The following is a 71725-nucleotide window of genomic DNA, read 5'->3' as shown; positions in this document are numbered from 1 at the left end:
GATTTCTCGGCTGCAGTAATCAATAATCTTCGCCCATATGTTAGTTTTGCACGCATCCCAGGTTACGCTCTGTACAATTTATCGAATCTAAAATATCTTCAGGATTTCAGGTCTCGCCAATACTTGCAAGCTGTTGCAATGTTCGTTTTCCATAACCATGCCGTGCCAAGCAGCCGTTAGTCTATGTGGCAGTATCTAAATCTAAAAAAACATACAAGACACATCGAACACGAGTGGAAAAACAGACAAAATCATAATGGATCAAGCATTGAACAGCACCTTAAAACTAAGTACCTAGACAATATTACATGACACGTAAACATTAACTGGTTTAGGAGTAAAAATATTTAAAGTACCAATACCTATTAAGCACATGTCACCTGCGAACACACAAAGTTTTTCCACACTTCTACCCGTCTAATAAAGATCAAGAAACAGGTTTATACTACATTAACATTTGTTATGGTTAAAAAATCTGATATGAGTACCTTCTAAATAGGGTCTTGCAATATGAAGGTGCAACTTCATGCCGACATTCGAGTAGTACCTACATTTCTAATTTTGGGTGAAGAGCCAAAAACAAGGTTCGTAATAAAAGCGTCCCATGCGGCCATAGTCCAGTCTTTGCTCGTGCAAGCTTCTTACGTTAGTAGGTAGTCCAATATCTAAAAGAAACTAACAATTCCAGACAACTAGTCCTAAACAAAGCAAAGCAAGACGTTCGCTCTTGAGTACCCCAATCTGTGCAAATCATTAGGTTTGTGGATTTAGTGCTATTGAGATGGCTCGGCTAAAACAGATTTAAACACACATTTCGAACACGTCAAAACACATAAAATACAAACGCACAGTTAAGTATACAAATATCAAAATTACATTATATTAGTAACATATATAAAATAATATTCTTTAAATTACTATGGAAAAAAACATTAAGCATAATAAAAAGTCCAGGTAAAGCGTTGAAAAGTGATATAAAAAATGCTCACGTGATATTATTGTCTGCAACAAAATCATTAGACAAGAGTGCATAGGTATTTATAGACATTTAGATCTATTATAATTAAGAAATATAAGTAAGTTGCCTGGATGGGTTGTTGGATGTAGGAGAAATGCTGTCCGGTCATACATTTCTAATTGTTGTATCTCTTGTATTTGATTCAGTTGTTGTGCAGTAACTGTTGAAGACACCATCTGCGGAGCAAAAAGGCTTACGCTTTGACGCTCTCGCAGTATATCTGAAGCCAAAGTTATCTGTCTTCTCAAAGGTCCGTTGCGTTCTTGTACCTAAGGGCTTCTATGGGTTCCAAGTTCCAATGCCTTTCTGCTTGGTCCTTGGTTGAATATTTCATGATCTGTGAAATAAAGAAGGCTTACGTGTGGGCGCTGTGTGTCGAGTCTCGTATTAGAAGCACAGAGGTACAATAGGCTTGAAGGGCGGGTAGTCAGTAGCCAGTGTCGTGGTGAATGAAACATGAAGACAAGTGATTGCGAAGCACGAAGAAATGGCGACCGCAAGGCGCGAAGTCTGACGGGCTGGGCACGAAGAGGTGCGGACGATTATCTAAAATAGGTATGGTAGGTGTGGAGCTGAATATTGCTCGAAGGACGAAAACAGAGCACGTAGCCGTGGGGGTGCTTGCGATCGACGGCAGATGACATCGCTAAATGATATTTTAAAAAGGTATACACTCACAAGTGCTTGAAGGTTGTCGAGCCCACATTTCGAAGTATGTCGAACCCGAAGTTAGATGACCGACGAAAGTCGTGGTAGACGCAAACGCAGACCAACATACTATACATGCAGTTCGAAGACAGACGAACCCGCAGCTCGAAGACCGAAGAAAAGTTTACACGCACGACGAACAGTCTAGAACACGTTGAACTAGTAGACCGACGACAACCTGACGAACTTGCTGTTTGAAGACGCACAAACACGTAGACAAAAGCACGTTGAACTCGCAGTTCGCAACCCGACGAACTTACTGTTCGAAGACCGACGACAACCTGACGATCTTGATGTTCGGAGACCGACGAACACGAAGTTCAAAAACCGACGAGCACGGCGCAGTCTAAAACATGTTGAACTCGCAGTTTGCAACCCGACGAACTTACTGTTCGAAGACCGACGAACACGCAGTTCGAAGACCGACGAACACGCAGTTCGCAGACCGACGAACACGCAGTTCGCAGACCGACGAACACGCAGTTCGCAGACCGACGAACACGCAGTTCGCAGACCGACGAACACGCAGTTCGCAGACCGACGAACACGCAGTTCGCAGACCGACGAACACGCAGTTCGCAGACCGACGAACACGCAGTTCGAAGACCGACGAACACGCAGTTCGAAGACCGACGAACACGCAGTTCGCAGACCGACGAACACGCAGTTCGCAGACCGACGAACACGCAGTTCGCAGACCGACGAACACGCAGTTCGCAGACCGACGAACACGCAGTTCGCAGACCGACGAACACGCAGTTCGAAGACCGACGAACACGCAGTTCGAAGACCGACGAACACGCAGTTCGCAGACCGACGAACACGCAGTTCGCAGACCGACGAACACGCAGTTCGCAGACCGACGAACACGCAGTTCGAAGACCGACGAACACGCAGTTCGCAGACCGACGAACACGCAGTTCGAAGACTGACGAACACGCAGTTCGCAGACCGACGAACACGCAGTTCGCAGACCGACGAACACGCAGTTCGCAGACCGACGAACACGCAGTTCGCAGACCGACGAACACGCAGTTCGCAGACCGACGAACACGCAGTTCGCAGACCGACGAACACGCAGTTCGCAGACCGACGAACACGCAGTTCGCAGACTGACGAACACGAAGATCTAAGAAACGAAAAACCCGAAGATCTGAAGAGTGATGACTCCGCAACGCAACCCGCAGATCGATGAACTTATAAGTACTAAGAAAAATTGACAAAAGAGACTCACAATCCAATGTAAAAGACGACTTAGCTCAGCGATTAGTAGACTTCGCAGTGTTAGGATTGGAGTTTTTAGTCGAATATACTTGAAGGAATACAACCCTGGGCAAGGCTTGAACGAAGACTGATGGAGATAACAGGAAACTGTCATATGGGCTCAGATTTTGCAGGTGGCTTGGCGTGAAAATCGTACCTCAAAGAAAATTATAATCGTGAATAAATAATATATCGAACCTTTGGATGATGAAGCAGGAGAGCACCACTCTGGCAGTGACGACGGGCTTTGGTGGCTGACCGGGCTCTGGCACTAATATTGGGCTTTTCTGCTCACGCCGCTTTGGATGGTCTGCTTTCGACAATAATGGGCAAAACTTGCAACTTCATTCATCACTTCAAACGTTCCATGCAACGCGCAGGCTCTGTTATGGCTGACGCACCCGTTCGTATATACTTGGCAGGCTCTACAAAGTTGACTCCTCTTTGGTGTATCTATCTATGTTGACTCGCATTCCTCTGGCATGCAGAACCGGCAGACCTGATCAACTTTTTAGGTACCTATTCACGACTGGTATTAGCATCACCCGGTGTCAGGTTCAGGTTAAAGGTGGTAGGTTCCAAACTCATACGTGTGGCTACTCTGTAAACAATAGCTTATGATTAGCACCCACCACTCCGATGGGTTCTAGACGGGGACGGGCAGGATATCTGAAGACCGTCGGTCTGGTGTCAGGTTCTATCTATAATGGCTGGTTTCACGCAGCGCTGAGATGCGAAGACACATACCTGGTTCTGTTAACAATATGTGGATTATGGTTGCACGCACCATGACTTGTGAAAGTTTGTGACCACCGAAGATATCCGCAGCCAAAGGTTATTTACGCCGAAGGTTGTCATTACATCTGGTTCACAATAATTACCTACGACTGGACCTTTCTTGCGCGCTGTCTTAATTTTTTTGGATATGACGGTAGGATTTGGTTAGGCAGACGTCGGATCATTCAGAGCAATCAGAGCTCAGAGGACGGCAGGACTCGCGCTTAATTGCAGATACGAGCAAGTCTGGTTCTGTCAACAATAACTGGATTGGATGGATACCGCTTTTTACTCCGTGACTAGAAAAGGAATCCACAGCTGAAGAGAGGCTCACTTCTGGGCGACTAGTTTGCATCTTTCTGGCGTAATATCAGGTGTAGTTGACTGGATTCACTCACCGCGCAGGCTCATCTCATTCTGTTAACAATAAGTGGATTACGGATTCAGGCACCGCAATAGCGGGCGGACTAGTCAAGTTCTGTTATCAAGGTGGCTGGGGGTCAAAGTCATGCTTACTTCTGGTAGCTTACATGCTTACACATACATGGATGATTCCAACTGAACCCCAAACGCATTCTTCTAGACTGGTGAAGACTGATGTTCACAGACTGACATCAGGTCAGGCAGACTCGGTGGGTGGCTGGGTTCAAGCTCAATCGCGGACACACGCCTAGCTCTGTTGACAATAGTGAGATTATGGTCTCGCGGTCATACCTAGCCTCGACGAGCCCAATGCTGAATCCGGCGCCGGTCGTGGGTTGTATGTATTACACCTAGATGTCTACGACTGGACTTTCCTCCTGGCGGACAACAGCTTGCACTTCTTGGCTGGCTATGTCAGACACTGTTGACAAAGAGTGGATTACAGATGCACAGGCGGGGAAACTTGTCAAGTTCGGCGGCCCCTGAAGGTGTGACATTAGAGGTTTCTGGCTAACTGGTACAGGTACACGTCTGTCTTCGATGACAACCGGAACCCCCAAGCTTGGATAGCGCTGCCTGGCTCTGTTGACAAGTTCAATGAAACATATACCGCTATGGCGGTAGACATTATGCCTTATTGACGAGGGCAAAATCAAGCAATCAGACACGCACCCTTTAGGCAGGATTTCCAGACTCACTGATCTCACTGGCTGCAGTGGTAGCTTCATGGTGGTGGACTCTTCGTAGGGGCACGAGATGTTTGGTTCTGTTGACAATGTCTGGATTAGGCACGCCCGCGTTGGTGGGTTCCGTCAGTCAGTAGCACTAGACGGCGGAAAGCGGTTATTAACGTAACGTATCCGTGGCTTCGCTATACCGTGCAAAAATTTGACCAACAGGAAACAGTTGTCTCGTTGAGTAATTATGGCTGCATTGCATCTGGTAGCGTTCAAACCCTCTTCAGCAGTAAGACCGGATCGCGTTCGCACCGTTCAGACAGGCAAAAAGTTGGTGTTTTACTCTGCAAAGATAGAAAAATATTTTCGGACTTCGCAATATGTTTTACCCTTTTTGATGTGTACAGTTGCATTTTAAAGGAAAACTGCGTGGGTAATAATTCTTACCAAGTCTATTAGGCACCATAGGCGGACCGGCGGGCAGACTGGACCGGGTAGACCGCGCAGAACAGACTGGACTGGGCAGCTACGCAATGGCGGGCAGTCTGGACTAAGCCGCTCCGCGCAGGCAGACTAGACGGCCGCTCCGCGAAGGCGGACAGACTGGATCAGGCTGGCACCTCTGGCGCGCAGACTGGACCAGGCTGGCACCGCTGGAGCGCAGACTGGACCGGGCTGACCCCACTGGACCTTGCTCGTACAACTTCGACTGGTGTCTGACAGCAAGGACTTCACGCCGTCCTTGTAGGCTGCAAAGTTATTAAGATTTCTGCACGTTTCAAAATAATTTACCCGTGCAAAAGTCTGCTCAGATAGTTTCAGCGCGGTGTTCTGTAGACATTTAGTAAACGTCGAACCAATACAAAAGTTATGCGTACCCATTTACGGTTAAGGATGATACACTCCGCAGTCAACTTAATGAGCTGGCGCGCAGACTGGACCCCTGGAGCACAGACTGGACCGAGCTTGCACCACTGGCGCGCAGAATGGTCCGGGCTGACACCACAGGCACGCAGACTGGACCCCTGGAGCGCAGACTAGACCGGGCCGGCACCAATAGCGCGCAGACTGGACCAGGCTGACACCACAGGCGCGCAGACTGGACCGGGCTGGACCCCTGGAGCGCAGATTGGACCGGGCTGGCACCTCTGGCGCGCAGACTGGACCAGGCTGGCACCGCTGGAGCGCAGACTGGACCGGGCTGACCCCACTGGACCTTGCTCGTACAACTTCGACTGGTGTCTGACAGCAAGGACTTCACGCCGTCCTTGTAGGCTGCAAAGTTATTAAGATTTCTGCACGTTTCAAAATAATTTACCCGTGCAAAAGTCTGCTCAGATAGTTTCAGCGCGGTGTTCTGTAGACATTTAGTAAACGTCGAACCAATACAAAAGTTATGCGTACCCATTTACGGTTAAGGATGATACACTCCGCAGTCAACTTAATGAGCTGGCGCGCAGACTGGACCCCTGGAGCACAGACTGGACCGAGCTTGCACCACTGGCGCGCAGAATGGTCCGGGCTGACACCACAGGCACGCAGACTGGACCCCTGGAGCGCAGACTAGACCGGGCCGGCACCAATAGCGCGCAGACTGGACCAGGCTGACACCACAGGCGCGCAGACTGGACCGGGCTGGACCCCTGGAGCGCAGATTGGACCGGGCTGGCACCAATAGCGCGCAGACTGGACCAGGCTGGCGTCACTATCGCGCAAACTGGACCGGGCTGGGCCAATGGCGCGCAGACTGGACCGGGCTGGCGCTACTGGCGCGCAGACTGGACCAGGCTGACACCACAGGCGCGCAGACTGGACCGGACTGGACCCCTGGAGCGTAGACTGGACCGGGCTGGCACCACTAGCGCGCAGACTGGACCCCTGGAGCGCAGACTGGACAGGCCGGCACCAATAGCGCGCAGACTGGTACGGGTTGGAGCGCAGCCTGGACCAGGCTGACACCACAGGCGCGCAGACTGGACCGGGCCGACACCACAGGCGCGCAGTCCAGTAACGGGCAGACTAGACCAGGCTGGCGCCACTGGCGCGCAGACTGGACACCTGGAGCGCAGACTGGACCGGGCTGGCACCACTAGCGCGCAGACTGGACCGGGCTGGCACCAATAGCGCGCAGACTGGACCAGGCTGGCGCCACTGACGCGCATACTGGTCCGGGCTGGAGTGCAGACTGGACCAGGCTGACACCACAGGCGCGCAGACTGGACCGGGCTGGACCCCTGGAGCGTAGACTGGACCGGGCTGGACCCCTGGAGCGTAGACTGGACCGGGCTGGACCCCTGGAGCGCAGACTGGACCGGGCTGGCACCACTATCACGCAGACTGGACCGGGCTGGCACCAATAGCGCGCAGACTGGACCAGGCTGGCGCCACTGGCGCGCAGACTGGTCCGGGCTGGAGCGCAGACTGGACCAGGCTGACACCACAGGCGCGCAGACTGGACCGGGCTTTACCCCTGGAGCGTAGACTGGAACGGGCTGGCACCACTAGCGCGCAGACTGGACCAGGCCGACACCACAGGCGCGCAGTCCAGTAACGCGCAGACTAGACCAGGCTGGCGCCACTGGCGCACAGACTGGACACCTGGAGCGAAGACTGGACCGGGCTGGCGCCACTGGCGCGCTGACTGGACCGGGCTGGACCACTGGAGCGCAGACTGGACCGGGCTGGCACCACTAGCGCGCAGACTGGACCGGGCTGGCACCAATAGCGCGCAGACTGGACCAGGCTGGCGCCACTGGCGCGCAGACTGGTCCGGGCTGGAGCGCAGACTGGACCAGGCTGACACCACAGGCGCGCAGACTGGACCGGGCTGGACCCCTGGAGCGTAGACTGGACCGGGCTGGCACCACTAGCGCGCAGACTGGACCGGGCTGGCACCAATAGCGCGCAGACTGGACCAGGCTGGCGCCACTGGAGCGCAGACTGGTCCGGGCTGGAGCGCAGACTGGACCAGGCTGACACCACAGGCGCGCAGACTGGACCGGGCTTTACCCCTGGAGCGTAGACTGGACCGGGCTGGACCCCTGGAGCGTAGACTGGACCGGGCTGGACCCCTGGAGCGCAGACTGGACCGGGCTGGCACCACTAGCGCGCAGCCTGGACCGGGCTGGCACCAATAGCGCGCAGACTGGACCGGGCTGGCACCACTAGCGCGCAGACTGGACCGGGCTGGCACCACTGGCGCGCAGACTGGACCGGGCTGGGCCAATGGCGCGCAGACTGGACCGGGCTGGCACCACTGGCGCGCAGACTGGACCGGGCTGGCACCACTGGCGCGCAGCTTGGACCGGGCTGGCGTTACTGGCGCGCAGACTGGACCGGGCTGGACCACTGGCGCGTAGACTGGACCGGGCTGGCGCCACTGGCGCGCAGACTGGACCGGGCTGGCGCTACTGGCGCGCAGACTGGACCGGGCTGGCGCCACTGGCGCGCAGACTGGTCCGGGCTGGAGCGCAGACTGGACCAGGCTGACACCACAGGCGCGCAGACTGGACCGGGCTGGACCCCTGGAGCGTAGACTGGACCGGGCTGGCACCACTAGCGCGCAGACTGGACCGGGCTGGCACCAATAGCGCGCAGACTGGACCAGGCTGGCGCCACTGGAGCGCAGACTGGTCCGGGCTGGAGCGCAGACTGGACCAGGCTGACACCACAGGCGCGCAGACTGGACCGGGCTTTACCCCTGGAGCGTAGACTGGACCGGGCTGGACCCCTGGAGCGTAGACTGGACCGGGCTGGACCCCTGGAGCGCAGACTGGACCGGGCTGGCACCATTAGCGCGCAGCCTGGACCGGGCTGGCACCAATAGCGCGCAGACTGGACCGGGCTGGCACCACTAGCGCGCAGACTGGACCGGGCTGGCACCAATGGCGCGCAGACTGGACCGGGCTGGGCCAATGGCGCGCAGACTGGACCGGGCTGGCACCACTGGCGCGCAGACTGGACCGGGCTGGCACCACTGGCGCGCAGCTTGGACCGGGCTGGCGTTACTGGCGCGCAGACTGGACCGGGCTGGACCACTGGCGCGTAGACTGGACCGGGCTGGCGCCACTGGCGTGCAGACTGGACCGGGCTGGCGCTACTGGCGCGCAGACTGGACCGGGCTGGCGCCACTGGCGCGCAGACTGGTCCGGGCTGGCGCGCAGACTGAACCAGGCCCCCACCACAGGCGCGCAGACTGGACCGGGCTGGACCCCTGGAGCGCAGACTGGAACGGGCTGGCACCACTAGCGCGCAGGCTGGACCCCTGGAGCGCAGACTGGACCAGACTGGCACCATTGGCACGCAGACTGTACCGGGCTGGCACCATTGGCCCGCAGACTGGACCGGGCTGGCACCACTGGCACGCAGCCTGGACCGGGCTTGCATCACTGGCGCGCAGACTGGACCAGGCTGGTGCCATTGGTGCGCACACTGGACCCATAGAGCGAAGACTGGACCGAGCTTGTACCACTGGCGCGCAGACTGGACCGGGCTGGCGCTACTAGCGCGCAGCCTGGACCGGGCTGGACCCCTAGAGCGCAGACTGGACCGGGCTGGCACCACTAGCGCGCAGACTGGACCGGGCTGGCACCACTGGCGCCCAGACTGGACCAGTCTCGCGCCATTGGTACGCAGACTGGACCCCTCGTACCGACTGGTATCTTCGGCTAATTCAGGCTCGATCCTCTTCGGTAGTTGCGCAGGTTGGACCAATCTCGTACCACTTCAGAAGGGAAGACAGGATCGTGTTCACTCCGTTGAAGCAAGCTTCACGTCGTTCTTGTAGGCTGCAAAGTAGATTTTTACAAATTTCAAAATTGTTTACCCGTGTCTGCACGGTCTGTGCTCTGATGGGGATGGTCTCAGCTCAGTGTTCTAGATAGGCATTTAATGTCGAAGTAATAAAAAGTAATTTGTACCTATTAAGCTTGAGGTCAAGACCCTCTGCAGATATGGCAAGATGAGAAGCGCGCAGACTGGACCGGGCTTGCACCACTGGCACGCAGACTGGACCGGGCTGGCACCACTGGCGCGCAGACTGGACCGGGCTGGCACCACTGGCGCGCATACTGGAACTGGCTGGCACCACTGGCATGCAGACTGGACCGGGCTGGCACCACTGGCACGCAGACTGGACCGGGCTGGCACCACTGGCGCGCAGACTGGACCGGGCTGGCACCACTGGCGCGCATACTGGAACTGGCTGGCACCACTGGCATGCAGACTGGACCGGGCTGGCACCACTGGCACGCAGATTGGAGCGGGTTGGCACCACTGGCACGCAGACTGGACCGGGCTGGCACCACTGGCGCGGGCTGGCACCACTGGCGCGCATACTGGAACTGGCTGGCACCACTGGCATGCAGACTGGACCGGGCTGGCACCACTGGCACGCAGATTGGAGCGGGCTGGCACCACTGGCACGCAGACTGGACCGGGCTGGCACCACTGGCGCGCTTACTGGAACTGGCTGGCACCACTGGCATGCAGACTGGACCGGGCTGGCACCACTGGCACGCAGATTGGACCGGGCTGCACCACTGGCACGCAGTATGGAGCGGGCTGCACCACTGGCACGCAGATTGGAGCGGACTGGACCAGGACCGGGCTTGCACCATTGGCGCGCAGACTGGACCGGGCTGGCACCACTGGCACGCACACTGGACCGGGATGGCACCACTGGCGCGCACACTGGACCGGGATGGCACCATAGGAGAGCAGGCTGGACCAAGCTGGCACCGCTGGCGCGCAGACTGGACAGGACTGGCATCAGGCTGTCGGGCAGACCGGGCAGTCTGGTGTCTTCGGCTGATTCAGACTTGAACCTCTTCGGCAAACGTAGGCGTGTCCTTAATTTCCACCGTTGAGACAGGCAGACTTTGCAAGGTTGTTGTAGACTGCAAAGTAATTAAAACATTTTGGCTAATTTCAAAATAATTACCATTTCTTTGATGCATGCTCTCAGTGCGTCTCGTAGGCATTGATTCTAGAGATGCAACGGATAGTTGTTTGGCCGGATACCGGATATCCGGCCTGGACACTGGCCGATTATCCGGTATCCGGCCTACGGATATTCGGCCGGCGGAACTATACCTATATTTTAAGTTTTGCAGGTGCGCGTCGTGCAGGTTTCGACCTGTTTCATAGTGAACGTTCGCGCGACAACATTTCTAGGATCGTAACGAGTTTTATCATGTCATTACGTAGTAAGTTCGTTTATAGTTACAAGTGCGCGCGCGTATTTTTGTGTAAACAAATAAGTGTATTGTGTGACATTGGTTACGTATTCATTTCTATCTACTGTGTCGTTAGCATTATGACCGTGACTGTTTTTAGATTCCATTTTTTACCCCAAAATGTGTTAGTTACTATCCGGTATCCGGCCGGATACTAAAATAACGGCCGGGTACCGGATAGTAACCGATATCCGGTGCATCTCTAATTGATACCAATAGATGAAAATAAATGTAAGATTATTCGTACCGTTTAGGCTTGAAATCGTGTCATTCCTTTGATGCATGCTCTCAGTGCGTCTCGTAGGCATTGATACCAACAAATGAAAATAAATGTAAGATTATTCGTACCGTTTAGGCTTGAAATCGTGTCATTCCGCTGTCGGCTGGATGAGCTGGCACAGGCGCGCAGACTGGACCGGGCTGGCACCACTGGCGCGCAGACTGGACCGGGCTGGCACCACTGGCGCGCAGGCTGGACCGGGCTGGCACCACTGGCGCGCAGACTGGACCGGGCTGACACCACAGGCGCGCAGCTTGGACCGGGCTGGACCACTGGAGCGCAGACTGGCCAGGCTGGCATCACTGGCGCGCAGACTGGACCGGGCTGGCATCACTGGCGCGCAGAGTGGACCGGGCTGGCACCACTAGTGCACAAACTGGCCCGGGCTGGCATCACAGGCGCGCAGACTGGACCGGGCTGGCATCACTGGCGCGCAGAGTGGACCGGGCTGGCACCACTGGCGCGCAGAGTGGACCGGGCTGGCACCACTGGTGCACAGACTGGACCGGGCTGGCACCACTGGCGCGCAGACTGGACCGAGCTGGCATCACTGGCGCGCAGACTGGACCGGCCTGGCATCACTGGCGCGCAGACTGGATCGGGCTGGCATCACTGGCGCGCAGACCGCACACCCACCAGACCACAGGGCCGGGCTGGCGCCATAGGAGCGCAATCTGGACCGGGCTGGCACCGCGCTGCGGGCAGACTGGACCGGGTAACACTGGCGGACAGATGGGACCGGCCTGGCACCATGTAGGCACAGAAGCAGGTCGGCGCCCCCAAGTAGTCCAGCGATATTGGCTCGAATTTGGCTGGGAAAATACAATAACTTTGCGCCCGTCTGCTTGCAGAACGAGAACCCTACCGTGATTGATCGTTCGCTACGTGTAGACAAATATTTCCATTTCTTTCTTGGCATTCGACTTGCATATTTAAAGTAAATCAAAAACTCTAGTTAATTTACCTTTCGCAACGCTTTTTGTTTCGGATGTTTTACTTATTCAGTGTATTTCTTCTGTTTATCAGTATCTGGATTCTTACCATCATTCTAATACAGGAAAGGTGTAGCCCGATGCACGGATGCTGGCCTGATGACTTCTGCGAAGCGTTGTCTATTGAGATCCATTTCATTGTTGAGGAAAATTTGCACGGGTGGCTCGAGGATTCGACCAGGACTTCAGGGTCTGAGTCCAGGGTCGAGTTGGTGATAAGAGGAACAGTATCTATGGACAATGCTGCACGGAGCAGCGTTAAGACCTAGACGTGCTGTGGTTTATCCGTAACAATCAAATTAGTTTAAACTCTATTGTTGTTATCATATAAGCTCTGGCATGGTACTATTTGTTTCCAGTATCTAAATAAGACTTCATACGTCTCACCGGGACATAGTAACAGCGGTCACGTCAGTGGACGGTGGACACTCAGCAATCAGTATAAACGTAGACAGAGCAGCAGCAGCAATCGTCGGTTCTGTGACAAAGCAGCAGTAGTAAAAAAACAAACCGGCTGTGCCGTGGCAGCAGCGGTAAAAGACTATCTGGTAGACAGCAGTAGTTAGACGCTGTGCAAGGCAGCAGCGATCTTGAAAGCCGACTCTGTGACAAGGCAGCAGTAATCATTTAGAGTTTTTAGACCCTGTGCAGGGCAGCAGCGGTCTTGAAGGGCGACTCTGTGACAAGGCAGCAGTAATCTTTTAGACCCTGTGCAGGGCAGCAGCGGTCTTGAAGGGCGACTCTGTGACAAGGCAGCAGTAATCTTTTAGACCCTGTGCAGGGCAGCAGCGGTCTTGATGGGCGACTCTGTGACAAGGCAGCAGTAATCTTTTAGACCCTGTGCAGGGCAGCAGCGGTCTTGATGGGCGACTCTGTGACAAGGCAGCAGTAGTCATTTAGACCCAGTGCAGGACAGCAGCGGTCTTGAAAGGACTGGCAAGGCAAAAGATTTGGCCACAATAGTTAATTGAAGAAGCTGTGCGGGGCAGCAGCGATCTTGGTAGGCGACTCTGTGACAAGGCAGCAGTAGTCTGTTAGACCCTGTGCAAGGCAGCAGCGGTCTTGAAAGGCGACTCTGTGACAAGGCAGCAGTAGTCTATAGATCCTGTGCAGGGCAGCAGCGATCATGATGTTGGACTCTGTGACATGGCAGCAGTAGTCAAATGTAGAAACTGGCAGCAGCAGTAATTTTAGGCATTCTGTGACAAGGCAGTGGTTAATAATAAAACGCTGTCGCATGACAGCAGCGCTCATGTTTAGGCATCATAGGGTTACAAGAAAAGGAAGGGAAAAGGAACCTGGATAGACAACTCTAGTGAACACTTCAATATACCTAGGTTTGACAGCGCCACGTATAGTGGCTTGATTCGAAACCAGTGGCTAGGAATGGGAGCGTCGCAGATGTAGCAGCAGTCAGCAGCGGAGCATCATTGCAGCACTCGTACACGCAGCGCAGTCTTATTGCAGCAATCTCTCGTACAAGTATCGGATAATTGTAGCAGTAGCTAGGCATACCCGTCGAGCTCTAAAAAGTAAATTCCTAACGGTCTGGCTACGCGCCAGGGTTACATTCCTACCTACTTAATCTAAATAGATACATATTGTATTTTTATTGAAATTTTATAGCATGACAGATATAAAACTTTTATAGTTAGGTATACTGTTATGTTACTGCAGGCTTAGAGGCTTTTCAGAATTTCAGTTATATTTTAAATATACCTAATTAACTACAACTACAACAAAGCTAAGTTGATGCTAGTTTTATGAGTAACGGTCAATAAAATTATTTTACCTGAATGGTTCAGTATAGGCTGACGACCACCCGTAGATTGAAAGTGCGTCGTGCGGTTAAAATATTTGTAACCTTCATTCATACAGTCCGCATTTTTGCAGTGGTGCGAGTGATAGATGATCATAGTGAACAGGGGGATGAGTGAAGAAAGCCGCTAGGCAGAGTATTTTTTCCGGCTTGGAATGAGGAATTATATTCGTCATCTTCGGTGTAAATATACTGCCACTCTCGTGGCAGCGTGGTGGCGTGGATGCTTCCGCATCTAAGCTAAACAAACTCGGGGAAAGGACATAGCAAAATATTATCTTGCACATACATACATACTATTGCAGCCCTCAGGTGCTCGCAGCTCTTATTAGCGTTACAAATAATTGATACATACATACATACTATTGCAGCTCTCAGGTGCTCGCAGCTCTTATTAGCGTTACAAATAATTGATAGGTAAGTATAGTAAAATAGAGGTCATACCGTTCGTCCATGTTACTTTCTCGGCACATTCAGAGGTGGGGCGAAACCTCAACTAACATTCTTATTCTTTAGACATTCCTCAGTTTACTCTCCAGTCGAACACTAAATATAATTAAGGCTGGATATAATAATTAAATCCATTAACACCTGCTCTTCCAAATAATTATTCATTTGTCGAACAGCCTCAGCAAAAACACTTCTTTGCGAATTGGGACATAGCCCTTATTTATCAAGTGGCATAAAATGCACTTTCTCATATAAGTAGACATCTGAAAGTGAAAATGTGAAAGCAAATGTGCTGGCAATGTGAAAGATTTTTCAGCTCGACTTATTTATTCGGCACACAGGAAGGCTCAACGGTTGTCAACTTGTCAGTTTACTACGTGGCTGTTGGATCTCATCCATTACAAGCTCGTAGCTGCCATTAGATACCTTTCAACAGAATAAAAACAAAACAGATATTCAATTTCACGACGATTGAAATCAAACGAAACTATTTCGTTAAAAAATAAAACTGGCTTGCAAGATTTGGCTGCTTTGGTAGTTTCCTCTTAGCATTGGTTTCAAGTGTCATTTTGTCTCGTACTTGTAGTTGTCAACTTGTCAGTGGGTGGGTAAATTAGTTGCCTGCCTAAAACAAAACATCGAAACAAAAAAATAGGGGGTTAGTCGCCAAGAGCACTAGCATGTTACCGCTTTTCAGGTCATAGTAATCCATAAGGATGTAGGTAGAGGTAAACAAGTCTTTCATATTTTTATTTCCACGGGTACTCCAATCATCCCGATTCTCCAAATACATAGTAGTTGTAGTTTTGCAGTAGTTTCATTCGCATCCTCAGTCTAGTGCAGTTATTTAATAAAAACCCTACGCGGTCGGATTCGTACCTGCAGATGTAAAAAAACACACAATGGTAAAGGGATTACTAGTCCAATACCCAGTTACCGTCAAGTCTTGTTTCATTTCGCTGCCGTAGTAAGTTTTTATTATCTTATTATAGGTATGTGGTTATTATTATCAGATTCAGTCACACGACATTTCTTATATATTTTTCAACATCTGTATATGTAATTATGTTGCAATACATTCGTTTTCCGTTTCATAGCTACATTAGATGGGCGTTTTATTATTACTTAATGTGTCCATTATTATAATTTGTAGGTATAATATGAAAAATCTGTAGTGTATTTTATAGTTCCTCAAATAGATATTATATTATAGCATAGTATGCAACTACACAGGATCTGAAAAAATGAAATGTATGGTTAAGTGACGTACCTACCTACTAACGTCCATTATTTATCATTTTGTATACTTAGGTATACCTACATCATTATTATGAATGTTATAAACAAGTCAGTATTACTGTTAAATAAGCGTAAGTCAACTAATATTTCAATAGTTGAAAGTATTAAATACAACTGAGTATTATGATGTAGACCGTATGAATCTTTGATTTAATTTTTCTTGTATACCTAGAGTAAAAAAAACTTTTGCCTAGCCTAGACTCACCTTAGCATTAGAGAAGATTACATCAAGCAATCATTATCAATTTTAGAATGATACCGAAGCATATGGGTCTTACTTGTTCACGCGTTTCAGCCTTTGGTAGGTTTATTATCTAACAGTGATTTGGGATAGAGAGACCGGCATTGACTTATCTGTGGAGGCCGACGGTCCACTTGTTATAGGGGCCGGGCTAGCCTTCGCGGAGAAGGGCTTCACCTCGCTTTGTTTACGTTTGGTTGGTTGACTCTTGTCACGCACAACCTTGATCACCAGCCACGGTTCCCGGTGTATAGCTGTGAAGTAGGTACGGAAATCAGTTCATGCATTCATATTGACGTGTCAAAATGTTTTGAAATCATAGAAAAGTAGCAGCGCTATGATTTTCAACGCTTATTCTGTGCCAGCCCGCATTCGTCTCAGCAAACAAGCCAAGTCTGATTTCTGATTCCGCATCATTGTTACGGATCTAGAAGTCACACTTATACTGGTTAGCCTGAGGCAAATACTCGCAAGTCCTAAATAAGCAATGAAAATTACTGGACCAGATCTAGAAAATAAGCGTTTATTAGCGGCATACGCAAACCAGAACTTGCTATGGAGTTTCTAAACTAAATGGTTTGTGTCGCGCAATAAATGCTGAAAAATATTTATCAAAAACAGGTTAAAAGTGCAGATAAGGTAACATACAAATTGATTAAGTCTGCTGTAAGTACAAGTAACTATTTAGGTTAAAATTAGAAACTAAAATTAATTTGTATGAAAGTAACTGCAACGATTAACCTAGAAAGAGTTCAGAGATTTCATAGTAACTTACCGCATTCTAACAAGTCCGTGCTTCATATTCCTATTCTTAATTTGTATGCAATCGTTTAACATTGTGTAGCCTATGTCGCGCATTATGGTTCAGAATGGTCCCGGAAATGATCAGCCCACGCCACGTTTCCTCAATTTACTTAATATTTCCAGCTCGCAGTGCGCAGGTGAGATTTTCATGTACTAAACTGGAGACTGCTCACTCGAAGTGTAGATATAGCTGCAGTTAAGATATTTATGCATGCATCCACACAAATATCGTGACCTCTGGTTTACCTAATATAGAAAGCGCCGCGAAGATTGGAGAGGTCACGGATAGTTACTTGATACTTCATGGTCGCGGTGGCAGTCTCCGAAAACTCCCTCAAGTCACCTCCGAGGCCTCCCGATCGTTCTAGCACGTTCCTAAATAATATATGTTATACCCTGTTTGGAGAAAAATTATTTCATAGACACGACCTAAGTGAGATGACTCACCGATTCAGTAATTAGGTATGTTTTTACATGTGAACATTGGAATAATTTCTTAGCAATAGCAGTGACTTGTCCAAATCGTAAGGAAATTTACTTTAAGTATTTCTAGTTATGTTTAAGAGAAATGTCACTCCCACGCTAAATGTTCATTATTATGATTATCAATAAAATACCAAAATGTCTGTTTTTATATTTCAAAATTAGACCATTTTCAGTAACAAGTGACTCACCGACATTGTCAACATAGGTACTTCCTTACGGGAAGATAATTCTAGTGTTCAAGTGTTCCGGGTTGCGCCATCACGTGACCGTGACGCGAAGAGGCCGTGCGCACGATGAACAATGCGATTGCGTCAACCCGCCACGACTGGGTCTGCAGCTGCACGGTAACCGCAACGCTCTGGGGTCTAAACACAACGTTACACGCAGGGGGCCCGCATGCGGGCACGGGCAGACTTTGTTATGGAATACATGATATTATTACACCAGTCGTATGAGGAATTCGGAGGCCTAACGTTTACCTAGTGGGCTGATAACCGGGACGTATTTGAGCGCGCGCCGTTTGGCACAGTGGAGCCGTGGGCTGAACGCAGGGAACCTTAACGCCGCGGCGGCGACGGCTCGGCGGCAGACCGCAGGCTGCTCGGCCGAGTCTGGAGCTCGATCTCGTTCGCACTCGCCACTTTCTCCACGAAGCGAAGTGACGATGATGACTCATGGAATAACACATTTCGGGTGAAATCACAGTAACAAAATAGGAGAAATACAACTTTCCATTGAAAATAATCTTTTTATTTTTCATACTTAAACATATGTTACAATTTATCTTATTCAATATGAATAATAACCAAATTCCAATTTTACTATCGAGAAATAGATTGAAATTGAAATATTTAACTTTTTACATTTGGATCACAAAATTAACTAAACTAAAATAAATGCACGATACCGTTACAAACCCATTGTTGTGTAAGCAGCGACCGCGCCCCAGCGACAGCCAAGATGGCGGCCATCGGATGGATGCAGACCCACGCGAAACGCAATGGGACTGTAATTTAAAAAACATCCTACTTATATCACAGATTCAAAGACAATTTTACATTACCTAGTAATTGGAAAGGTCCTAGTGTACTCTTGGTATAGGTTTTACACTGTCTAATTCTTTGAAAAAACTATCTAGTCCGCTGAGATCATTCTTCCATAAGTTATCGATTCTTTCTCGTTGTTCTCTGGCGTCATCTTCTTCTTTATTGCACAAGCCCAGATCAGCTTGCATCTGGGCCCACCGTCTAGCACGTTCTCGTTGTTTCGTAACCAACTCGCTTTCAGCACGAGTAAGGGAGTTGCTCAAAATGGCGATTATTCTTAGGTCACGCTTTCTCTTTGTCTTGGCATTAAGAGATTTACTTTTAACTTGACGGACCCAGTTAGAAAGGGATTCTGCTTTACTTTCACAAAAATCAACGATAGATTTTTCGTTTGATTTGTAGCCCATGATGAAAAAATTAGGCAGAAAATATGGCGGCGGGACAAGTACACACCTGAATCCAACCCAGGCAAATTCACTTGGAGATCTTGTCACAACACTTTCACGTCCACTGCGCACCACGATGAGATTTTAAATGTCGGGCGCTGACGTCACCGCAGCCTTTTATAGGCGAGGCCAATGTGGCCCCGCTGCGCGCAAAATGGCGTCGCTCCAACGACGGAATTACACGAAGTCAACCGAATACATACGATCGATACTAAACGTGTTCGGATACATGTAACAAGATTTTTGCCTTAATGGGCGAAATTACAAACGGCTACATGTATTCGCCAGGTGCGAAGTCGGTGGAGGGGGAAGTGGCGCTGATCGTCACAAACACAGGTAATCTTATGGAATGTCCGCCATTAGTACTAGCGGCAGCCGCTTGAACTAATTTTACTCCATAAGATTTAACGTAGAAAGTCTGCCAAAATGAGGGCAGCACCAGTCGTGCACCTAGCGAATAGTCTGTGCGGAAAGAGAAGAGTCGTGGAATGTATGGGGCCCAATACATTCCACGACTCTTCTCTTTCCGCACACACTCTTCCGACTAGTCGCCGACTCAGGACATAAATGAAATAAAAAGGCAATATTAATCAAATGTTACATGCCCATTCTATTCAAATACGTATTTAGAGTACAAAATGTGCTTGTGTTCATATTAAATTCATGTATAGGTAATTATGTAGGTGTATCGTCGCAGTAGCAGGGAACATGAAAGCGCGACGACGCAAGGAGCAAAAAAATTGTTTTAATAATGCATCCTAACTTGAATAAAGCTACTACAGTTGCCATACGAATGTAATCTTTATCGTGAAGTAACGATCATGAACTTAGCCGACTAGCCGACTAATCGGCCATCCGAGCGCCGATTAGTCGGCTAGTCGGCCAAAACCATAGTCGGTACATCACTACTACATATAGATGGTCAAGCATAACTTGTCAGTAAAAATAGGCGCGAAATTCAAATTTTCTATGGGACGATATCCCTTCGCGCCTACATTTTTCAAATTTGCCGCCTTTTTCTACTGACAAGATCTGCTTGACCAGCTATATAATGATTAAATTAAATGTAATTTTTAAACCATAAATAAACTATTGGCACTGTAAACCTCTCGATTTTGCCATGCATAGCTGAAACTTAATAGTTGTAGGTATGGCTTTGCTTGTTTCGCAAAGCCCGCAAAGGTTCTAAAATACGACAAAAAACACAATATCAAATATCTTTATTCATATCATTTATCTTCATTCATTAAGTAAATATCGATCCTAGTCACAAAATTTAACAAGAACCAGTTGAAAAATTTACGATTTTGTGACTTATTACTTATTAAAGTCACAAACTAGATCATAAAAGTTAAACTAGATTAAAGAGCATAACTCCTTTTTTTCACAAGTCACAAGAACCTTACCGCCGCCATAGAAACGAAGTTACGCTCTCATTTTAAAACGAAACGCTGTGTAGCATCAATAGCATGAAATTTGGCATGAACATTCAAGCAGCATATGTCTGGTATTTGTTATTGTGAGTAAAAAAAAGAGAAAATAGAGCGTACGTACGTTTTATATACAAGACTTCTACTCGCTCTATTTCTTTTGTATTTTATTTTTGATATGAAAAACTAATACCAGACATCGATATATGTTGCTTAAATGTTCATGCCAATGTTCCATGTTATTTCAGCATAATATCGTTTCTAAATGAGAGCGTAACTTTGATTGCACGGTAACGGCTTTTTGGCCTAATCAAACCTAATCCAACCAACCACGATTTCTTTTTTCATCAGTCTGACCCACAAGTTTAGACTAATTTTAATCCCTTTGTTGGCAACGTATCTTATGAGATACATAATTTTCCACCCACTTTTTGTTTTTTTTTTTCGTAGAGAGAGCGAGGCGTGAACTCACAATTTTGTTTTAAATTTGCAAATAAAAGGTAATAGTCAGTGTTAACCCTTTCAGCACCCGCAAAACTTCAGGTGAATGAAAGAGTTTAGCGGAAAATTAAGGTTAATTACAATAACATGAATATCAAATATTTCGTATTTATTAGTTTACTTGTTAACTTCGTATTTAAGATAGGTAAGTACTTACCTACTAAAAAGTTCAATGCAGATGTTAAACTGTAAACTATTAATCAAGCAATATTTAAATAGATGTAGAATCTGTGCGGAAAGAGTATAGTCGTGGAATGTATGGGGCTCAAATCCCAATAAGTACATACAATCCACAACTCTTCTCTTTCCGAACAGACTCTATTTATTTGATATTTGAATATATTTAAGATCGGTTATTTAAAACAAAACGGGCATACGAAAACAAAGACTAGGCAAGTACAGTCTTGAGAAAATACAACTACCTATAATTAAGCAAATAAAAAAATGCTACTTTTAGTCATTTTACGAGAATATTCCATACAATTTTATTTGGCCAAAGATTGCCAGGTACGCGAGTATCCGAACGCGCTCTGACGCATGTTTTCGCAAGCAATGTGGGCCAGCGGAGAGGGCACGACTCGGTCGAGACGAGAGGGGAGAGGGGCAGGAAGATGAAATGAATGTCGGACGGTCGATGATCGCCTTGGTAGAGGGGATGTATTTTAGAGGGGGAATGAGGGAACGGGGCCTCCTAGGTACCTAGTGCTTTTACAAGTCTAAGAACGAGTAAAACCTAAAATTAGTTATCAATTTACAGTTACTAAGTATGTAAAATTACTCCTGATGTACCTAGGAAAATGCCAGAACCTACTATGTATATGAATAACATGATGAAATAATTATTCATTGTTTAGCTAGGTATAGGTACGAAAACATGTTGAGACAAGTAATGGATACCTAGTAGGTATGTAGGTAAAGAATTACTAAAGATAAGTTAGATTTTATTTTAGATACCTAAGTAATTATAACGTCGCGTGGGGTTCTTTGGAATTCATAGGGTTTTATTTGGAAATTATTAGAATCTCCTATTAGCTTATAATAGAATATGAGTTATGACTCTTCATAGAAAAACCGATCTAGTTAAACATACAGGGCTATAACCGCGAAAATCGAAGTTCGCAACTTGCGGGCATCTTTCTTTGTCACTCTAATTATGCCTTCATTGGAGTAAAACAGTAAGATCCCCGCTATTTGCGAATTTTGGTTTCCGCGGTAGGCCTTCAGTATAGGTAGGTAATACCTATAGGTATCATAAAAACAAGTACCTATTTACCTACGTAAGTATGGTAACTACCTGTCTATTTATATCTATTGTTGATCTGTTCTCTATTCTATGATTTCTATGGATGTTCTATGGTATAAGTACTTACCTACCTATAGGTAGTTTATCCTACCTTAAATAGTCAAAATACATATATTATGTAAGTACTTAGTCCCACATAACGAAACTAAGTAGCTACCTAGATAGGTATTTAATAATAAGACGTGTAGGGCTCAGGGCTTAGTACCTAATTATAATTTAAAACTTAAAACCTGCTCAAAAGAATGTCAAACGGGTTTCCTGAGACACCCCTCAGGTAAAAGGAGCCCTCGTTAAAATACAATAGAACTAAAATAGGTAATAATATCAAACAACTCTACCATTGAAAACGTGGGAATAAAAAACGTTTTGTAACCGATTTTGCCAACGGACATTTTGCATTCAGGTACCTAAGTATGTATTATACCTACTTAGTTCATTGAAAAATGGTTCATTATTTGAAATTACTATTTAGCAACATTAGTATTTTCATAATAAACTGCATTGACGCAGTTATGTACCAATCGAAGTGGAATTTTATTTTATTTTATTGAGTCACGTTCATAGTCATGCGTCATGCGATAACAGACACGAAGTTTGTACGAATTGATCCTTAATACTACATGAAAACGGTCTAGAATCGCTTGTAAGATAATATGGCATGCGCGCGCCGATCTGAGGACCTCGCGAACCACGTATGAAGTTTTGCCTCTCTGTCCCACTTACGTACGAAATTACACGTGCGACAGAGAAGTAAAACTTAATTCGCGGTTCAGGGTATAATAGGCCGGCTGCGAACAGCCGGATGACGTCAGCTGTGCGAGTGTTGCGTGCTTTGTCGAAGGGAGGACAGCAGTCTAGAAGAAAAAGGGACTAAACGTGTTTGAAGCTAACATATTGTTAGTCTATTTGTGTTTGCAACTTTGCAGCCTCAAGCAGCTGAGGGCCTACCGCGAACCACGTTCGACGTGTTACCTCCCTGTCACACTTACGTACGAATTTACAAGTGCGACAGAGAGGCAACACGTCGAACGTGGTTCGCGGTAGGCGCTCTGTTCTCAACGGACAGTGGCCTTGTTGCAGGTTGCTTGTCGTAGGAAACAAAGAAACCTACGTTAAGTGAATATTATTATACACCTTTAGGTAGGAAGCTAAATAGATAGCAAAGTCCATAAGTACTAATTCTGTTGAAGTAAATAGACATGAGACGAAGAAGTATTTGGCAAGCTGTCCAAACCTGTAGGGCTAAGATGGCCGACTCTTTATCATTTGTCACCATGGCTGTCACGTTCTAACAAATATGTAAGTGCGAAAGTGACGCATAGCATGACAGGTGATAAAAATGCGACCATGATAGCTGGTCTGAAGTCAGTTGAAATGCCGCCAAATAGGTATAAAGTATAAATAATACGAAAACGAAACGAACCTAATAATAATTGTTACATACTAAAGTTTTGGTTTTTATTGTGAATTTCATAATTTAAAAAATATTTAATCTTAATACCATTCCAATTACCTGACCAAGGGCAGGTTTAAATTCAGCAAGCTGTACCCGCACCTTTTTCATTACTTACACAATTTGTTGCACAATGTTTAGATAAATACTGTACTTACTTCATGTACCTAAGATGGACTAATTACCTACCTAACCCTTATATTATACCTAAGAACTGATGTAAAAAGTAATGAAATAAATGCATTTGTATTTGTATTTGTAATTACAAATCATAGATGAACTGATCTAAATAATACCTAGCAGGGTGACTATCATACAATGAGAATTAATTTTCCATACTAAGTATTGAGAATATTGAGTAATTGAGTAAACAACACAATAACAAGCTACAAAACCAACAGGAAGTTGCACACCTCACTACGCTTAGGATTCTATATTATTATAGTTTTCTCAAAATGCATAATCTATTTCGTATTTGTGTCGCCCTACTTTGATAATAAGAGTGAAATGTAAACAACAGGCTAAGTGTTCATATTATTCAGTGAAAAACAAAAGAATTCCGATGATAAAAATATCATTGTGATGATAATGACAATGACTAATAATGAGACCATTGTAATACGCAGAATTCGTAAACAAGCATACTACGCAGTGCGCACAGTACTACGTGGTAACTACTTACTACGTATTTTCATGTGGTTATTATAACGCATTTATAGTATACTAGTGGCCCGCCCCGGCTTCGCACGGGTTAACAAATTATACATAAACCTTCCTCTTGAATCACTCTACCTATTTAAAAAACAAACACATCAAAATCCGTTGCGTAGTTTCGAAGATCTAAGCATACATAGGGACAGACAGGCAGCGGGAAGCGACTTTGTTTTATACTATGTACCTACTGATGTAGTGATAGTGATTACGATACAAGTGCGAAAAGTAGGAAATTAAACAAAGACATGGTCAAATTAATCAGAGTTCATTTAAAATCTTAATGATAATGACATACCTAGGCCCTAAACTTAATTAGCAAATGCCATTTGCGTGGTTATTTTAAATCTCATTTCGACTGATAGGTAATTTAAACAATGTTTCACCGTTTCACCAATTCACTCATTTATTCATTTTATGTACCTACCTATCTTTATCTAAATACCCTATTAGGGACATTTAATCTTATTACCTGTATCGAGGATGTAAGACAGTGTAGGACTGTAGGTATAAAAGTTGTACAGGTAATGACGAACGCGGATCTGTTGTATGGCGTCGGCCTACATCAGGCAAGTTATTTGTAACTAGCACGGGTTAACAAATTATACATAAACCTTCCTTTTGAATTACTCTATTTATTTTATTTTTATTTTATTTTATTTATTTAGAAACAAACAGTCTCGTATTGCTACATTGCATACAATTGCATTTAGTAATATTGTAGACTTACAGTTTCTGAACATTAAAATATGAAAATACATAAGAATTATGAATTATCTATGTAAATCAAACATACTTAAACGGTGTATTAATGAACAGTGCCAGAAAACTTGAAAGATAACAATTATAATGCCTGTTGAATACATTGTAAAGATAATCGTTTGAAATTAGATAGTGTTTCATAAAAAATATCTACATTTTGAAACTTTTCATCATAAAGCTATTTAAAAAAAACGCATCCAAATCCGGCCGTTGCGTAGTTTTAAAGATCTTAGCATACATAGGGACAGACAGACAGCGGGAAGCGACTTTGTTTTATGCTATGTAGTGACTTGCCGTCACTATTAAGCCGACCGTACGCTTATTTGCCGCTGGTGTGGTTATTAGTCCCATATTACCAAATTGTATTTACAGTACATATGACGCTAATTTGCCGTCCTAGTGCGGTAACTAGAACTATACGTGCGTATGTCGAAAATTTAAAGGACCATATGTACTGTAAAACGTACTATACACATGCGAGTACCTAGGTAATTCGCAACTCGTGTCGATTTAAAACACTCCCTTCGGTCGTCACTCTTGTATCGTATGTAACTATTTAGTGCGCAATTATGGAATCACTTAAGTAAGTTGGATTTAAAGTTAATTAAAAAATTGTCAACATTTCAAAAGATTTTATTTTCCACAAACACCTTAATACATTACAATCGGGAACTGCTAATTAGATTTCACCAAAATTATAATACTCAACAACAAAATGAGACCGTTACTTTTGAACACTAACACTACACACTTAATTTTACTACGAATACAGTGTCCTTTTTTAAGTTATCTTAAAACACAGGTATGTATTCCAGTCCACTATTGCAAAATTACCGGATCTAAAGATCGGTTTTCCTAGGATAGCGGTGCCGTCATATAGCGGCCGTCTCCATACTAAATAATACGGCTAAATATGGATGTCGTAGTATTTGTATGGAGACGGCCGCTATATGACGGCACCGCTTTCGGAGGAAACCAAAGCTTTACATTGCACACATCCACTTCAGGTACAAATTCATAACTATAAATTCTATAATATATTATAGCCTACTAAAACATACTTAAGTCTTTGTTCACTTAAGCCCACTTGTACCGTTCCACTATCCCAATGTTAACCGGTTAAATCTGGAGTTACCATGGTTACCAGTACAATTTGACACTTGGTTAACGGTTTAACTGCTTATGCTTGGTTTCCTCCGATAGCGGTGCCGTCATATAGCGGCCGTCTCCATACAAATACTACGACATCCATATTTAGCCGTATTATTTAGTATGGAGACGGCCGCTATATGACGGCACCGCTATCCTAGGAAAACCGATCTTTAGCCTCGTGTTAGTGGGATGGTGCAAGTGGGCCTTAATCATATTTATCAGCCTTTTCTGCCGTCCGTTTGAGATACTCTTTTCTTTGGCGGCTTACGTTGTGGCATGCGACATTATCATTTTCTGAAAGTAAATAAAACAAATGATTAAATGGGATGAAACTCGCAACGCTCAACGCAGATGGGGCTGCTTTTGTATTTATAGGTTCTAATGAGGAGTTCGAGTAGGCGAATAGGGAATATTACCATATTATCCTACCACGGCGACACGAGCACGCTCGATGAAAATAATTCTATGGCGGTTAAAAGATAAAATAATTATAATTGCCAAACTATGAATGAGTAAGGTATGCACCAGGGATGTTGCGGATGCAGATTTTTTGACATCCGCGGATGCGGATGCGGATTTTTAAAGGCTCACATCCGCGGATGCGGATGCGGATGCGGATGTCAAGATTAGGTACTTAGAAAACGTCAAATATTACATTTTTAGTATTTTTTTATTAAAAAAGCGGCCAAGTGCGAGTCGGACTCGCCCATGAAGGGTTCCGTATTTAGGCGATTTATGACGTATAAAAAAAAACTACTTACTAGATCTCGTTCAAACCAATTTTCGGTGGAAGTTTACATGGTAATGTACATGATATATTTTTTTTAGTTTTATCATTCTCTTATTTTAGAAGTTACAGGGGGGGGGGGGACGACACACATTTTACCACTTTGGAAGTGTCTCTCGCGCAAACTATTGAGTTTAGAAATAAATGATATTAGAAACCTCAATATCATTTTTGAAGACCTATCTATAGATACCCCACACGTATGGGTTTGATGAAAAAAAAATTTTTGGGTTTCAGTTCGAAGTATGGGGAACCCCAAAAATTTATTGTTTTTTTTTCTATTTTTGTGTGAAAATCTTAATGCGGTTCACAGAATACATCTACTTACCAAGTTTCAACAGTATAGTTCGTATAGTTTCGGAGAAAAGTGGCTGTGACATACGGACAGACGGATAGACGGACAGACAGACAGACAGACATGACGAATCTATAAGGGTTCCGTTTTTTGCCATTTGGCTACGGAACCCTAAAAAAACCAAACGTTTAGTATTTGAGCAAGAATATAGGTGCGTTATACCTATTTAATAAACAGTAACTTCGCCGACTTTTCTGGATCTAGACGATTTCGTTATAGGTAATGACGAAATTACCTAGCACTTACGCCGCCGCTAAGACGTTCCTGTACCGACTTGTTCGACATCCGCATCCGCATAAGCTCCGCATCGATTTTATGCGGATGCGGATGTTGAAAATAATGCGGATGTTCCGCGGTTGCGGATGCGGATGTTCGCAACATCCCTGGTATGCACCAATATGTTGACAGTGGAGTGTACCTTGACGGGGCGCAGCGCGTTGGTGAGCTGCAGGCCGAGGCTGCGCGCCAGCACGAGCGGCGGCAGCTCCGCGCTGTACAGCCGGTGCAGCGCGTCCACTGCCAGCTGGGTCGGCACGTTGTGACGTTGGCGGGACGTCTCGTACTGCTCTAGCCAGGAGTTGTCACCATGTTGACAGTCGAGTGTACCTTGACGGGGCGCAGCGCGTTGGTGAGCTGCAGGCCGAGGCTGCGCGCCAGCACGAGCGGCGGCAGCTCCGCGCTGTACAGCCGGTGCAGCGCGTCCACTGCCAGCTGGGTCGGCACGTTGTGACGTTGGCGGGACGTCTCGTACTGCTCTAGCCAGGAGTTGTCACCATGTTGACAGTCGAGTGTACCTTGACGGGGCGCAGCGCGTTGGTGAGCTGCAGGCCGAGGCTGCGCGCCAGCACGAGCGGCGGCAGCTCCGCGCTGTACAGCCGGTGCAGCGCGTCCACTGCCAGCTGGGTCGGCACGTTGTGACGTTGGCGGGACGTCTCGTACTGCTCTAGCCAGGAGTTGTCACCATGTTGACAGTCGAGTGTACCTTGACGGGGCGCAGCGCGTTGGTGAGCTGCAGGCCGAGGCTGCGCGCCAGCACGAGCGGCGGCAGCTCCGCGCTGTACAGCCGGTGCAGCGCGTCCACTGCCAGCTGGGTCGGCACGTTGTGACGTTGGCGGGACGTCTCGTACTGCTCTAGCCAGGAGTTGTCACCATGTTGACAGTCGAGTGTACCTTGACGGGGCGCAGCGCGTTGGTGAGCTGCAGGCCGAGGCTGCGCGCCAGCACGAGCGGCGGCAGCTCCGCGCTGTACAGCCGGTGCAGCGCGTCCACTGCCAGCTGGGTCGGCACGTTGTGACGTTGGCGGGACGTCTCGTACTGCTCTAGCCAGGAGTTGTCACCATGTTGACAGTCGAGTGTACCTTGACGGGGCGCAGCGCGTTGGTGAGCTGCAGGCCGAGGCTGCGCGCCAGCACGAGCGGCGGCAGCTCCGCGCTGTACAGCCGGTGCAGCGCGTCCACTGCCAGCTGGGTCGGCACGTTGTGACGTTGGCGGGACGTCTCGTACTTCTCCAGCCACGAGTTGTCACCTGAGGAATATGCTTAGATTAGATTACATACAGGGTGGATTTTCTTTTTGGGTCAGTGAGGGCAGCTGAGAAAATGGTCTTAGAAGACCTTCCCTCGATTTCATATTAATGAAGATTGGCTTTTACAGATTTTGGAAAAAGCATACAGGGTGCGAGAAAAAGGTCTTTATGACAAACTTTTTTTTTATGCCAATCGATCCCATTTCTATTGAGGATCAAAAGCTTGTATGGAACCAAAAAAAAATTCCGGTTAGAAAAGCCACAAATCGGGGAAAACTTTTCCCATACAATTTGTATGGAAATGAAAACATTTATTTTTCACATGTTATTTTTGTATGCCAATCGGTTCCATTCCTATCCAGTATGAATAGTTTCCTATGGGTCAACTTACGGTAATGTACTAAAAAGCCACAAATTAATAAAAACTTTATCCATACATTTGCTATGGAGAAAACGTGGAGCTAGAGGAGTCTAGTTTTATTCACGAAGCTTACATAAATCTAGTCCAGTGTAGATGGCATCGGAGAGGAAAGCCGTGAGGTCTCTAACGTCGCCGAAGCCGAGGTTGACGCCCTGCCCCGCCAGCGGGTGCACGCGGTGCGCTACGTCTCTGCAAATATTCAGCAATAGGGATGTTGACATGAATCGCGAATATACAGGTTGTAATCTAAAACGTGATACAAGATAATCAAACCTGAATCTTTTCATGATTTTGAACAACTTTTACTATGGGGTCAATTTTGTAATATTAAAAAAAAATTTGAGCTGTTCCATAGAAATGGTCAAGGAGAGGTAGACAAAAATGTATGGCAAAGATTTTTTTTATTGTTAATTTACAAAGTTGACCCCATAGTAAAAGTTGTTCAAAATCATGAAAAGATTCAGGTTTGATTATCTTGTATCACGTTTTAGATTACACCCTGTATAACATGTTATGTTTTTACCATAGCAGGGAATATTAGAACGCGGAAAATCATATTATGCAAGTGTAAATATGCGTAATAAATTAATTAATTAAAAATAATCAAAAGTATTTAAAATAATGCCCAGTATCACGTGACTGCAAACGCCAATCGGAGCGCGTGACGTAATCACAGTGGAATCACCAAAGACAAGTTATAAAACCTGCCTAAGTGTCTACAGATTATCGTACCGAAACGCGATCTTGGTGCGGTGCGGTGCGGCGCACGAATCGATAGTGTGTAAGGTGGTGCGTTAAGGACGCAGCTATAAGTTAGAGCGAGAAAGAAGGTCGCTGTCCGATGCGGTAGTGTGTTAAGGCTTTAAAAAAAATTGTCAGTTGCCATATAAAGAATTAAAAAAAAAAAATACTGACAGCAGTTTGCTTAAAACGCCGTTACGTCATCAAGGTCACGTGACAATTTGGAGCGTTTAGGCGCGAAATTTAAACACGAAACTTATTATACATGTTTTTTTATTCAAAATTAATGAATATATTTTTTTAATATTTTTTTCTGTAATTATTACGTGTCTATCTACAAAATGAAACCAGTTCCAAAAAAATGTCAACATCCCTATTAAATCAATCTTACTTATATTATAAATATGATATATTGGATTTTTTAATGATTTTTCTCTAACCATGAACATATTCGGTTGAAATACGAGACCTAGGTTTATCAGGCATGATATAAGCCAGGATGCCGTGGTGTGTCTTATCGACATCCTCACAAAGCCTTGCACAATAAGGGTGACACTATGGGAACAATGTTCGAGCGCTATGCCTAAACCCGAGCGGGAAATTTGCACGCGATTTAAATGCGATCAGCCAGCCTATTATGGATAGCTTTATCCATCTTTATCCACGTGATAAAATAACTGTCACTGTTTAACACCGTGGGAAAGAAAGTGACGGACACCGTTTTATCACGCTGTCACGTAGACAAGAACGACCATCATATCCGTACTGACAAACTGAAGGCGGTAACTGCCGTGCTGTCCGGGAGACCTATTACTCACCTATCATGTCATAGTGTCTATTGTGTCTAGGATATCCTAACACGTACTTACTACTTACTTACGCCAGGAGCGATATAACGAGTGTTATGCCCGAGCTCGAACGGGAAAGAGGCCGTGCCATGTGGGAGACTTGGGTTCTTCAGACACTTCAGCCACGGTGTCATAGTGCCTTACTGTAGAATGACGTCCTTGCGAGTACTTACCCTATTAGCGCTACGCCCGGAGCAATGTACCGAGTGCTGTGCCCAAACCCTAGAGGAAAGGCGGCTCGCGATTTAGGCGCGATCTCACGAACTGAAGGAGGCAATTGCCGGGCTGTGCCGTCCGGGAGACCCAGGTTCTTCAGGCATGAGCTTAGCCAGGATGTCATGGTGTCCACAGTGCCGCTGCGGGGGTATTGCTTCCACTGAAAATAAAATGAGTAGTGTAAGATTCGTCTTATTAGCAAAACTAGCGACCCGCCCCGGCTTCGCGCGGGTTAACAAATTAAACGTAAACCTTCCTCTTGAATCACTCTAACTATTAAAAAAAAAACACATCAAAATCCGTTGCGTAGTTTTAAAGATCTAAACGTAGTGATTTAATTCTCTTTGGATCTAAGCATACATAGGGGACAGACTTTGTTTTATACTATGTAGCGCGACAGCAAGAAGCGATTTTGTTTTATACTATGTAGTGATTCATTTTAAGAAATTTCTATTGAGATCGCTTGAGACGTTTTTCGTTTGACAGTTAAATTGGCAATTATACTATCAGTTTTATTCGCAAATAATTGTAATTTCTAATGAGTACTTGTACTCGTTGAACTCTGTCTTAACCTGCTCGGCGTGGGCCACACCTATCCGGAGTTGACGGGTAATAACGCTAAGGGACTAATAGTTTGTTACAATAATTTACCAAGGCATCGTTCAGTGCATCGACGAACTGTTCCTCAGGCAGCTGTAGCAACTGCTTGGCGTGTTCCACGTTGGTGGACCACACGAGCGAGCTCTGTCTGGGTTTGAGGGATAACGCCACAGCACCAGTTACTGATGTAGAGTATTTACCAAGGCATCGTTCAGCGCATCGACGAACTGTTCCTCAGGCAGCTGTAGCAACTGCTTGGCGTGTTCCACGTTGGTGGACCACACGAGCGAGCTCTGTCTGGAGTTGAGGGATAACGGCACAGCACCAGTTATTGATGTAGAGTATTTACCAAGGCATCGTTCAGCGCATCGACGAACTGTTCCTCAGGCAGCTGTAGCAACTGCTTGGCGTGTTCCACGTTGGTGGACCACACGAGCGAGCTCTGTCTGGAGTTGAGGGATAACGGCACAGCACCAGTTATTGATGTAGAGTATTTACCAAGGCATCGTTCAGCGCATCGACGAACTGTTCCTCAGGCAGCTGTAGCAACTGCTTGGCGTGTTCCACGTTGGTGGACCACACGAGCGAGCTCTGTCTGGGGTTGAGGGATAACGCCACAGCACCAGTTATTGATGTAGAGTATTTACCAAGGCATCGTTCAGTGCATCGACGAACTGTTCCTCAGGCAGCTGTAGCAACTGCTTGGCGTGTTCCACGTTGGTGGACCACACGAGCGAGCTCTGTCTGGGTTTGAGGGATAACGCCACAGCACCAGTTACTGATGTAGAGTATTTACCAAGGCATCGTTCAGCGCATCGACGAACTGTTCCTCAGGCAGCTGTAGCAACTGCTTGGCGTGTTCCACGTTGGTGGACCACACGAGCGAGCTCTGTTTGGAGTTGAGGGATAACGGCACAGCACCAGTTATTGATGTAGAGTATTTACCAAGGCATCGTTCAGCGCATCGACGAACTGTTCCTCAGGCAGCTGTAGCAACTGCTTGGCGTGTTCCACGTTGGTGGACCACACGAGCGAGCTCTGTCTGGGGTTGAGGGATAACGCCACAGCACCAGTTATTGATGTAGAGTATTTACCAAGGCATCGTTCAGCGCATCGACGAACTGTTCCTCAGGCAGCTGTAGCAACTGCTTGGCGTGTTCCACGTTGGTGGACCACACGAGAGAGCTCTGTCTGGAGTTGAGGGATAACGGCACAGCACCAGTTATTGATGTAGAGTATTTACCAAGGCATCGTTCAGCGCATCGACGAACTGTTCCTCAGGCAGCTGTAGCAACTGCTTGGCGTGTTCCACGTTGGTGGACCATACAAGGGAGCTCTGTCTGGAGTTGAGGGGCAACAACGCCACGGGACCAGTTGGGAGGAATCGCTGCCATGCTGTTGTGTTTTCAGTTTCCTGGAATTTGATAAACAAACTGTTTGTTAACAGGTAAAGTAATAGTCGTCGCAATATCTTTACAAAAGTAGATAAAAGTCGTTACCATATCTTAACATGACTGCAATTATCGATAACTTTAGTTAAGTACACTGGTGAGGAAATGTTATATTAACGATGTACAGAGTTGTATAAATTCTAATTAAATTACATACTTAATACCGATCAGAATTGCCCCGAATATACGGATATTAATAATTTTCATTATTCTTTTACGAGTAGGTACGGCGGTATGCTACGCCGTAAAGTAGCTAGCTTGTCATTTCAAGTCTCAAGGAGGTGGTGGAAGAGCATTATACAAGAAATGTCGATTATAAACGCTACTTTTCATATTTTCAAGAACGCTTACATTTTTAAAGTCAAACCGTGTAAAAAAATCTGTCCATAAGTCGAGTTTCTAGCATTTTAGAAGCGTTAGTAAGGACTCTCTGATGGAATGCTCTTGAAGTTGTTAAATTTTAATTAGTTCAATTCAGCTAATAAACTCCAAAGTGCGGTAACGGTAATTTTTGGAGCACTATATGTTTGACTGTTAGTAGTGTACCTCAGCTAACTCCAAAGTGGCAACAACGCCCATCTGGTCGTAGCTCCACGACAGGTACTGCACCCCCATAGCCTCTCGCACCGCAGACTTGGCTCCGTCCGCGCCAATCTGTAAAAGTCAACAACAACATCAGTCAGAGCTTATCTCCCAAGCCGTGATACTCATGAATCATGATATAGCGCTCGAGTTTTACTAATGGGTGGTCTCAGAAAATGACGGTGTAGTTATTATGTCATGTCATGCGCGATAAACACTACCACGACTGCAACAACTTTTATGTGATAAAGATATCAAACTTGTACAACACTATAAGACAAAGATCTAAGAAGTCTAAGAAACTTAGGCGTGTTCAGTCATTATTTTAGGCGTTACTCTATCCTAAGTCATGCTCCGGATACCTACAGTCCGCAGCAGAAGTTGCTAAGCGGGCGAGGTGTTCAAAATTACCTTGACGCGTTCTTATATTCTTTTAACAGTCAAGTCGCATCAAAATCATTTTGAACACCTCGCCCGCTTAGCAACTATTGCTGCTGACTGTATTCCTACTGATTTACAAGTACTGACAGTACTGTAGGTACTGTAGGCAAATTCGGCCGTAAGTCAGTGTATGTCATCGCGCAGTCAGCGCAATCAGTTACCCATCAATGTATACATCTTGTTTCCGTTCGAAAGCGTCTTACAACGGGTACGAGGGTAGCCAAAGTCGCTTACAATCTTCGATAATTACGGCAATTACATTAATATTATTAATAATATTTAGAAAAAAGCAACCACATCATCTAGGTGGATAGCTACATAGAAGAAGAGTTTTATTACTTAAATCTAGGTACCTACTATTTGTTATTTAACTAAGTATGAGCTAAATTACCCTAAAAGGGAAATATAATCCTAGTCTAAACGGTTCACGCACTTAACATAACAATCGTGGGGAATCACGGAACCAGATACCAGAGTTACAATTTCACAAAACATGTGCATTTCATCCGATGTCGACCATTATTTCGGCATAGTTTATTTGTTTTGAATCGGAGTAAGATTTAGAGAACCCGCTGCAGTAGCGCGGGAGAGCTCTTTGGGAACGGTGTTCGATCGATTACAATACGCACTTTCAAAACGGTTCTTTTCAAATTTAGAAATCGAACGGCGAACTAAAGCTTTTTTTTAATTGGTTGTTTTAAAACAACTGGCCAGTATTTTAAGACGCTTTTTGCGGTTTTTATAGGAGCTAAACGCATAAAATACTTGAACGGATGCGTGTTATTGTTTTGTTTGCCTCACGTCAAGTGTAGGAGTTCTAAGAAAAATCTGGCAATTTGTTGGCGTTCGACAATATCCGGCCACTTGGCCTCGATCTGGTGTGTGGATAAATTAGGCCAATGAAGATTTAACGCGGATATTTAAAAGTTGCCGGGAGATTTTTGAAGACTCCACCTTTAGACGTATGAGTGTGTTATGTTATGATTGAAGTTAATCATAAATCATGCTGTGCGAGACAGTTTTGGATAACATACAGCCGGTAAGTAGATTTTGTGGTAATAGGATAACTCCATCTTGAAAATATAACGAAGACTTAGTATTATGGAGGTACCTATGCTGCTTAAGGTGGTTCGACTAGGTTACTCAAAGCTTAACCCTCGCTAGATGGTGCCACTTTCGCAAAATTTCATGTTTAATTTTTTTATGGAATGGTCTTGGTATTTGTATACTTAAAACTATGTTTAGCGAACTCTTTAAGTAAATATTGAACTATTAATATAAACATTGAATACTTCATTGTGCAAAAACCACCCTTTAAAGTCGACGGAGTGTTGCTGTCATGCTTTTTCCTACTATAACTCACACATGCAAGCAGTGTTTCCGTGATGCTTATAGTAGACAATTTCACACAACGTAAGTATACTGCAATAGCGTTACGGTATGTTCGTGGAAATACGTGCAAGAGGATTGGGGTTCAAGACTGGTGCGAGTAGGTAATTTCTTTTTGTTTATTTTTGTCCTTTTTGTGTTATCTTACCTTTAAACGAGCAATTATTATATATATATTTATTTATATATTTGGATGATATCAGAAACGGCTCTAACGATTTCGATGAAATTTGCTATAAGGGGTTTGATCTCTTAGCTAGGTCTGATCTGTGAAAAAACGCGCATTTTTGGGTTTTTATATATTTTCTGAGCTTTGGTCGGTCTCCCAGATATTCAATCTCTTCTTCCTCGCATGGGGTCCGCTTGGCAACTAATCCCAGAATTGGCATGGGCACTAGTTTTTACGAAAGCGACTGCCCTGACCTTCCAACCCAGAGAGTAAACTTATTGGGATTAGTCCGGTTTCCTCACATTGGTTTCTTTCACCGAAAAATAGGTATCGGTATATAAATAGGTTCCGGTAAATAGGTATCAAATGATATTTCGTACAAAAGTTCCGAAAAATCATTGGTACGACGGTACTAGCCGGGGTTAGAACCCGCGACCTCCGGATTGCAAGTCGCACGCTCTTTCCGCTAGGCCACCAGCGCTTCCCCCAGATATTCAGTATCATCATCATCACTATCACTACATAGTATAAAACAAAGTCGCTTTTCTGTCTGTCTGTCTGTATGCTTAGATCTTTAAAAGTACGCAACGGATTTTGATGCGGTTTTTTTTAATAGATAGAGTGATTCAAGAGGAAGGTTTATGTATAATTGGTTAACCCGTGCGAAGCCGGGGCGGGTAGCTATTATCAATAAAATACATTATCAACGTTTTCAAAAAAAAAATCAATACCTGATTTTCACAGATTATGATCTTTTTGGGTTCTTCCAACTCAGAATCACTAGCATATTCCTGTTGAATCCTGAAGCTAATATAAAAACTATGTCCCAAATATTTGTATAGAAGTTTTAGTTTCCGCTACGTCACGCAGGCTGGGAAACATTTTTGATACTAAAACCTGACGTGATGACCTACATTTTAGGATATCTTTTTATGCTAGGATGGAGAATACCTACTGACGATTCTTAGTAGAAAAGCCCAAGGAAGTCCAGTTTGTAAGTGTCAGGTATCAGTTTTTTTTAAAGCGCTAATAGTTTGTTCTACAAGTAAAGCAATCCCTTACTGCCCAGCCTCTAATAAAGTAGTAGGTAATTGTAAAATAAAATAAATGGAAATCATTTTTTTTTTAATTCAAGTACCTACAGTACATTTTTTTATATTTGTTATCCGTAGTAGTCCCTGTACCTGAAAGAAATATAATATCATGAATCATGATAGAAAAAAATATTAGGAAGAAAGATGATGCAACAATATGGATTCTAATAAAGTTATAATTTACATACCTGGTAGTAATTAGTAATAATTGTGTTTTTCATTCATAGACAAAATTCCATTATTTTCAACCACAGGAAATTTTATACATTTCTTTTTTATTGCTGTGAGGATGTCCTGATTGTAAAAATCAAAAAGATTAGGTAGAGTATAATTTCTAATTATCTTTGTAAAAATTAAACGAATACGCTTAGCCCATACTTAATCCATCGATTTTTGAAAATAAGAAAAATTAAATAAAAATAAAAAACACAACACGAAATTTAGGTGTAAAAAAAAATACAAAAAGTTATGTCCCAGCATACAATGACTGGGGTTTGAACCGGGAACCTTCCGTTTGTAAGCAAAAAAGCGACTGTTTACAAAACGCGCCATGATAGTTCTTAGCTAAGCTGACGAACTTCGGGTACTTATTCAACAAAATCGGGTAGTGCAACAAAATTGCGCTAAACATGACGGCACTTCAAATTCGCGCCGTGGTCAGCCCGGCAACGTCGGAAATGGTATGGCAACGTCGCAAATGTATCCGTACACGACATTTGTGACGCACACATACGTAAAATTGATGAAAAGTTAACTATGATTTTTGCATGATTTCTGTATGAAACATTGTTTTCCTATTCATTTAGCAAAAATGAATATTCGAAAGAAGATAAATGCGGAAATATTTATGTAGTAATAGTGTGTAGTTACTTAATGAAAGTCGATTGAATTTTGTATGAAAATCGAACCACCTTAAAGATACCTAACCATAAGGATATAAACTTCATCACAACTGATGAAAACAGAATCAGCATCTATAAGTCATATAATATGTCCATTTACTGCGCAGTTAAGTAATTAAATTAATAATACCACTTATTCAGCTAATATTTTACTACTATATTTTTTTCTTTAACTCTATACTCCAATGTTTGTCATCCATGAGACGCATCTGCCCAACAGTGGCACTTATGATGATGATGATAATGTTATTTATTTCCAACACTTCAAAGGCAACTGAGCACACATCAGTTATTTATCAATTTGACAGCGCAATTTTTTTTAAAGTTAAGACTTGTAAAGGCAGGTCTACATAGTCGGGGCAATGGTAGCATTATATGTAGGTATTATTAATAAGAAATATAAGAATGTATTTAGAGAAGTCTACGCTGTCCAGTATTACTATAGCTGCTCTGCTGAGTCAAAACGAAGGCTTTGGACTCGGAAGAGAAAGATATTTTCAGAACTCGGGAGAAACTAGTAGTAATTGCTTGATGTTTACGTTTATAATCGAGTGCTTTATTTATGATAAAGAACACTCGTTCAAACCGAAAAACCATGAGTACCATGACAATATGACAAAGATATAAATATACAAAATTTTAATACAATCGAGGCCCACACTTCTAACTGTACACAAATATGTATACCTATCTATAGGTACTTGATTTCGTATGTTGGCGGTGTGGCCAAGCCTTTATCATGTGAAGGGAACTCCACTCCACGCACGATCCGCGTCAGTCGGACGTGTGTCTAAACAATCGCTAAAATAGATGTTACCTTTCTTAACATAAACACTTCGATACTAACAGCAACACGCTCAACTGATCATTGGTCGACCTTAATTCGTTGCAATACGATTCATACAGACCTCGGCAGACTTTCTCTGATCAGATTGGGGAAATCCTGAAGAAAGGCCTGGTCAAGAGCACCCTAAACCCGCCAGCGTGTTTGAGGAATGTTATGAAAGTAGCGGAAGCGAAAGAGGTATGTCAGGATCGTAGCAAGTGGAAATCCGTGGTCTCTGCCTACCCCTCCGGGAAATAGGCGTCATTATATATATGTATGTACAATTCATGACGAATGATCAATTACTTAACTGTGTTGGCGATGATAGGTCTACGTAAATTTAAGTAGCGTATTGGAACAGGCTAAAATGTACTAGTAAATGGATGTATATGGAGCCCTATCACCATCTTTAGGACAAGGCAACCTCACCTGCAAGTTGGTGCACCTGCTGTACTAACACCATGCAGTGTTGTTCGAGTCGAATTTTTCAAATCAGAAAAGAGGTTCAGCTCCACTTTCCTCTTAAGATGAGAGAGCAGTAGATACTGGCAATTCTGTCAAATCATCAACTCAACCATTAGATATATACGACATTACTACAGGTAAGATTTCCAATGGACGAACTGGAATAGGACTTTGAATTCTTTGGCACAGTGTTCAGGTTGTCTCACGATGTTTCCTTAACAAGCATGTGGTATATTTGAAATAATCTTCCCCATAATTCCGAGTATCGAGGACTGTCTAATTAAATCGAATGAATAATGTACCATCGGCAACATTGGCAATTGAAACTACATAAGGTACAATGTTCAATTAGACTGTTGCTCTGAGTAGTGCGACGGAGTCGTAAAGCGTTCAATGTAGGTATTCGTGGATGGTACCTATAATTGTGAATGAATTATTCTGAATTACTAGACTTTGAAGTAGTATAAGTGGCAGTATTGGGTAACTAGCTAGAACTAAGTTCCGAATTTGAAAACATTTCCAAGGAAAATCGAACATAACTTCAGAGAATTAATGCGATTGAGTCAGTTTGTTCACTGCTGTTGGCTACGACTTGTGAGAAAACTGCAGTGTAGAAAATCTTGGGTCACTGTCGAGTGTCGACACATTCATGTGTTTCTACGAAAATCACACAATCAGTTTCAAGACTCGGTTTCCTTAGGATATCTACCTATTTCTAATTATTCGGAAGATTCTCGAAGTGCACGTTCCACGTTATACCTATGTAAAAAAGGAAGAGAGGAGATTTTCCGCAACAGGTATCTAAAACATTGTATGTACTTTAGTATAAACTTTGTAAATTTAACTTTTCTTTAATTTCCTATCGTTTTCGTGACATTTTAAGAGGAATTGTTAGGTAGCATTATTTTGAGTTAACGTTTTTGTTAATAGTTGGTTCGTACGGTGGATGGTAAAAGCGACAAAGTCTTTGCAGTAATAAATTGGCGCGATGCATGCGACCTATGTAATATGCCGATTAGGCGGGGGAAGAAAAAATTTTGCTTGCATTAATTCGTACAGTTTCGAAAGCTTTTTCTAATCAATATTTAGGGTTTACAGATGCCCACGATACGATTATCTCCAGTACCGTAATTGAGCTCTTCATGAAATTAATGACCCTAGGGTCAATATCTAGAACACTATACAGACTAAGTCATACAGTCGGGATAATGTATCAATTATATGTCTTAAGTTAGTTCATGATTAATAACAAAGAAATCCCGAGAGTTTCCTGTGAGCTGTGTACAGTAAGCTTAATCTATAGTTATTTTTTAAATAATCGATATAAATGTAACTTAAAAATTCCTACACAATTCGAAAATTTGATGATTAGGTCATAATATTAATCTCAATTGATATGGAAATTTGCACCACTCGGATACCGTGAGATCTATTTATTATGATTTTTTATTTTTTATTTTATGCTTAAAAAATATGTTTATTCATCCTACACTCGAAAATTTTATATTTATACAATTATCTGTTTATTTAACACGTGTTATCAAAAAAATATTGGAATAATAACAAGTGCTTTGCGAGAAATCAAAATAAATAACAAATAATTTGAGACCAATACTTTTAAAATTGCTACGCTCAAAATAGCTACGTTCAAAAAGCCTAATGACAATACTTTGAAAGTCAATATCAATAAAAAAAACGTCACCTTTCTCACTTGTTTGACCCTGACATATCCCATCCATACAAGTGTCAAGAGTGACGTTCCTTCAAAAACGTCACTTTTGTCACTTGTTTGACACTGCCATAGCCCATCCATACATGTCAAAAGTGACGTTTCTTCAAAAACGTCACTTTTGTCACTTGTTTGACACTGACATAGCCCATCCATACAAGTGTCAAGAGTGACGTTTCTAAAAATACGTCACTTTTGTCACTTGTTTGACACTGCCATAGCCCATCCATACATGTCAAAAGTGACGTTTTTGAAGAACGTTTCTTCAAAAACGTCACTTTTGTCACTTGTTTGACACTGACATAGCCCATCCATACAAGTGTCAAGAGTGACGTTTCTAAAAATACGTCACTTTTGTCACTTGTTTGACACTGACATAGCCCATCCATACAAGCGTCAAGAGTGACGTTTCTAAAAAAACGTCACTTTAGTCACTTGTTTGACACTGACATATCTCATCCATACAAGTGTCAATAGTGACATTTCATAAAAAACGTCACTTTTGTCACTTGTTTGACAACGACATATATCCCATCCATACAAGTGTCAAAAGTGACGTTTCTTAAAAAAAAAGTCAAAATACAAAATACAAAATTATTTATTTGTCCAACATAGGTAATAAGGTGTTACAGTTCAGTCAGTTTCACTATGTGGCGCCTTACGGCATACAAATTTTGAGAGCATGCATGTCAAAATATAATGGGTATTTACATAAATTATTTACAAGTCCTTATCATCTAAAAAATCTTTTATTGAGTAGTAACTCTTTCGAATCAGTAGCAGTTTCAAGGCTTTTTTAAACTGATTGAGCTCTAGTAATTGTATTGTATGTCTTGTGGTATTTTATTAAATATTCTTGGGGCCATTCCGACCACATTTTTTTGGAATAGCATCGTTTTCGGTACGATAGAGTGTAATATTTTACCCCGTAATCGTGAGCTTTTAAAGTTTAAGAATAGATGGGAGTTACATTTCACAAAAACACACATTTCAAAAATATATAGGCTAGGAAGAGTTAGAATCTTAAGATTTTGAAAATAAGGCTTACAAGATTCCTCAAAGCGAATACCACACAAAGATCTTACACACTTTTTTTGAGCTAGAAATGCCATTTCTCGGTCTGTAGAGTTGCCCCAAAATATTATGCCGTATCTTAGAGATGATGTTACAAAGGCATGGTAAGCGGTAAGCACTGCAGATGGGTTAACCCTTTTCCTTAAATTATACAATGCATATGAATATTGGCTTAATTTCTTACATATAGAGTCAATTTGATATTTCCATGTCAGCTTATCGTCTACATTCAATCCTAGAAATTTGGTCATATCAGTCTCATCAATTCTTTGTCCCTTATAAGTAACATTAAGATTAGGTGTATAATTAGTCCTTTGTTTAAATGTCATAAGTTTCGTTTTGTCCAAATTAATTTTCAAGTTATTATTCCTTAACCAATCTATAATTTTACTTAATGTTTTATTTATGTCAGCCTCATAACCATTCAAAATATCCCCAGAAAATATAATGGTGCTGTCGTCAGCAAAAAGAACCACTGGATGATCAATAGCATTTGGCATATCGTTGATGTAAATGAGAAACAATAGGGGACCTAAAACGCTCCCCTGTGGCACGCCATAACGAACCTCCTTTACGTCCGATGAATATGTTAGTTCCATTTTCGACTTAGGACACAGTTTATTAATTTGAGTAATTTGTGTCCTACCGCTTAAATAAGATTTTATTAAAGAGTGGACATTGCCACGTATTCCGTAGCTCCGTTACATTTCTCACTTGTTTGACCCTGACATATCCCATCCATACAAGTGTCAAGAGTGACGTTTCTTCAAAAACGTCACTCTTGTCACTTGTTTGACACTGACATAGCCCATCCATATGTCAAAAGTGACGTTTCTTTAAAAAAAGTCACTTTTGTCACTGACATATCCCATCCATACAAGTGCCAAGAGTGACGTTCCTACAAAAACGTCATTTTTGTCACTTGTTTGACACTGACATAGCCCATCCATACAAGTGTCAAGAGTAACGATTCTAAAAAAAAAACGTCACTTTAGTCACTTGTTTGACACTGACATATCCCATCCATATAAGTGTCAATAGTGACGTTTCATAAAAGACGTCACTTTTGTCACTTGTTTGACACCGACAATCCCATCCATACAAGTGTATTAGTGACGTTTCTTAAAAAAATTTCAGCTTTCTCACTTGTTTGACCCTGACATATCCCATCCATACAAGTGTCAAGAGTGACGTTTCTTAAAAAAACGTCACATTTTCACTTGTTTGACCCTGACATATCCCATCCATACAAGTGTCAAGAGTGACGTTTCTTCAAAAACGTCACCTTTGTCACTTGTTTGACACTAACATAGCCCATCCATACATGTCAAAAGTGACGTTTCTTTAAAAAAAAAGTCACTTTTGTCACTTTTTTGACACTGACATATCCCATCCGTACAAGTGTCAAGAGTGACGTTTCTTAAAAAAACGTCACATTTTCACTTGTTTGACCCTGACATATCCAATCCATACATGTGTCCATAGTAACGTTTCATAAAAAACGTCACTCTTGTCACTTGTTTGACACTGACATAGCCCATCCATATATGTCAAAAGTGACGTTTCTTTAAAAAAAGTCACTTTTGTCACTGACATATCCCATCCATACAAGTGCCAAGAGTGACGTTCCTACAAAAACGTCACTTTTGTCACTTGTTTGACACCGACAATCCCATCCATACAAGTGTATTAGTGACGTTTCTTAAAAAACTTTCAGCTTTCTCACTTGTTTGACCCTGACATATCCCATCCATACAAGTGTCAAGAGTGACGTTTCTTTAAAAAAACGTCACATTTTAACTTGTTTGACCCTGACATATCCCATCCATACAAGTGTCAAGAGTGACGTTTCTTCAAAAACGTCACTTTTGTCACTTGTTTGACACTAACATAGCCCATCCATACATGTCAAAAGTGACGTTTCTTTAAAAAAAAGTAACTTTTGTCACTTTTTTGACACTGACATATCCCATCCATACAAGTGTCAAGAGTGACGTTTCTTTAAAAAACGTCACATTTTCACTTGTTTGACCCTGACATATCCCATCCATACAAGCGTCAATAGTGACGTTTCATAAAAAACGTCAATTTTGTCACTTGTTTGACACCGACATATCCCATCCATACATGTCAAAAGTGACGTTTCTTTAAATAAAAAAAGTCACTTTTGTCACTTGTTTGACACTGACATATCCCATCCATACATGTCAAAAGTGACGTTTCTTTAAAAAAAGTCACTTTTGTCACTTGTTTGACACCGACATAACCCATCCATACAAGTGTCAAAAGTGACGTTTCTTAAAAACAAACGTCACTTTTCTCACTTGTTTGACCCTGACATATCCCATCCATACAAGTGTCAATAGTGACGTTTCATAAAAAACGTCAATTTTGTCACTTGTTTGACACCGACATATCCCATCCATACATGTCAAAAGTGACGTTTCTTTAAATAAAAAAGTCACTTTTGTCACTTGTTTGACACTGACATATCCCATCCATACATGTCAAAAGTGACGTTTCTTCAAAAAAGTCACTTTTGTCACTTGTTTGACACCGACATATCCCATGCATACAAGTGTCAAAAGTGACGTTTCTTAAAAACAAACGTCACTTTTCTCACTTGTTTGACCCTGACATATCCCATCCATACAAGTGTCAAGAGTGACGTTTCTTCAAAAACGTCACTTTTGTCACTTGTTTGACACTGACATAGCCCATCCATACATGTCAAAAGTGACGTTTCTTTAAAAAAAGTCACTTTTGTCACTTGTTTGACACTGACATAGCCCATCCATACTTGTCAAAAGTGACGTTTCTTTAAAAAAATAGTCACTTTTGTCACTTGTTTGACACTGACATATCCCATCCATACAAGTGTCAAGAGTGACGTTTCTTAAAAACACGTCACCTTTCTCACTTGTTTGACCCTGACATATCCCATCCATACAAGTGTCAAGTGACGTTTCTAAAAAAAAACGTCACTTTAGTCACTTGTTTGACACTGACATATCCCATTCATACAAGTGTCAAAAGTGACGTTTTTATTTGAAGAAACGTCACTTTTGACAGTTCATGAACGACCAAAAATCGTGATGTTAAATAAAATTATCAGTTTCGTACGGTAGTCCCCACGCTAGCCCAATGCGGATTGGGGACTTCACAATGTGAAGTCCCCAATCCGCAGTTCACATACACCTTTGAATTTCTTCGCGGTACGGTAGACGTGGGACACATGTCGTTACAAGTTTCGCAATTTATACATTTTAAACTTAGGTCAACTGGACGTAGGAAAAAAGGTCGTTAGTATTTTCGTGCACTAGCAGACATTTAATTGCTGGTGACTGTACGCGTACGCTCGTATAAAACGCTACTCTGTAACCGCCCTAAGATACCTTCATCCTATCCAATCCGTTGCTTTGCGGCCGTGCGGCCTTGAGGTATCGCCATCGCTTCCCCTCCCGCCCCGAGCCGATCATTTAAATAATTTAACGATAGCCATTTTTACAATTGTGACAAAAGCTCATTGTATTAATAGGAGATTCTTTGACGTTGTGATAACATTAATTACAGGCTATATGGTGCATTAAAAAAATATACTGTAGAATTAATGCGCGTGGGGTAAAATACGTTATAATTGTTTAAAAAATAGAAAAAATAAAATCCCCTGGTTTTTTATTTTATTAGATTGAGTAGAATAATTGGCGTAACAATATAGTGGAAAATCACCAAGTGTTTAATTAATGTTGTATTGTAATTATTTATTTCAAACATTTTTATTGCTCGTGACGTATGCACCACTAAAAAAGTGGTGCATATTTTACTTACAGTGTAAAATATTTAGTTATGCCTTTTGAACAAAAAATCGCTACTGTAGAATTTGATGTTTACATCTTTTTAAAAACTAAATTTTTAAATTTTTTTTTTCCAAAAATCTCAATATATTTTTTAGAGATTACTTTACACATACATTCACAAAATAGTGTTCTATTATATTCCAAACACAAATATACTGTAGGATATAATGTGATGCTCTCGAACAATTTAAAGTTTAGTAACCGGCCTAGATTGCTATTTTAGCGATTGAATAAGCTGTAAATTTAGCTGGAATTTGATAGCTGTTACAATTGCAATTTGAATTCAGCCATGCAACGTGCATGCAACATTCTAGCCGGTATTGTTTACTTTATAGCTGCTAATTTCCTAAACCTTACTACTCAAGAGACCACACACCGCACAGAATTACCGCCATATGTGCATTTGAAATCTCATTCAATTGTATGCCTTGTTCCCGTGGTATAAAGTACAAAGTAGGTGGATGTGCTAAGCACGGCAGCACACCTATTATATTATAATGCAAGGTGAGAGATAGATGGGGTAGTAATGTTTATGTTATCGATCCAAGAATAAGGAGCAGATTATAACTCTTTTGTTTTAGCGTCATCATTTTCTATGACGAAATCGGGCGCGCTTGTCCATAGGGCAGATAAATATTAAATTTTATATATATTAAGCCGTGTAGTAAATATAAATAAAAATATGTAAACAACTCTCAAGTATTTTCGGTTTAGGTATAAATGGGAAGCCATCATTCTTAAGATCATGTTAAAATATTTCCTCACAAAATATAAAATGATTGTAGGTATACTTTCCGTAGGTACTTATTCTGCGATACACGTTCCGGATTGTTTCCTTAGATTAATGGCTTACCTCATAACCATCATTCCACACTTATTTATAAATAGATGTGATTTAACAAATATTATAGGAGCGGCTTAAGAAATCTTATCGAATATTGCCTAACCGATTTTCATATTTATAACAGAATCCAATACCAGCCTGAACGATACAACAGCAAATAAATTGTGACTGTTGTGTTGTGTAATTTACTCTCCAAACAGTCAAAATATTGGGGACTCTTGCATTATATTAGGCGCCATCAAGTAGGTATGTAGGGAATTTGATATAAATAGTAATCACGGGCAGACTACCTATAGTTAGCGAGACATGCGACATTCAATAAAACATTTAGCGATTTGTTACTTTTATTAGTTTTTAGTTGTAAACATTAATAAAAGTGATATTTATTACTTTTTAAATGGCTTCATTGCAGGTTTATTTTAGACCAGCTGAAAAATCTTATAAATTTCAGTTCTAGACAGTTGAAAGGATTACCTATGAATTTTCGCAAACACTGCTCATCGGTTCTAGGTTGATTTTAAGAAAAGACAATAATCAGAAGTAGGTCTTTCCCGAAATATGATTAAATTGGCTCGGCATGCGCGAGAGATGAAAGCTTCAGTATTAACGCAGGCGCGCTCAGATCAGTCGCGAGATGATGTCCAGAAACGCCCCAAAGAAAAAAAGAAAGTCGTTTAAAGATAAGGTTAGATTTTGTCACTGTGTACATAACTTTTCGTTGTATATTGACCCAAGCATAACACTGAGTAGTGGTTGTGACAGTTGTGTGACGTGAAGATGACGACCAATGTGTGACTTTAATCTTGTCAAACATATTTGATGACGTTTTTTATTAGGACAGTCCTAAGCGCCAATAAATTCAGCCAACTCAAGTCAACTCAAGGAGCTACTAAGGCCTACATGCAAAATAAATGATTGGATTTTTATATAAAACGTAATTCTATTTTTTGACGTGATGAGTGATCCCATTTGCCTAATATCAAACACGATGTTTTCGTCTTTAACTTTTAACGTAAAGTTTTATACAGTATGTAAACTATCGAAAAACATTTACTCAAACCCGTTAATGTGTAGGTCACACTGAGCAACTTTTACTATGGCACCAACCCCAAAATCGCGAAAAAAAATTACTCTCCCATAGAAAATTTCAATTTTTTTTCGCGATTAGTACATACTGTATTAAATAAACAAGTAGCTTTCTAGGTGTTCTAACTTCTACACTCTACAGCATTTTATTTTATTTTTTGTATTCTATGTTTTTTGATTTATTGATAGAAAATCACTAATAACTTTTAGGATTAGGTAGACTGATGTAATAAAAGGACTTCATTTGATCAGGTCTTTCGCCAAGGCAGTGCAACATGGTGCGTGGGTATGGACCAGGTGACAGAGGACTCGGACGACCTGGAGGCCGGCTATATCTCCAGCGACGAGTCAGCGAGGGGCATAGACCTGGGCGAGAGGATCAGGGTCAAACCCAGCAGGGACATCTGGCCTATAGGTAACATTAGATTATAAGTACTTGAGACTTCATCAAGTAGGTGTTCCGTTACAGAGGACTCAGGAGAATTAGAGGCTGGCTATATCTCCATCGACGAGTCAGCGAGGAAGGTCAAGGATATGTGTCAGTCCCAGTAGGGACATTTGGTGTACACATACGAAACTTGGATTGGAGGTATATAAGTACACTCCATTGTTCTAACAATGCAACACTTCGTGATGCAAATTATATACGTTTGTTTGCTTTAATTAGCAACTCTTAGCGATGGCCGATTGAAGACGATCTTCTAGTCTTATCTAGTTTTCTTTTATTTTAAAATCAATGTGACCAATATTTTTATTGTTAAGTAGTAGTTTTTTTACTTCTATCGGATTTATCGTCACATTATTTAAATTTCAGAGAGAATACAGTGCGTGTTACGACAACTCCCATATGCTGACACATTATACGCTCTCATTGAAGTAGGGCAGTACGACCAAGTATTGGAATTAGCATCGCAGCCAGAGGAGAGGAAGACGGCCGCGTTGTGGACGTGCTGGTTGGGGCGGAGCTCCTTGCTGGCGAGGTTGCTGAAGATCGGGATCGATCCGAATTGGGCTGATGATGATGGCAGGTAAGTCAACACAGAATGCTGACACACCATACGCTCTCATTGAAGTCGGGCAGTATGAGAAAGTATTGGAATTAGCATCGCAGCCAGAGGAGAGGGAGACGGCCGCGTTGTCGACGTGCTGGTTGGGGCGGAGTTCCTTGCTGTCGAGGTTGCTGAAGTTCAGTGTAGGACGGGTCGGGTACTTGGGAAACCCAGTTCGCGTCTGCTATGGGCTAATTCAGAATAAAAAACTTTGGGATTCGATTTAACCCCTATCTAAGATGCGATCTACATACGACGCTTTTCGGAAACGCTCACAAATCACATTATAAAATGTTATGGAACAATCAAATCAAACAACTAATAACCGTAATATTTCCAGGACCTGTCTACATTTGAGCTGTTTAGTGGCCAGCGAAGAATGTGTTAAACTGCTACTGGAACATAATGCAGACCCTAACAGATGGGATTGTTATGACGATGGAAAAGCTACACCGCTGCATTGTGCTGCGAGTGCAAAATGTTTGGCTTGTGTTAAGGTAAAATTGTATTAGAAATACTTAACTTTATTTATATGACGTTCTATGAAATAGGTACGCAAGAGCAGATAGCGATGATTTCGTAATATCGCGAATGGTTTGCGAATGGCGCCATTGGGCAGATCTAGACGCATAAAGAAATACGTGTAAACACTTTGTTATTTGATCAAACTTTATAACAGTTTTTATCTTTTCCACTGTTGATCAGGAAGTCATTGAATATAACACTTTGCAGATTTTATTGGAATACGGTGCCGACGTAAACGCAGGCTTGAGTGATCGATCGCCACTGCACTACGCGGTACTGAGTGACGCACCGGACGTGGTCGGCTTGTTGTTGGAAGCCGGCGCCTGTCCTGACACTCCGCAGGTAGGTCTGGATAATCGTGTATATGTAAACAGGAGTGTCAGATGTTAAACTTATTTGTCATGTAGGAAACTTGTCTGCTTTTGAACTGAACGTCGACACCGAAATTAATCATGTAGTCATGTGATATTTCAAAGAATCATATAGGTTGCCAGTTCAGAATTTCCCCTTCTCATTCCCTTTAAGTGTACGTTAATTGGGCTTGTAAATATTATTTTCCAGGTATTTACAGAAACGCCACTACACGTAGCAGCGTCCCTAGGCTCAGCTAAATGCATGAAGCTACTCCTAGATGCAGGAGCTGACGTGAGAGCAGCGTTTGGACAGATGAGATCTACAGCGTTACACCTCGCAGCGGAAGACGGGCATGCGGAATGTGCTAGGTTACTGTTGGATCATAATGCGAGGATTGACTGCCCTAATTATAGAGAGCAGACACCGCTTCATTTAGGTATGCTTTGAATAGCTTCATACTGGGGTCCTACCCAAGTATGAAGCTATTGTAGAACGTAAGCCGACGCCAGAGCAGCTTTTAGAGCATTGAGTTTTGGGTGGGCTTAAATATTTGCTAGAAGGGTTTCTGTCTGGTTGTGACATGTGACTAACGTAAAACATGAGTTATTATCCGTTTTCAGATTAATGTAAAATTCTTGGGCGTGGATGTATGAGCAGTTTTGTCATTAAATAACAATGAGTTTTGTTTCAGCTGCCTTAGCTCAATCTGTAGAGGTCGTCGAACTGCTAGTCGGTCGGCGAGCCGATGTCCACGCCAAAGACGTGGACGGCCGAACGCCCCTCCACGGCTCCATCGTCAGAGGGGCCCGGGCGTGCGACGTGGCGAGGATATTACTCACGTTCGGCGCAGACCCTAACGCGCCGGACGAGTTTGGGTACACACCGCTGCATATAGCTGCGTTGAATGAGTTTTCGGCGTGCGTGTTATTGTTATTAGGTAATTTTTTCCATGGTTTCTTTTATCACATCAACCAAAGATGTGCTGCAACATGATGCATACGCCAACAGCCGAACGCCCCTCCAAGGCTCCATCGTCTGAGGGGCCCGATGTGAGAAGACGTTCATTAGGCAATGCGATAGACAAACAAATGTCACCATAATTATCGAATCGGTCCATTGTGATCGTCATCTAACAGACTCCCCGTAACCTTAACTGGCGATTACTTATAGACTTTGTGTGTTAATGGTTGCCATATCAGGGTTTCTGATGCTACTGCTGAAATTCTGGATATGATAGAACAGCTCAACTGACGAATTGAAATGTACTGACAATTCCTGTTCACGTTTCAGACTATGGAGGTGACCTAACCCTCCGCACAAACGGCGGTGTATCCGCCCTATCTTTCGTCGTCCGCCGCGTCCCGGACGTTGTGCCCCGCTACTTGTGCAAGTTTGACGACGCGGTCCACATGAGCGAGCACGAATTAGGAGATGTTGACTGCGAGCTCACTATTGACTTTAGGCCTCTCGTGCCGAATTTAAGCCGCGGGGAGGCTGAGTTGCTGTTGGCGTTTATTGAGGTAGTTATACAGCAATTTAGCCAAAGAAGCCAAACAACACATTTATTGAGGAGGACAGTATCTTTAACAGTTTTATCTGTGTGCTGTCATAAGGCATTCTTTACCAGTCAACCATTGGGCCGAACAAATACCTCTGTGTATATGGGGAGCGAGTTTCATCAAAGAGGACAAAGATTTGATGAAGTTTGCCCATTGGATTGCTGATAAACCACGTCGAAACTTTCTTTGTGTGTATGAACTACGTATACAAATACGAAAGTGCTTGCCAACCAAAAGTTTTACCTATATGCCGATATTTTCCCCACATTGACCTTAATTCGGAAAGCGGTTCAGATTATTTCCGGTTGTGTGTAACGAAATATTTATAGGCTGAATAAATTTCAGGTGGGCCGTAAAGATGTCCTAAAGCATCCGGTAGTGGAAACGTTCCTGTTTCTCAAATGGAGACGCATAAGAAAGTTTTTCTTTATAAGCTTCCTTTGTCATGCCTTGTTCATCACTATGTACAGCGTTTATATACTTCGTAAGTACAATTTAACATCGTCTTGGTAAATAAATATAGGTATTTATGCCCGTCTGTAGGTACTATTGCCAAGGGATTGCCAATACTATTGAGGGAAAATGTAAAACCCTAATGATAACAAGCATAAAAATATGGCGTATAAAACCTGGGACAAAACAGTAACATTTTCTAGCATACTGTACTGGTTATTTGACACAAACAAATATAACAGATTGAAACTGAGCTAAGATATTATAATAAGAATTATAACATTTAATGAATTAAAAACCGTTTCAGTAATTTACCTCTGCGAAGAAGTGACTTGCGACGTATCGTCGTCTCTCAGCCCGCTACAATACCTAATAATATTACTAAACCTAGGCTTCCTATGCAAGGAGATCTTCCAAGCGTGCCTGGATTGGAACGCGTATATTCGCCAATGGGAGAACTGGTTGCAATCTACCATTGTGTTGGGAGTTTTCTTAAGCACCGTAAGTTATTAAACATTATATAAAACCAAAATAAAAGTCAAACATTATATTAGCACGACGATAAATTCGTAATGTGCATTCAATGTTCCAAATATATACATATATGACTTTTAAGCGTTTTACGACTTTTTTGTAGTCGACAACAACTATTTTTATATAAGAGATGGTGCTAAACTTTCTACATATTATGTACCTATACGTAAGCGAAATATGGTAGGTATCTACAGATGCTGAGTGTACATTTGATCAACGTTATGAATTGTCTTCCAATGTGATAATAATACTTATAATCGTGATTAGAATAAAATTATCTCTAGATTCGCTCTTAAATGGTCGAGTTAAGAAAAATGTCGATTCCCGGATTTTAAAGATATACCTATTACCTACACATTTTGCAGCGCAACCGAGGATCGGTTGATTGAACGTTTTTGACCACCACACATATCGCCGCTATATTTACTCAACCCCGTATCTGCAACACTCATTTGATGACAAAAACACCCGTATTCCGAATGAAAGAAAAACGACATTTCCATCAAATGATTGTTGCAGATATGAGGTTGAGTAAGTATAGCGACAATATATGAAAGGTTGAAATTGATAAATTAATTCCAGATACCCATATGGGTGAAAACGGAATCATCGCAGCTTCATACGTCAGATTGGCAGCATGACGTCGCGGCCATCACGATATTCTTCTGTTGGCTGGAGCTAATGATGATCATTGGCCGATTCCCAACTTTCGGCATTTATGTTCAGATGTTTACGACCGGTAAGTAGTACGTTAATATTGAAGATGAGTTAGTAATGAAGACTTTTAATCACCATACGATGTTGTGCTTCTCCAGAAAGAGTTGATCTTGATGAAGAGATGTATAACTTCTATACATTTTCTTATGATGCCAAGATTTTAGCTAAAAAAACCGCATCAAAATAGCTTTGGATTACAGACCGTTTTGGAGGTAATCGGAAACTACCTAGCATTCGTCAAAAACACGCAAACTCACAAAAAGCAACACGCATTAACCATCGCATATATCGTCTCCTATGGAACTATCAAAGTTACCTAGATTTAGATGAGATATTACCTACTAAACTAACCCTTGTAGATGAATTATTTTTGTTCGTATTACCATACCTACTCGTAAATTGGAGAAGTCTATAGTATTTACTCGTCTCTGCCCTAATTTTAATTGTAATTTACGACACCAAACTAAGAGCTATCTTTTTTCAGTGACCGTAAACTTCGCAATGTTCTTAATGGCGTACAGCTGTCTCTTAATCGCCTTCGGTTTGGCCTTCAGCGTGCTATTCAGCAACTATCCAGCCTTCCAGCTACCAGCAGGCTTAGTAAAGACTGTCATGATGATGTCAGGAGAGCTGGAGTATGAGGATATATTCTACAACAACTGTACGAACTCGCAGATACAGTATCCGCTGACGGCGCATGGGATGTTTCTGATCTTTGTGCTGCTTGTGACCGTTATTTTGACTAATTTGTTGGTTGGTTTGGCGGTCAGTGATATACAGGTAAGATACGTAGGAATAGAATAATTTTCGATACAAGCTCTTATCGCCACCTGTGATTTTCTTTAGACAGTCAAGTCAATACAGTCATCAACCCGATCAAAAACGACCTCCAACTTAGTCTCTTTGATTGAGGTATCTATCGATTCTTTAGAACCTGAACATGTAGAAGGTTACATAGGCGAGTTTTTTCCAATTTACTCTATAATTATAGCGGCTATGAAGTCAATAATGGTAATAGGTACCAGTATATCGTGTGTACGTGTACAGTACACACGTTACGGTGCACGCTGGAAAACCCTTCGGATATACGAAGTTACTTTTACCATTACTTCTTGTTTATAGAATAAAATTAAATAATCAGCCCTTTTCAAATTTACTTGTTTTACATATTTCCCCTTAGAGGATATAACCAAACGGAGTAGCCATTAACAGGCGTTACCCTCTGTCGAAAATAGGCGGCCAATGGTCATACACAATGTATGGACTAACGTTTATCTGACATGGCTATTTTTACGTTACGTAAGTATACATTTGATGCTTTATTTCAGGCTTTACAAGTATCCGCCGGTTTAGACCGATTAGTGCGCACTACGCAACTGGTGGGCTACCTCGAGAGTATGCTATTCAGTTCCTTGCTGTCATGGGCGCCCAAGCAATTAATGCTGCTTTTGCGGTTTGGGGCCTTACTCACGGCGTCGCAGTATACGAGGACGTTGAATATAAGGCCTAACGATCCAAGGGAGAATAGAGTAAGTTAACCAAATATTCTAGAAGATATGATCGTGGTGTCCCCGCTCGACTGGCGCCATCGCTCGAAAAGATGGCGTAATTCCTTTGGCCTATACTCGAGTAGATGGCGCCACTTTTTGATATTTAACCAATTTAATACATATCAGTGAAAGAACAAGGATCAAAGTCAAATGGCATTCTAAAAGTTTTCATCATGTTTCGAAAGACGGCAGTAAATTTACTGTGGCTACAAAATTAACTTTGACAATACGCCTCTATTTGAAATTCTCTTTGGTAGTATTTTAGCATAAAGATGCGCTGTCGTAAAACCGAATGCCAATAGTTAAAAATCTAAACAAAGCATTTATTAATATAGCTGGTCAACCAAATCTTGTCAGTAAAAAAAGGCGCGAAATTCAAATTTTCTATGGGACGATATCCCTTCGCGCCTACATTTTTCAAATTTGCCGCCTTTTTCTACTGACAAGATCTGGTTGACCAAGTAAATTCATTAATTCTCTTTCAGAAAAAAAAAGTGGAAATAAAAGGCTATAATAAATAAATTATCTTACAGATTCCAAAGGAATTAATATCATCCATTTACAAAATGGTCGCCAGCCGAAAAGTGACCAAGCGGAGCATACGGAAAAACAACAACTACGAATGTCGAATAAAATGCAAAGAGGACGTGGAAACAGAAAAACCTCAACAGTTCAACAAAAGAAAAAGTAATCTCTATGACAGATATTCGTCCGAGGGACAAAACGTAGAAAGAAGAAAAAGAACAACTTCTAGTTCGGATAGAAACAGACCCATGTCAATGAATATAGGTGCTATACAGGAAATATGTATGGTTGACATAAAAACTCAGTTAACTGAGTTGACAAAGAAAATTAATAAGTTGGTTGAGACTACAGATTCCAGATTAAGAACAATTGAGAAGAGATTAGATGATAAGGATTATTCAACACCCTAAAAAAAATATAATAATTAATTATTTAATATTCATGTGTTCTATTAATTTGGATTAGGTACTCACAGTGTGAACTATAGACTACCTAGTCATAAATGCAAATAACTCTAGAATAAGGACAGCACATGAATTGTCATTGTGGTATAATAGTATATATTACATATTAAACTGTATACATTCTTCTCTTACAATGAATAAAATGATTTGTCATTGATATTTCATACATCTTATTTGAATAAACTTTACTTTTTTTAAGGCATAATATGAAGTTTTATTTTCTAACTAAAAATATAATCAGTATAGATATGATAGTCACCTATTGTCTATGTGACAGTATGACAATGACAGTGTCTGTGTATTTCAATTCTGCATTGAAAAAAGTGACCTTGTGGATAATGCCATCTATTATACGCCTACAGATCTAATCATTGACTTGACTAAAATTTAGATGAGTATATTCTAATCTTAAACACAATAATATCCTCTAACCACCCAAAAATCAAAACTTCCCGAGATAAATGCAATTTTGATTTGTTAAATTAAAGATGCAAAATTCAATGGGCCAGGAATCTTTTTATAGGAGTCTGGGTGGCTAAAGGACAAAGTACTGTAAGCTAAGTATTAAAAATTGCTTGATAGACTTACCAATAATTTGCAGGAATAACAATCTCCATTCTCCATAGTCACCAAGCTATCCATTTTATTGTTCTTCGCTAACTCATACCCGGAGATTTTGGCTCCATATACTATGTCCACATTCTTTACTCCAGGAGACGCCAGTTCAGTGTTTACGGCATGTTGTAACACATCATTTTCTACTATGTATGCCACATCGTCATCTAAGATCTCTGTACTACTGAACGTAATGAGGGCATCTGAGCAGGCATCCCATACCTATAAGAAATGAAAAATTTTGAATTCAGAACTCCCAAAAAAATATTTTCTTCTTTCCTCTACTCAACCCTTCTTTTAAATATAATTATTTGCTGAGGCAATTAGCTTAGCTGCTTAATTAACCATACTTGTTGAATAAACCCCCAAAGCATAGTCAACATCTTAAAAATCGGACAAAACCTTCAGACAGACAAAGTTGTCAGACAAAATTTTAGGGTTTTGACTCACTTGCATATGTCGTACAGGCTGCAGACGCATATCCTCCACATGTCTCCAGGCCTTAAGAGAGGTCATTAAAGTCTTTGTGTTCGGACTCAACGCTACTACCCGATTGCTATATTCAGGCTTTAGATTAAACCTTGGACTGGGACCACCCTCCAGTAACAGCACTTTTAAATTAGAAAGTATTGAGTTCTTTCCTGAAATTGAATTATTATTACTGCAGCTGGTATTCTGTTTGCTAAATTGAGAAAGCTAAGCATCTGCAAAGAAAATAATGTGGATATCTCTAGATATCCCACATGGATGGGATCAGCTTTCCGTGTCTTTCGCTTCCACTTCACCCTATACTAAATTTCCAAAATAGTCTGGTGGACTACTCTTTAAATTAAAATGTGGATATGAAGATACTAAAGCTTCAACAAACTCTCGTGCAATGAGAGGAAGCCTGTGGCCAGCAGTGAGGTAACATGGCAATGAAAAAAGGCAGTAGAAAAGTTATTCAATTTTAAACTTATTTCCATGACATGGGTATGAACTGATCAGTACATTTAGTATGCTGATATCCATGATTATACTGTAACTGTTATAAGCAATATATACATTAAAAAGACGGAAATTTCGGCAAAATTAAATCGTTTGTTGTTTTTAAATTCTCTACTTACCTAAAGCGCAAGCCATAGTGCATCCAACCATTCCGCCGCCGGCAACAATAACATCGTATTTGTCTTTGATGTTATGTTGCGCATTCGAATCTGTATTTAAATTACGGCTACAAACTATCAATCTAGAACTTTTGTTCATTTTAATAGGCAGAATAAAATTCCGGTGAACGTTCTTCGGAAGCAACATTTTGATGTGTTTTTTGGACAATAGGATGCTGTTTTAACTTCGTAGAGTTATCAATTTATCAGTACTATACAATATGTAAAATTTATTTAATTACGAACTCAATTACGCGGAACCATCGCGGAACAATATTTTTTCATAAATTTAGGTTATTATTTATTTTTAATTTTTGACAGTTGACAATGACACTGACATTGCTTTTAAGTTGCCATATAAAAGTCCAAAATAAAAGATCTCACAGACGGGCGTACCGGACCACGACTTTAATTCGATAAGCATATCTCTTTCTCACTCACACTTGCTGCTGTATCGTCTTCCACTCCATCGAACCGGACTTAATTTAATGTTCCAAACTTCAAAATTAGAGCCATATAAAAACAAGTGCGAGCCGTACTCGCGCACGGAGGGTTCCGCACCATCAATAAAAAATAGAGCAAAAAAATCATGTTTGTTGTATGGGAGCCCCCCTTAAATATTTATTTTATTTTATTTTTAGTATTTGTTGTTATAGCGGCAAATTTTAACCGTCTAGCTATCGCGGTTCATGAGATACAGCCTGGTGACAGACGGACGGACAGCGAAGTCTTAGTAATAGGGTCCCGTTTTTTACCCTTTGGGTACGGAACCCTAAAAACATGGTTGCTATTTATAAATAACAGGATCGTTAGTATCATCATATTTATTGTTATGAGAGACTTGAGAGAGGTTCCTCAGGGGGCACAGACCAACGTTTTCTGTGTCAGGGGGTGACGAAATAACACTGCCGTGTAGATTTAAAATCAGTCTATTCGATCACAAACAGGAGAAATACAAGAATCCGTACACTCGCAAGTTAGTAGTACACACAATTTGGGGATTTAAGCCCAATAATCACTTAATCTACAGTTTTACATTAATTATTCAACAAGTCTTCAAGAGCGCGAAACAAGTCTGTCGATTGACGAGACAGAACGCCCGGTCCTGCTGTTACGCGGGAGCGGGACGGCAACACTACGTCTAACGTTAGAGCGAGATAGATAGTTATAGCTTTCGCTCTACTCCTTCTCTACTCCGTGTAGCGCGCCGGGAGTTGGCCACGAGAGGCGCGCGCGGGTAATTTAAATGAAGATTGACCGTTGGTGTCGTTTACGCGGTTTACTATATTGTTGATTATATCACTAATAATAATCGTTCCTTTTTACGAAGTGGAAAGGTTTCGAGTAAGTACTTATAGTCTGTCAAACCCACTATATCAGTAGAAAAAATCAAATTTTCTATAGGACAAGGAGGACAAGACAATGTGCCGGAAGCCGGTGTTGCTCGAAGAGGACAATCCTTCACGTGCCTTCACGCCTACTTTTTTTTTGTGGACTTGAGGGCCTACTTTTTTTTATAAATTTGTCACCTTTTTTTACCTTGGAGGATATAATCAAACGGAGACGCCATGTCTGTAATTTTCTGTACAAAACAGTCTGCCGATTTTTGCGGGGGAGGGGAACGTCAAATGTATGCGTAACGTAAAAATAGCCATGTCAGATAAACGTCAGTCCATACATTGTGTATGACCGTTGGCCGCCTATTTTCGACAGAGGGGAAAGCCTGTTAATGGCTACTCCGTTTAGTTGTATCCTCCAAGTTTTTTACTGACGGAAATGGCTTGCCAACTTGATCTTAACTAATGGTAACACTGAGAATACTTTCGGAACCGGATATGCACCTTTTCCCAAAAAAATAGTTCAGCAAGCCATATCCGTTAGTAGAAAAAGGCGGCAAATTTGAAAAATATGGGAACACCCAAATATTCCGAAATATGTTTTTCCGACTTTCATAACCTCGATTTTCATAATCCCGATTTTTTATATGTCCGAAATATCGAAATTACGACTTTGAAAACCACGAAAGAAGAAAACCACGACTGTGTTATTTCCGAATACTTAAAATCCGATTTTCATATGGACGAAAGCTTAAGGTTCCGATTTAGAAAAAATCCGAAAATATTTTTTTCCGAATTTGTCTATTCCGAAAAATCATTGACCGATCGGAAATAAAGTAATTCGGTATTCAGAAATTCGATCTTTTGTATACTCGGAATAATGAAATTCGTGATTTTCAAAATAAGACTTAAACGCACTTTTTTAAATCTAACTAACCATAATCCGAATCGGAGTACCCCACTATCCACGTGGTCTTGTCTGTCCTACCCCTAGAGTGTAGTAAAAAGCCGGAGGAGCGGAGGGGAATCAGCCCTCGCCCGCCGTAGCAAAGCCCGGCGAAGAGGCTGCTAATGCCCGTAGCGCCGGAGCAGATGCTCCGTAGATGCCCGTAGCGTCCAACAAAAAAACTTTTGCCTAGGTTAGGTTAGAACTGCAACCCCACGAAAACAAACTGTTGCCAGAAAAGTGGATTAGGTTAGGTTAGAACTGCGACCTCACGAAAACAAACTGTTGCCAGAAAAGTGGGTTAGGTTAGGTTAAAACTGCGTCCCCCAAGAAAACGAACTGTTGTCTGAAAAGTGGGTTAGGTTAGGTTAGAACTGCAACCCCCAAGAAAACGAACTGTTGCCAGAAAAGTGGGTTAGGTTAGGTTAGAACTGCGACCCCACGAAAACAAACTGTTGCCTTAAAGGTGGGTTAGGTTAGGTTAGAACTGCGACCCCACGAAAACAAACTGTTGATCGCCGAATGCGACCAACAAGCCGAAGCTGCGTAGGCGAGCATTTATTGTGCCTGCGCTTTGATACGCAAGGGCGAAGGGGCTGCTTTGCCCGTAGCGCCGGAGCACGAATCGATAAATTCGGAATTAAAAAAATAGGGATATTTAAAATAGGAGTCACGTGGAATCGGAATTAAAATTTTCGGAATAATGGCATTTCGGAATTCGTGATTTCAAAAATCGTAAATGTTAAATTCGGTGTTTATCACTATCGGGATTTTTATATTCGGAATTATGTGGTTCGGAATTTTAAAAAATCGTCTTTTTTGCTATTCGGAAATATACACTTTCGTGGTTTTCATCGTTCGTAATTACGACAGTCGGAATTTTGATGGGTCGAGCATTTAAAAAACGGAATAATAAAATTCGATATTCTAAAATTCGGCATAAAATATTTCGGAATTATGTAGTGTACCCGAAAAATATAGATGGTCAAGCAAATCTTGTCAGTAGAAAAAGGCGCGAAATTCAAATTTTCTATGGGACGATGTCCCTTCGCGCCTACATTTTTCAAATTTGCCGCCTTTTTCTACTGACAAGATCTGCTTGACCAAATATATATTCGGTAATCGGTAAGGGTCGGTCTGCCATACAAAATTTTAATTTCGGGCTTTTTTTGTTTCGCCAGAGTATAGTACCACAATAGTACCACAAGCGTTTAAATTTTATTAAATTACCTACCATCTTCGAGCAACACCGGCTTCCGTACCATCGTCTTCCATGCAGCACGCCTCGGAGATCATAAAAACATGTCTTAAATAATAAAATCATCCTATATATTGTAATGGACCCTATAATGGACGTGGAACCGGTAATGGGACATAAAACCACAAATCCTCTAAAATAAGTATGTAAAAGTAGTTTATAAACACTGGCAATATTTTACCATAAATAAGAGTCATAGAGCTGTTTAAGTTTGACTTTTTATTAATTTCGGTTACTTTTTAAGAAATTGGCGCCAACCCAAAAGTTGTCGTGTCACTGGAAAAAATAACCAGTAAGAATTCTTAACAACTTCGCTAAGAGAGGTGAGTTCATATATTAAATTGTAATTAATTATTACTTGGTGTAAACTAGAATATGTTTTGTTAATTGCATTTACCATGAGATAAGGTATACAACACATTATGTTGTGACTCTAGAGATGTATGAAAAATAGTGGTATTTTGCCCAATCCCATTATAGGAGCTGTATAACTGCATACCTCCTATGATGAGGTAATTTACATAATGATGCTTGCCATGGCGTAATTTCATGTTTAAACAATACAGAAGTATAATGTAGTTACTCGTACGAACTATGTCAGGAGGTCTTCTCGGACTTCGGATAAATTAATATCGTTTTTACAAATTTTTATTTAACTTGCCCTGTTAGTTTGTATACAGGATGGATTTTCTTTTTGGGTCAGTGAGGGCAGCTACCAGATCCCGTGCTGCGACGAGAAAACGGTCTTAGAAAACCTTCCCTCGATTTCAAATTAATTAAGATTGGCTTTTACAGATTTTGGAAAAAACATACAGGATGCGAGAAAAAGGTAATTTTTGACAATCTTTTTTTTGATGCCAATCGATCCCATTCCTATTGAGGATCAAAAGCTTGTATGGAACTAAAAAAAAAAATCCGCTAGAAAAGCCACAAATCGAGGAAAACTTTTCCCATACAATTTGTAAGTTGACCCCAAAAAAACTATTGATACTGGATAGGAATGGAATCGATTGGCATACAAAAATAGCATATGAAAAATATAAGTTTTCATTTTCATACAAATTGTATGGGAAATGTTTTCCTCGATTTGTGGCTTTTCTAGCCGGAATTTTTTTTTGTTCCATACAAGCTTTTGATCCTCAATAGGAATGGGATCGATTGGCATCAAAAAAAAAGTTTGTCAAAAATTACCATTTCCTCGCACCCTGTATGTTTTTTCCAAAATCTGTAAAAGCCAATCTTCATTAATTTGAAATCGAGGGAAGGACTTCTAAGACCGTTTTCTCGTAGCAGCACGGGATCTGGTAGCTGCCCTCACTGACCCAAAAAGAAAATCCACCCTGTATTAGTTAGTGTGGTTCAAATCTTGGAAATGGCATTTGAGCCACTTTCGGATTTCCGATTGAGTTGAAATTTTGGATACGTATGCAAATCGGATGACAATGCAATCGGGTGACAAAAATGACTAATAACTAGTTTTTTGCCAAAAACTTATTCCCTATTCCAATATCTTATACTGATAGGGTATGCCCATTATAGGGGGCCCATTACTGGATCCACGTCCATTACTGGGGTTCCATTACTGGAGCTTTGGTGTCCATGACTGGAGAAAAAAAACATACTTTTAATTTATTAATTATGTGGAAACTAACTGCAGTATCTTTGATACAACACGCCTGAAACATGAAAGAAGGATAGGAAAATCATCTTTTAACAAGCTAAGCGGTAGAACTTTTACATGTATCAGGGAAATATCACAAATACTCCAAATTTCCTCTTAAATGTCCCATGACTGGTGCCGTTACTATACAGGGTGGCTACAGAACTATAGAAGAAAACTCTAATAGGGAAAGTCCCTTCATCTTGCAGAAGATCACACGTATAATGCATGCTCCCCAGATGTGCCCAGTTCTTCACAGCCACAACAACACATCTACACATAGTAGGTACGTTACCTGTGTAAGTTAGGTATGTCTACATATAATAATACTTTTCGGCATGCCAATTCTACTAGGTACATAGAAAAGTGATTTATTAGGAATTAGTTAGGTTTTGGCAGTTTCCAATGGAAACGAATAACAATTAACAACTGCAAAGAGTTAACCACAATTTCATTTACAGAATCTTATTTAGCTATTGTTAAGGGCTTAATTACTTCATACCGAACTGTAGACTAATAAAACAAAGAAAAGTGCGAAACGGAGAAAGATAAATTCAACGAAGAGATTTTTTTTGAACGTCTACGCTCGAAGTCGTAATAAAAGATGGATTAGAAATATTAGAATGCAATTTCGACAGCTTGTCCAATAGTATACAGGTAAGGTAAGGTAAATTTAAGTTAAATTTGGTACCTACAGTGTGTGAATAATGTGTGTGATAAAGGCTGAATACGGATACAAAAAAAATGTTACCTACGGTTGTGATAATAATATAATTTGATATAAATAGGCTATCCATTCAACAAATAACAATGCCCTAAAAGCATAATTATAATATGTACCTCATATTAATATCTTTCTCTATCTAAATGGTTCTATGAATAATGTACGCAATTAAGATCATTAGGTAATTTCTGTTACTATATATGCGCAAAGTACATGCGCGGACAACCATGGCAACGATTGCTACAACAATTTGTCCCCTAAGCAATACCACACCGATGTAACTTAGATACTTTGTTTTAGTCGTAAATTTTACTGTAATATAGATATGAACCACAGGTGCAGTGTATTTGCAAATGCTTGCCTTAAACTTCCAGTGGATCCCGTTAGTAAAATGCCTAAACCCGATTATGAGAGAAAAGAAAAGTTTGTAATCGCACAGAACTCCATTGATTCTTCTTCAACTTGTTCTGTGAACATTGTAAATGTAAATACGGAGAAAATAAAAGATTTCTACCGCTCCATTCCTGATTATAATGAAATAAATCATCTGCCGACTGAAGAATTCTATTCTACGTTAAGATCTTTAAGGCAGAAGAAAAAAGTTATGCTAGAATATGCTGTGGATTTAATAGATGATTGCAATGGGGATAATTTGCAAGCAAAAGAGGAAGCTTACACGAATGAGACTAAAGTAAATGATAAGCCTGTTAAATCTCATTATGGTGGTACACTGAGGCATAAATACAGTGCAGAGAAAAAAGATAAAACCTCAGAGTTCAATGGAGCTGCAAGGATGAATAGAAGACGTGTTTCTGATTGTTCTAACAATAATGTTCTGAGTGTTTCTTCTATGAAACAACCGAGTAAAAAGCTGACTGTTACAAATATCGAAGTCAAAATAGACGACGATCCTAAAATGAATCCAGTTAAATTTAGTTCCATGAAAGAAAAGACGTCGAAACCAAAAAGAAAGCATTCGGCGTGTTCCATATCCTGGAACGATGATAAAATCGAAAGGAAGAATGAAGTCGACCAGAAGTTTGACAAGTTTTTTGACGGAGCGGAATACTCAAGGCTCAAGAAAGGTAATATGGACGACGATGAGTTTAAAACTCAAAGTATGCCTTCTAGTCCGTTGAGAGCTAAGCGATTTGGGTCACCCCAGAGGAGACGTAAGAGTATAACTGTGCCGAAGCCGTTTAAAATGACGGAAAGGTAAGATAAAAATGAGATAGATAGATACTTGATACTTCTTACTAAGGTAATTACTTAACGTATATGTCCAACAGCTGAACACATGCCTCCTCTCACAAGAGGCTTTGACCTATAGTCCTCAACCTAGCCAAGCTCAATGTCGAATGTGGAATATACACGGACCTTTGAATTTTTTCATAAATGTATGTAGTTATAAGGAGTTTGCCAAAGAGAAACTGGTCCGAGTAATTGGTAGAAGTCGGGGTACGCTTACGGTACGGTACGTTACTATGTACTCATACTCAGATGTTAGTGCTTTGCTTTGTGTAATGTAGGTGTAGGTAACCTGCAAGATTTTTTTCCCTATTTGTAGAGATGAAGACGTAAGGGCAGTGAACGAGCTTCGTAGCCTGCAAAAGTCGTTCTCAGAAGATATGCTTCACAGGAAATGCGACCGCCAGCAATTCCGGACCAAACCTGTCCCCATAGAGTCCCGGATACCTCTCTACGACAAAATTCTTGAGGATCAAGCGATGAGGTTCCCAATTTCCATTGTCTGAGCAATTGTTATATGTTCTAACGCTACGGTCCATAACCAAGCATCCATAACAACACAAGCAACAACGGTCCATAAGCGTGCGACCAACAGCAACCAAGACACAATTATTACTTACACACAAGGGCAAAGGAAATGGGTGATTTTATATCGATTTTTTTTAAGTGTGCCCAGGTTCCATTGCTATTGTGTAAAAAAATTGTCTCTTTGTTTGTGTTAATCACTTAAGCAATTCGTTAGCAATTTTACTTTATTACCAATAGGCAATATCACCATGTCACTAGAGAAGCTATGTTTTTCGCAATGCACAAATTTTAGTTTATCTACGTTATGTTCACAGGTTCATTTCCAGGCCCGCACTATGAACACGAAAAAATCTAGGTATTTTTAATTAATTTGCAAAAATAGTATGATCACGTAATATATTATGTAGCTTAGATGACAACCTTCTGAACCTATATTTATGGATTTTTTGCTCATTAGTACTTTAGTAATCGATATTCATTATGAGTTAATGATTTTAAATGTCTGCATAAACGAGTCTAAATGTCCTGTACCCATTCTAGGAGAGCTATAACGAAAATCAACAGCGAAGCAGAGCTACGCGCTAAAATGAAGCCTTTCAGTTTTACAAAAAGGGAAGAAGGTGGATTGGAAGCAGGAAAAGCCTGTGAACGAGCGATCCATGCCTTGCCAAAGCCAAAGAAAAAGAAGAGATTCCGCGCGAGGCCAGTGCCTAAGAATTTGTTTTCCAATTATTTTTACGATAAAATGAAGGAGGAAGAGTTTTTTAGGTGAGTTTCAATAAATAAGGGAACTACTATGGATCCTTTCTATATCAAAAGTTTGAAGGTATACTAATACACATACAGAGCTCTGAATCACGTTTCAAAAGCGTCTGCTAAGCTAATACGAATGTTGATAGGTACATATGAAGTGTTTAAGTAGTGTAGGTATTATCGTTTCTGTTCTGGAGACAATGAGACAGACAAAGATAAAACTTAGGTACCTACGCATCGTTATCATTGTAAGGGTTCTCTTGTTATAACTTTTAGGATTCTGATGTTCGAATTTAAACTGTTGTGAGACATACTAACATTGAATAATTTTACGGTTTAGACTCACTTGTTTTAAGTCACTCGCGCGACATGTTTCGGAGAGCCTAGGTCTCCTTTCTCAAGCACTAACAGTGCGAGCAGCGGTCACATTTTCATGTTTATAAATTTCACAGGTCAATGAACCGGCGAATCAGGTCAGAAGAAATGCTCCGAAGCGCCAATCTCCCCGGCTCCATGGCCATGCGAGATCGCAGCCGACTATCCACGCCAGCAGCCCACAGCGATCTGCCTATCGATCCGTCTCCTGGCATCCCGTCTGTCAGTTCTTTTGACAGACAGAGGAGTAGAAGTCCGGAGAAGAGGAACAGATACGAGAAAACGGCGAAGGAAGACTTTATTACGACTAGTCCGAAGCCGTTTAGGTTCAATACGGCTGACAGAGCGGCCAAGAAGGTTAGTTTATGAGAAAAGTTATTCTTAGTGTAAAGTAGCTTGTTAGCAAAAAAATTGAAGAATTTATTAAAGCAGCCAGTACAAATATGGCAAATGTCACATTTTAAACTAGGTAACACAAAGCTTAGGTTTTTACTTAAACCATCTACAAATATGGTACTTTACTTGAAATCTGGCACAAGTACCTAAGTATGATTCCCTTACTTGTCTTTTCAGATGCAAGACGTAACAAAGAAAATGTCCCAAGAGAGCAAAAGCACTGAAAGCGTCGGTACCAGCGGCGACGGAGTAATGCGAGGGTTCTCCGCCCTGGAGCTCAGAGCAGCAGCCTCGGGCCGATCGAACCTGGCAGCTCTTCTGAGGGCCGAGGCGGTCCGCCGACGGTTTGAGATGGACGCTGCCAGCAGGATGGCAGAGCAGCGGAGAATGCGCGAGTTGCGTCACAGGGATCGCTTGCTGAGATCTAACCCAGCTTGGACTCTGGTTAAAAATAAGTATGATGCATTACATTTAAAAAAAAGTTTTTTGTTAGTTATACTGATACGATACAAAACATTTATGTATTATTTCAGTGCTGAAGAAGACATTGCTATGCGCCTGCAAACTCGACGCGACGAGGAGCGAATGAGGCGAGAAGAATTCCTCCACGAAATGGAACTTATGTATGGAAGGGTTCAACAACAACCTCTGCTCTTTGAGAGATATTACGCACCTCGCTCTCACTCCGCACCTGTCGACTACATACAACTCTCACCCAGAAAAACCAAGAAAAGGAGCTCAAGGAAATGTAAAACTTACCATTTTAATACTCCTAGCGTGTCGCGAAAAGACTCCCTGAATGACTACAACGGCAACATGATGGAATATTTAAATAGAATAGAAAACGACGAAAAATCTTACTCCAATTCGGATGACGCCATTGATAGTCTAGATGGTAAGTGAATGTTTTAGCTACGTTTGAGCTTATTTAAACATCGTGGGGATCAGTGAATTTGTTTGAAAATAAAGGTGCAAAAATGTTTAAATTATTTAATTTCAAATCTCATCGAGTCATTGTACACTTACAATTGAACGAATAACTGCAAGTGTACCAAGGTTTCACAAGTATCTCACTAGTTACAAGTATTCCTTATTTCCCTTCGACCGCCAAAGACGTCTCACCTTCATGCATTCCGAAAACCGGACACGACAGGCCTGGCGTTCAAAGGGTAAAAACATCGGCATTGAACTTACTCCAAGATCCTGGTTGTATGGCAAAATTACTTATATCTACATCCATACATGCGTACTTACGTGGTTTACATACGTAGGTACTTAAAATGCGTTTTCACCAACTTTCCGTTCATCCTTTACGTATAAATAATGAATCTATTCTCTTTTACAATGCAAGAATGCTCAGAATCCAATCCATATAATATGTTACTCGCGAATAGATGCCCGGTATTCCTTCTGTAGCGCATCTACTCGATCCGAAACTGGTTACCCCGAAGAGGTACCAGTTAAAACGGCGGTTCTCGCTGGCCAGCCGGGCGAGGGAGCTGCCAGAGTCGCCGGCGCAGCTGTCCTCACCCTTTCTCCCACCAGCGCAGATGGTGCTGGCGGCTAGCTGGTCAGACATCCGTCGGATGGCAGCCCTGCAGGTTGGCATTGGTACAGCCGTTAGACGGATTTTTCTTTTAACTACGGACCTCGTTTCTGGAACAGGAAATAACTTGGTGATTATTGTACATGTTTTTGATGTTATATAAAGCAGTCTAACCATCAGGGCAAATTTATTGTAAGATGAAGAGATCTTCATGCAGATGCACTGAGCACCAAAATGACTTTGGTGTAACTACAAGCTTTGTAAGAGCTTCTGCTAAAATCGAATACGGCTCTAATGCACAAAATTAAGAGGACTGTACCTACTTAATAATACGTTTAGACTTACCAAACTCTGTTTTACCCCAGCCACCAGTTATGTATTCACTATCGGGATCGTAATCTATTCGTGAGATGTATTCTGTTGTCGGTAAGCAAACTGGCCGGATAAATTCTGAAAAAAAACCATTTCAACGGTATAAAAATATATAGGTAGGTAAATATAACAGTATCTATGTTATATTATAAATCATATACTTTTTTTCTGAAAATGTCTAGGGGACTTAGCCAAGATGACAATCGTTGATAGAAAACGCCAATCGAAACATAAATAATCCCTTTTTCAGAGCAGATTTCTCGCTAAAATAAATTGTATTACCTGTAAAATTAACCGGATGTGCTAGCCGCAATAAAGCTATGTCACCAACTAGTGTTTGTCTATGATACGAAGGGTGTACGAAGGTTGCATCGATTTTAACATCCATAGGAGGATCGTTGCAGTCGTCCTGAATGCAGTCAATTTCTGTCTCAATGTCCCAGTCACCCAGACGAACGTCTATTCTGAAAAAAAGGTACACGTATGAAGAAACTCCTATAATCTTTGGTTTAGTGGAAAACGGCTACATCGAATTATTTGGTACAAACAACAACACTGTTAACTTTCCATCAGTGGACCTTATGCGTTTTGTAATAAGGTTTATGAATTTTACGTATAAGTTTTGGTGTTCTGTGAGTTGTAGAAGTGTTCGTAACAACCTTTGGTTGGGTTGCCTCATTGGCAGATAGTACATTTTATGTAGCAATTATAATCATTTGTTTGCATATAAAGATGCTAGGTTTTGTGCTTTGTAGAAGTGGAAACTCACATTTGCTGGTTGACTACACAATGCGCAGCAGTAACCAAGAAACGGTCAGTAATCAGGGACGCATGGCACGCGTAGATCTCTTTCGACTCTGTAAAATACAAATAAAGACACGCTTAATTAATCCTCGCAAATAACGTGTCTCAGGTGTAACCCATATGGAAACATTTGTCACTGGGCAGAACATAATGCTTGTCAAGCGAGGGTTTTTGCACCAAGTAGGTAAGATTTATTCATATGTTGATTGATAATAAACAGTGATCGCTAATTTTCCAGCAATTTTGGTGCAGCATAGTAAAAATAAAGGATTTTCTTCAATTTTTTTTCTAGAGAGAGGATTGGTTAAGGTTAATATTACTGTTATTAACCCTAATTATCTATTCCACCTAGAGAAGGGCATATAGATGATTTTAACCAATAATGCTGCACCAAAATTGCTGGAAAATTAACGATCACTGATAATAAAATATGAAACTACTTACTCATTTGATATTTGATGCGAGCCAGCCATGGCAGCTCTTCAAGTCCTGCCACTTGCCCACCAAAAATTCTGTCAGATGTTAAAACCAGTCCACACTCATTCCGACTTGGTAGATTGACGGGACGCTGCAATACGGGGAAGCGTTCCATTTGCTCCGTTACATCATCAGAAACTCCTGATAGCTGCCAGCCAACATTACTTTGATCTTCAACAGGAAATCGGGATGGGATGTTTGTATCGATTCCTAGCGGATTGTCAAATGAGGGTATGGTTTCACTAGCTGTTTCGAGCATGGAAGGTGGTTCTTGTGGCGGTGGTCGCGGTGGTATCACTGGTGGACGGATAGCGAAACCTGAAGATGATGGTTGTGTTGACTCATTGAATTCATTGTTATGATGGGGCGCATTTGTTTTCTTCTGATTATGTGTTGTTGGAACGAATGTAGTCGAATAAACTACTCTAGTTGTTTGTGCCTCTGTTGGTACCGGAGTGGTAGAAGGGAAGGTAGCTACCGGATCTGGTGGCACTTTAACAGTATGTGATATACCGCCTTCAGGTCTACTAGTGGCGGTGTCTTTAGTAGTATTGAAGGTGATAGATATTCCGTCTGTTTTGTTTGTGACGCAGCATACCTGTCGATAGAAATTGCAATCGGATTGAATGATAATTATGCTCGAAAGCTCGAAAGAATTATACATTATAATTCATTACGCATTGTGTATTATATCTACCTATATATTATATTTAATAAAACAAAATTGCTTCCTGTAACACCAGAACAATGTAGGTAGGTAAGTAGGTACATATATAAAATCCCATTATAAAATGACAATCGATGACACCTAATGGCTAAATGTGCTAATGCTGTTGTTGCTAAAAATAAACATTAGGTAGTTTATTAGAATGCGTACTTAATGAAGATATGTTTGCATTATTGTCCCTATTCTTGTGTGAATTGTAATAATTGAACCCACCATCCATACCCACATATAGGTTATAATTATACTTGTAGGTATTATGTCATATTGGTTGTCGAGCTAAAGTCTGCTTTAGCTTTCCACTTTACAGTATTAAATCGTTAGTCGAAAAAAATACTTAGTACCTTCAGTCACACGAGTCAATTATCATATTTACCTTTGCATCCAGCTTATCATATCCACAAGTGAGATTCCTTAATGATTTAATATCATTTAACTTCAGCAAATCCAATGCTCGAGGACATTTTTGTAGCAAAATACACTCTCCTTCTATATCGTCACTTATCTTGCATGTTTTGGATCCTTGGTCGCTCTCTGGAATCAAGATATTCAGTTTAATTTGCTCGAAATCCTTAAGCCGCGCATTATAATATGTCCACTTTAGCTTGTAGGTATCGTCTGCTAATGTTCTACGTCTGACAAACACGAATCTATGTAAATAACAAAAAAATAAGGAAAATCCAAACCAGTCACAAGAAATATTGTTCGTGACTACATCTTTTGGTTTTGGTCTAGTGAAATAACTAGAATTAAATACTTACGTGTCGTCGCCGATTCGAGGACGGCGAGAAGTAAGCAAATTCGGGTTATAAATGATATAAACATGTTGTTTGTTATTAAAGTGGTCTGACGCGGGCGGTTGGCTCGCTAAACCTCGGACACTGCACTGCTCACTGGCGGTACGTTACGCCGGACTCGTTTGACTGTATTTAAGTATCCGAGTTGGAGTCTGCTGCCGTCGCTTAGTCACGTCGCCACGGCTGGACCACGGCGGATCCCTAATCGGAGCTTCAGGGTTTTCCCAATACTATAATAAAGTTTTGAGTATTTTAAGCCATGGCGTAACGTAGGGCTTAATCGGTTTTGGGTTACATCCGTGACGTAGCTCACGTAGAACTCAACGAAATTAGTCAGAAAAATGCCCTATAGGTATATAATATATTTAAAAAAAATAGACGGAACTCAGGGAAGCTAATATTATGTCAGTGCACTTTATGCATTATTGCTTACATAAGTAGCGTACCATAAAAAACTAAAGATGTTAGGAAAAAGATAATTAGGACTAAATTCACCATTGAAGTTCAAGTCACCTTAACATACATTGTTCTAATACGATGTAGTAGATAGAGCTCCACGTGAGCTCCACTAAAAAGGAAAGATTGTTTGAAATTCAACCTCTAAGGGGGTG

At 41.9% G+C, this 71725-nt stretch overlaps 5 protein-coding genes and 1 long non-coding RNA gene across 7 annotated transcripts; 2 read left to right on the top strand and 4 right to left on the bottom strand.

Annotated features, from left to right (window-relative positions):
- Nucleotides 1-15704: 15704 nt before the first annotated feature.
- Nucleotides 15705-19138, bottom strand: LOC134655864 (uncharacterized). Of its 2 annotated transcripts, XR_010097470.1 has the most exons (4): nucleotides 18973-19132; nucleotides 16959-18479; nucleotides 16148-16437; nucleotides 15720-15879 (listed from the first exon to the last, which is right to left on the bottom strand). It is a non-coding gene; the product is annotated as an uncharacterized LOC134655864 (long non-coding RNA). The 2 variants fall into 2 exon arrangements; XR_010097469.1 differs by having other exon boundaries at nucleotides 15705-15879; nucleotides 16148-18479; nucleotides 18973-19138.
- A 9036-nt stretch (nucleotides 19139-28174) lies between these two features.
- LOC134656078 (uncharacterized) lies at nucleotides 28175-33836 on the bottom strand. The gene is made up of 14 exons (XM_063511595.1): nucleotides 33768-33836; nucleotides 33014-33184; nucleotides 32716-32808; nucleotides 32550-32659; nucleotides 32269-32365; nucleotides 32120-32212; nucleotides 32055-32067; nucleotides 31822-31952; nucleotides 31128-31330; nucleotides 29439-29554; nucleotides 28778-28944; nucleotides 28590-28694; nucleotides 28402-28506; nucleotides 28175-28318 (listed from the first exon to the last, which is right to left on the bottom strand). Exons 1-14 carry the CDS (start codon nucleotides 33834-33836, stop codon nucleotides 28175-28177), a joined length of 1617 nt encoding a protein of 538 aa, XP_063367665.1.
- Nucleotides 33837-34719: 883 nt separating this feature from the next.
- Nucleotides 34720-55355, top strand: LOC134655965 (transient receptor potential channel pyrexia). Its single transcript, XM_063511479.1, has 14 exons — nucleotides 34720-35283; nucleotides 47932-48094; nucleotides 48494-48707; nucleotides 49069-49225; nucleotides 49461-49595; nucleotides 49815-50043; nucleotides 50299-50544; nucleotides 50898-51127; nucleotides 51512-51650; nucleotides 51927-52120; nucleotides 52736-52892; nucleotides 53355-53650; nucleotides 54199-54399; nucleotides 54954-55355. The coding sequence occupies exons 1-14, from the start codon at nucleotides 35248-35250 to the stop codon at nucleotides 55353-55355; spliced, it is 2799 nt and encodes a 932-aa protein (XP_063367549.1). The 5' UTR covers nucleotides 34720-35247.
- An 86-nt stretch (nucleotides 55356-55441) lies between these two features.
- LOC134656077 (ubiquinone biosynthesis monooxygenase COQ6, mitochondrial-like) lies at nucleotides 55442-57146 on the bottom strand. The gene is made up of 4 exons (XM_063511594.1): nucleotides 57131-57146; nucleotides 56475-56665; nucleotides 55998-56246; nucleotides 55442-55459 (listed from the first exon to the last, which is right to left on the bottom strand). The coding sequence occupies exons 1-4, from the start codon at nucleotides 57144-57146 to the stop codon at nucleotides 55442-55444; spliced, it is 474 nt and encodes a 157-aa protein (XP_063367664.1).
- Nucleotides 57147-63306: 6160 nt separating this feature from the next.
- Nucleotides 63307-67316, top strand: LOC134655660 (protein FAM161B). Its single transcript, XM_063511098.1, has 6 exons — nucleotides 63307-64309; nucleotides 64662-64826; nucleotides 65411-65638; nucleotides 66076-66355; nucleotides 66572-66849; nucleotides 66928-67316. Exons 1-6 carry the CDS (start codon nucleotides 63420-63422, stop codon nucleotides 67295-67297), a joined length of 2211 nt encoding a protein of 736 aa, XP_063367168.1. The 5' UTR covers nucleotides 63307-63419; the 3' UTR covers nucleotides 67298-67316.
- A 364-nt stretch (nucleotides 67317-67680) lies between these two features.
- LOC134656076 (CLIP domain-containing serine protease HP8-like) lies at nucleotides 67681-71235 on the bottom strand. The gene is made up of 7 exons (XM_063511593.1): nucleotides 71079-71235; nucleotides 70694-70851; nucleotides 69561-70191; nucleotides 69082-69169; nucleotides 68595-68776; nucleotides 68286-68390; nucleotides 67681-68050 (listed from the first exon to the last, which is right to left on the bottom strand). Exons 1-7 carry the CDS (start codon nucleotides 71140-71142, stop codon nucleotides 67734-67736), a joined length of 1545 nt encoding a protein of 514 aa, XP_063367663.1. The 5' UTR covers nucleotides 71143-71235; the 3' UTR covers nucleotides 67681-67733.
- Nucleotides 71236-71725: the final 490 nt, after the last annotated feature.

This window comes from Cydia amplana, chromosome 17, assembly GCF_948474715.1.
Source record: "Cydia amplana chromosome 17, ilCydAmpl1.1, whole genome shotgun sequence".
Taxonomy (NCBI): domain Eukaryota; kingdom Metazoa; phylum Arthropoda; class Insecta; order Lepidoptera; family Tortricidae; genus Cydia; species Cydia amplana.
Note: the sequence above shows the minus strand (reverse complement) of the source record. Positions and strands in the feature narration are given on the sequence as shown.

Coding starts and splice junctions, on each gene's coding strand:
- LOC134656077 (XM_063511594.1), bottom strand. Junction 56,247..56,474: donor AGCCTGTACGACATATGCAA/GTGAGTCAAAAC, acceptor CATTTCTTATAG/GTATGGGATGCCTGCTCAGA.
- LOC134656078 (XM_063511595.1), bottom strand. CDS start 33,836: ATGGGGGTGCAGTACCTGTCGTGGAGCTACGACCAGATGGGCGTTGTT. Junction 32,809..33,013: donor ATGCGCTGAACGATGCCTTG/GTAAATACTCTA, acceptor AACCCCAGACAG/AGCTCGCTCGTGTGGTCCAC. Junction 28,507..28,589: donor ACGCGCTGCGCCCCGTCAAG/GTACACTCGACT, acceptor GTGCCGACCCAG/CTGGCAGTGGACGCGCTGCA.
- LOC134656076 (XM_063511593.1), bottom strand. CDS start 71,142: ATGTTTATATCATTTATAACCCGAATTTGCTTACTTCTCGCCGTCCTC. Junction 68,777..69,081: donor TGTGTAGTCAACCAGCAAAT/GTGAGTTTCCAC, acceptor CCTTTTTTTCAG/AATAGACGTTCGTCTGGGTG. Junction 68,391..68,594: donor ACATCCGGTTAATTTTACAG/GTAATACAATTT, acceptor GTTTTTTTTCAG/AATTTATCCGGCCAGTTTGC.
- LOC134655660 (XM_063511098.1), top strand. CDS start 63,420: ATGAACCACAGGTGCAGTGTATTTGCAAATGCTTGCCTTAAACTTCCA. Junction 64,827..65,410: donor CTTGAGGATCAAGCGATGAG/GTTCCCAATTTC, acceptor TACCCATTCTAG/GAGAGCTATAACGAAAATCA. Junction 65,639..66,075: donor AAGGAGGAAGAGTTTTTTAG/GTGAGTTTCAAT, acceptor TAAATTTCACAG/GTCAATGAACCGGCGAATCA.
- LOC134655965 (XM_063511479.1), top strand. CDS start 35,248: ATGCTGTGCGAGACAGTTTTGGATAACATACAGCCG. Junction 48,708..49,068: donor TGGGCTGATGATGATGGCAG/GTAAGTCAACAC, acceptor TAATATTTCCAG/GACCTGTCTACATTTGAGCT. Junction 51,128..51,511: donor TGCTGTTGGCGTTTATTGAG/GTAGTTATACAG, acceptor AATAAATTTCAG/GTGGGCCGTAAAGATGTCCT.